Source organism: Dreissena polymorpha, chromosome 14 (assembly GCF_020536995.1).
Source record: "Dreissena polymorpha isolate Duluth1 chromosome 14, UMN_Dpol_1.0, whole genome shotgun sequence".
NCBI classification, from domain to species: domain Eukaryota; kingdom Metazoa; phylum Mollusca; class Bivalvia; order Myida; family Dreissenidae; genus Dreissena; species Dreissena polymorpha.
Window position 1 is genome coordinate 58,838,898 of NC_068368.1, and position 53,978 is coordinate 58,892,875.

General features: G+C 35.4%; 2 protein-coding genes across 3 annotated transcripts; both read right to left on the bottom strand.

Annotated features, from left to right (window-relative positions):
* Positions 1 to 214: 214 nt before the first annotated feature.
* Positions 215 to 20,393, bottom strand: LOC127859025 (neprilysin-4-like). Of its 2 annotated transcripts, XM_052396410.1 has the most exons (17): positions 20,070 to 20,393; positions 19,642 to 19,821; positions 19,085 to 19,195; positions 16,314 to 16,453; positions 12,775 to 12,868; positions 12,274 to 12,402; positions 11,170 to 11,268; positions 9,671 to 9,748; positions 8,652 to 8,755; positions 7,575 to 7,633; positions 5,669 to 5,720; positions 5,160 to 5,227; positions 3,932 to 4,062; positions 2,669 to 2,734; positions 2,012 to 2,110; positions 1,502 to 1,578; positions 215 to 763 (listed from the first exon to the last, which is right to left on the bottom strand). In XM_052396410.1, the coding sequence occupies exons 1-17, from the start codon at positions 20,376 to 20,378 to the stop codon at positions 664 to 666; spliced, it is 1,896 nt and encodes a 631-aa protein (XP_052252370.1). In that variant the 5' UTR covers positions 20,379 to 20,393; the 3' UTR covers positions 215 to 663. The 2 variants fall into 2 exon arrangements, with proteins under 2 accessions (XP_052252370.1, XP_052252371.1); XM_052396411.1 differs by lacking the exon at positions 9,671 to 9,748.
* A 2,993-nt stretch (positions 20,394 to 23,386) lies between these two features.
* Positions 23,387 to 26,752, bottom strand: LOC127859030 (membrane metallo-endopeptidase-like 1). Its single transcript, XM_052396419.1, has 5 exons — positions 26,593 to 26,752; positions 24,951 to 25,075; positions 24,535 to 24,573; positions 24,079 to 24,240; positions 23,387 to 23,554 (listed from the first exon to the last, which is right to left on the bottom strand). Exons 1-5 carry the CDS (start codon positions 26,610 to 26,612, stop codon positions 23,463 to 23,465), a joined length of 438 nt encoding a protein of 145 aa, XP_052252379.1. The 5' UTR covers positions 26,613 to 26,752; the 3' UTR covers positions 23,387 to 23,462.
* Positions 26,753 to 53,978: the final 27,226 nt, after the last annotated feature.

The following is a 53,978-nucleotide window of genomic DNA, read 5'->3' on the forward strand; positions in this document are numbered from 1 at the left end:
ATCGAATAACGATTAACTGCAATTAAGACGAATTATGACTCTAAATATACTTAGAAACTTCTGTTAAAGATCACGTGCAAATTAAATATCCCGCTTTTTAGACCAGATATTCAAACAGGTCTTCAGACTTGATGTGTGTGTGAAATACCATCGGTATTCAAATTGAATCGTAAATCAGCCGTTTTTTCTGCACACAAAATGTAACATATACATAAATTTATTGCGTTTATTTTGATGTACATGTTCATTTGTACATGAAATATAGTGAACACACGAACTCGATGCGTGTAGGTTAAAATATTGTTAACGTACACACAGTATCGTTCACGTATAAACTCGAATTTCTGAAGTTACCAATGATGGTCGTAGTATACCCTGGTTCTGAACTTGCAACCGCATTTTCCTCTTTAAACCGCTGTTCGTCTTTAATTCATACACGTTTATATTGTTTGCATCAGAATATGGAAATTCATGCCACTGTATTTTTGTTGTGTCTGTTATTGATATAAGACTCGAAACGTCATTACACCATGCAATGCGTATAATATAAAACATAAATCAAAATGATAAATGGTGGACATTTCGGAGAATCATTATCAAATTATTACGACATTTTTGTTCAAGTAAACCAATCGGATATCTCGTAACACACCACGCGACCAATCACCACACAGAACACTTCTTTGCTGGATTCATGAACGTGCCTGGCCGACACTGGAATGTTTCCGCGAAATCCTTCGAGTTCTGTAGGGTCCCTATTACTCTGCAAAGTAAGAAAGAGCAATTTAAAAAATAATATGGAACCGATGTCACCCTCTTTTACTCCGTACTATTTTTCCGTCCGTCAGTCGGTCCTCCTTCTTGTGAGGAACAAAACTCGGTATGCTTCGAAGTGATTATAATAAATCTTCATATAAACAGGGTTTAAAAGAGGAATGCAGTGTAAAAGAACCTTAGCTATCTCGCCAAGAATTAAGGAGTTTTTCTCCTTAGTCTGTTTTTGTGCGGAACATATCTCCCCTCTCATTTAAATAACATTGATACATTGATAATACACATTTAGAGGAAGTGCAAGCAGCACGACTTTCTTATCAGTATTTTTGAAGTAATCGCCGTTTACTTATTTGGTGATATAATGCATGCCTGTGCCGATCACAAATCTGCAAGTTCTGAATGTATTCATTCAGAAAAGAACTGAGAAAACTGGGCACAATGCATATGCGTAAAGTGTCGTCCCAGATTAGCCTGCGCAGTCCGAACAGGCTAATCAGGGACGACACTTTCCGCCTAAATTGGATTTTTGCTTAGTAGAAACTTCATTTAAACGAAAATATGTCATAAAAGCGGTAAGTATCGTCCCTGATTAGCCTGTGCGAACTGCACAGGCTAATCGGGGACGACACTTTTCGCACATGCAGTATGCCCAGTTTTCTCAGAACGCAACTCAATTATGAGCTCGGGAATGTTCAGAAAGGTTGTATGCCTTGGAGTATCTAGCTACCTGAACTGCGCAGGACTGTGAGGGTCCGTATTGATGAGGCTTATCAGTGCCTCGGGCTTCTCCTTGTCGCACCAAACCTTAAAAATGAAGCTTCGCTGTATATATTCAAATAGTTATGCGATATAGTATGCTGTATTGTTTGCTTACGCAAATAGTATTCTGCTATACAGGGACGAATAAACTGATGACAAAAAGTGATATTTTGAAGAAAAAAAATCCCGGTATTTTCGGATTATTAGTTTTGAAAAACGATGGTTCAATTAACTAAATGTTTTTTTATAATTGCCAAGGGAACATACCTTTATATAATAAGGAATAGAACAAGTCTATGTATTTTTATTACGACTGTATTTGTTGAAAAGCATGAGCTTTCAAAGACTTTTGCGACATCAAATTAAAAGTCCATTATTTGTTATTCAACAAAGTGATAAAAAGTCGTAAACCTTTACCTATAATTATTTTTTTTCGGTATAAACATTCTTTTGAGCGCATTTTTTTAATTTGTTTTACCTGTGCAAAGTTCAGGAAGAACAGTTGATTGTGAGTAAAGTTGACCCCTGGTAAAAGCGGCTCCTCGTGCCCTACTTCCGCCACCCACTTCCGGTACGCCTGAGCGAGAACTCTTATAAGTTAGTTTAGTTTAAAGTGATTTATTTATGCTCGATTGCATAGAATGCCCAAGGCTTAAACACTCTCTAGTCCGTTTCATGTGTAGAACTAGTACTTGGTGTTTTTGTGGTGTTTGTGGTAGATCTAAAGAACGCTTCCACCATATCCACTACCCTACGGTGACCAATTAAAGTTATTAGTTGTGGGATTGTCAGAAACTGTGTTTTAACATCACGTAATTAGAGGTATCTAACACCTCGTATACTTATTATACGGATTGGTGAACGGTAAACATGAGGTACGCAGTGTATATTCAATGATTAGAAGGCATATCGCTGGAGTTTCAATACAGAAAACTGATTACCTAAGACATTGATATATCGCCGTTAAAGCTAGACACGAGCAAATAACGTCATACAATTCTTCCGAAATTATGTTTTACGTGAGCCGCAAACAATTAAGCTGGCATAATGCTTATTTGGTATGATGCTTTAAGGATTAACTCAAAAGCACATAGAGACAATCGATGCAATGACGCTGCACGTACGGTCCACCTACCCGGAAGCTCTGTTTGAGGCCGCCATTGTCAGCGATATTCTCGCCAAGAGTGTTGAGTCCATTCACCTGCACGAAGATGCCAGCCAGTCACAATGCGAACACAAACGCCTTTAACAATGGCTGCGGGAAAACAGGGCTTGATGCATGTGCGTTAAGTGTCGTCGCAGATTAGCCCGTGAAGTCCGCGCGGGGTAATAAGGGAAGACTAATTTCTCTTTAAATTAATTTTTATTTTAAATGTAGTAGCTTCCAAAAAAACAAATTCAGTCTAGGGGAAGTCTGTGCGGACTTCATGGCTAATCTGGGACACTTTACGTACATGCAGTCCCGTTTGCCCAAAGCGCTGCTTATATGTACTTCTTATACATACGACCATAATTAATTATTAATATATAGAGGATATTTGTTGGATTCGATGGAATATCGATTTTATTTCACGAGTTATCATATAAAATAATATTTTCACGAGTGGCGCAGCCACGAGTGAAAATATGTATTGTTATGATCACAAGTGAATTAAAATCGATATTCCATCGAATCCAACACATTTTCTTTTTATTTTATGATTTTTTCACCGTTAATTTACAATGTAAAAAAATTACATTATTTTTAACTGTTTAAAACAGTGAAATACCAGTTTTATACTGATATTTCTCTATAAACCACCGGAAAGCATAAAATAAATGCGTGTATTAAATCCAAACGAACATTTATAATCAAGTTTATATACATGTGACTTAATCCAGTAAGATGACATTTCAAAGCGCATTTCATGGTTGCAATTTACGTGTTTAATGCAAAAAAAGAAAATGTTTAACCAGTCAATGTTTAAACAACAAATGTGCGCCGAATGTTATAAAAGAGAACGTCAGTTACATAGCCATTTATTTAAATATAAAATATATCTACTGTTTTGAGAAAATATTGTTCTGTCAGTTATAAAATTATTTCGATAACAATCATGTACTGCGACAATATATATGGGCCATACTCTGTGAAAATGGGGTTGAATGCATGTGCCTAAAGTGTCGTACCAGATTAGCCTTTGCAGTCCGCACATGCTAATTAGGGGCGACACTTTCCTATTTTATGAGATATTTCGTTTAAAGAAAGTCTCCTCCTAGCGAAAATCAAGGATTAGGCGGAAAGTGTCGTCCCTGATTAGCTGTGCGGATTGCACAGGTTTATCTGGGATGACAACTTTACGCACATGCATTAAACCATCCTTTCACAGAGTGCGGTGCATATACAAAACACACGTACGGTTAATCCCACATCGGGTACTTGAAAGTTGCCATACTGGTCGACGATGCACTGCGACTTGTTATGAAAGTTTTCCAGTATAGAGGTGTCCCACCAGTTGCGAAGGTTCCCGTCCTTGTCGTACCGACTCCCTGTTCAAACACGTGTAACGCGCTACCATTACAATGTGAAATTTGTTCTTGGAAAGGGGGGCTTAATGCATGTGCGTTATGTGTTGGTACAGATTTGCCTGTGCAATCCGCACAGGCTAATCAGGGACGGCACTTTCCGCCTTAACTTGATTTTCGCTCAGAAGATACTTCCTTCAAATGAAAAATACCATAACATGAAATGATTCGTCCCTGTTTGGCGTGTGCGCACGGCTCATGATAATCTTGGACGATATCCTACGCCACTGCATTAAGCATCGTGTTCCAAGAACAAGGCTTATTTGAACCGCGTTCTGAGAAAACTGGACTTAATGCATGTGCGTAAGGTGTCGTCCCAGATTAGCCTGTGCATCCACACAAGCTAATCAGGGACGACACTTTCCGCTTTTATGACATTTTTCGTTTAAATAAAGTATCTTCTTCGCAAAAATACAATTTAGGCGGAAAGTGTCATCCCTGATTAGCCTGTGCGGACTGCTCAGGCTTATCTAGGACGATACTTTACGCACATGCATTATGCCAAGTTTTCTCAGAACGCGACATATATGTATGCAATCAGCCAGCATTAGGGTCTAGCTTAAATGATTACAAATATGGAATAAACAAACACAACAACCATACATCCCTCCTACATGTATATAGCATTACCACGATACAGCAATCCAACCTAGCTACCACGTGTATCGCTTTACCTTGACAACATTCATTAATTCAACCCCACACAAAATTAAGAAGTGAAAATGTTACGTGTTTTTGTTACCTGTTTTTTTTTTGGTAGAATAATGTTATCTCAATTCTCATTTGAATACAATTTTAACTTCGCCTTTTTAAACGTCGCCATTGACCGTTCAAATGCGGTGATCTCAGCTTTATTCTACTGTGTGTGTATGTTGTTCCGAACTGTTTTGGCAATTGTTCAGTTGCCATAAATAAGGGACCACGAACTTGTGTATAATAAGAATGCAATACTGCTGAAGCAGCTGGCGTGTAACTGCTTTATATTTATATATACTATTAAATCCTTATACATATTATTTTTTATGGATACAAATTAATCACGGCCAATATACGAAGTATACCTTGATCATCGAAACCATGTGTTATTTCATGGCCTATGACAACACCAATACCCCCGTAATTCATGGATCTGTAAAGAAAGAAGATAAATGTATTTATTTCGCGGTAAAGTAATCCAGAAAAGTTGGCACGTGTGATATACTTAAACTAGTATCTGAATGCATGTTTAATGGCTATGTGAGGATACGCGCAAACATAGTTGAATTGTTCTTATATGAACTTGAAAATGGTGTCGTCTTAGATTAAATAAAACAACAAAAACTATATTATTTGTAAAATGTTCAATAAACGACACAGTTTATTAAAAGAATACTTATGGACAACATTTACTTAATACTTATCGGCTATTGCCTGCAATATGTTTTGCTCCAACTTATTCCGATCCCTTAGCCTTTGGACAAATATCAGTGCAGTTATAAAACACGTATTTATTATCATACTCGAATATTATCAGAATAGCCCTTTTATTTGCACGGTCATGGGGATGAAAACACAGTGCAGTGTGACGTACCTCGGTTGGTCTTTCTGGTAGAAAGGGGGCTGGAAAATTCCGGCCGGAAACTCTGAAGTATAAAATTGCAAATTACACTCTAACACGAGTATTGCTCCAGAGGTGTGTTTTTGTTGCATATAAGCTTCGTATTGACAAAAGGTACCAGAAATAAGGATTATTTTTACACATATACTAGTATACACACTTACCAGTATAGAGGTATTTGAAGGAACGCATCGGTTTTATGTTATTTGCAAATATATAAATATAAATACATAAAACATGACATATCTTGTTTAAAGTGGTTCGATGTTTTATTCTAAAAAAACTGTTTTCGTTATTTTCGTTCTAATGGCATCAAAGTTAAAACATAAACACGAACGCAATTCGCTTTTACACACCGTGCAATCGACTAACGCATCGTCTGCGGTTCATCCATCGGCTGTGTATACATGTCGGGTAAAAGCGGAGTGTAAGTATTTCCATATTCTTTATATTTTACGTATTGAATTGAGCAGATTTGCGTGTGTTCTTTCAGAGCCTAAGTAAGAATTATTTTGTGAACGTAATCCTTACCTTCCTAGCTGCTTACTTTTAAAGAAATCCGTTAGAATGTGGTCAAAAACCAAACAAAATTCACCACTCTTTCTGTCAAACTCTAATTACACAGGATTATAAATACCAAAGATGAATATGAACAACATTTATTGGAATATTTAATCATTTCTCTTCGGTTATTCCAAATTACAGCATCCAACATGAACACACAACATTTTTATCAACGTTTAAATTCGAGTGGGGTTGGAAAACGGCTCAAGACAACGGCCGTGGCTACTTATTAAATGGTCATGACATCGGCTGCGAAAATAAAATTATGCTCAAGCCATCGGCTGCGGCAATGAAAATTGGCATGATGAAATGTGGACGTTACTCATTGACCATATTCGATAGAACTATCAGATATTTTGATCACAAAACAGTTTGAAGATTTTCATTCGTATTTTGAAATAAAATGGGATGGGTGAGTGGATTTTTTTAAATAGTTCATACGTTGACATTATTGAAACAAGTAATTAACACGCAATATGTCTCCACATCATGTAGAGTACACTTGACTCTCGCTATGCCGAAGACGGATATATCGAAGTAATGGAAACTTCGAACATAAATGTTCATTCCCTTCTCAAATTTGAGATACAAGGTTTTCCTTAATTGAAACGCATGAATGAATTTACAAACTTAAAGACAGCTACATGAAGGTTGACAGTAATGTTGGAATTTTCTACTGGAGAGCTTTTAGCATCGTTTGTCACCTGTATCTAGTTATAACTAGTCAGAAGTGTACGTGTTATAAATCGGGTTACTCGAATATCTTTTATCTCGAAATAATTTGTATGATTTATAAATTTCGACATTTCGAGATTCCACTGTACTTCGAATGAGATTGTCAAATGTGTTTGGCATGCGTTTTACTTTATGATTTCCTTCTATCCTTTTGTTAAAATAGCGAAAATTATGGCAAAACTCTTATTACGAGCTAACTTTCGATATATATCGGTTGCGGCTTTCTTTCAAGATTATACTATTTGGAATTTAAGGACCATGGATAATTCATATGTGATTTGTCGCGGTACGACTGAAAATAGTTGAAACTGTATAGAACTCACACATTCAAATAAATTAACAAGTTGAAAGTTGAATTATCACGCAGATACAGAATCCGGATAGTGCCATCTATAATCCAGCCATTCTTTCAAGGGCGACACACGAAGCGATACACGATATTTTGCGCGTCACACGAAGCTACTCACGATATTATGCGCGATACTCAAAGCGACGATGCGATATTTAACAACTCAAATTCATAAAAATTAATTATTCCAAATATATGTTTAACTATTTAAACCTGTGTACAAGCACTTACGGATATTATTTAGTAGAAAGCTGTAGGCAGCGTTTACAGTCGTGGGCGGGTCGGACCACCTGGAATACATCGAAAGACTGGTTGAATGATGAATTGATAAGTTAAGTGAAAGATTGATGGGTTAAATGATGAATTGATGTATGCAAGTCATATGGGAATCTGACAACCTTAAATACGTCGCCCAACTGGTTGAATGAAGTATTGATTTACGTTCGTTGACATAATCGCGTGGTCAGACTTTTGACACAAGGTCGGGTCGAATGAAAAATCATACGACACATTTCAAATATGAAACACAATTTAGCTCTTAACAATAACATAATTATTATGTGTATATTTCTAGAATGCAGACCATGTGAAAGATTGAAAGTAAATTAATACAGGATAAAACTACATAAGTTTACTTATCGTGGAGGCTTTTACTTTGCAATACAAATCCTTAAAAACATTTCTTCGCATCTTAAATTCGTCTTACGACGTTTTTTTGGATATTTTGGGTTTATTCTTTTTTCTAGTTTTGTGTTATTTTACTGATATTCTTTGTTGGAGTGTTTTTATTTGTCCTGTTTATAAATGATACCGAATGACCCACATCGACATAATTAATACAAACTATCCATGACAATTGCCAAATGAAAAAAATAATGAATCCTCTTCTAATAAAACTTTTACTTAGCTCACACCACGTTTTATGTGCGCATTTTTATAGTTATAAAATGGATTACAATGCTATGTAATTAAAATCGTGTCATGTTATCAACATTTTAGTAATAAGTGTGTTGTTATATTAATTTATTATTAAATTTTTTTTAGCGACTTAAGACATTTATGCCTAAAGTCTAAAAAAAAGGCCTTGGCAAACAGCGTAGACCCAGATGAGACGCCGCTGTTTGCTTAAAGGTATTTCTGTAAGTAATATTCTAAATATAGAAATAAATATACTAAACATCCCTAATTTTGGAAATAAATTGATCCAATTTAGAAGGATAAGAGAGTCAACAAGGCTTAAATGGGTTAAGCTTTATCCTTATAAAAATGCTGAGGTGGCCAAATGTTAGGTGGATGCATTCGCCTAACCCATTCTTGTTGTATGGCAGCCTCAGCAGCCCAAGGTCCCCGGTGCCCCACCTGTGGAGATTGCCGAGAACGTTCCGGAAATATTCGGTGCTGTTGACCTCCACCTAGCACGATGAAAAAGTTCGTTAAAAATATAACAGCCACGCTGCACGAGAAAGCATGACAGTTCAGAACATCATCTCCATCTGGCACTAAAATCAGGACAGTATAGAACATAACAGCCACCTAGCACAAGAAACAGTACAATTCAGAACATTGCATCCGTCCTTCTGGAAAAATGGGCTTACTGCATATCCGTAAAATGTCATCCAAGATTAGCGCGTGTATTTTGTACAGGCTAATCATGGACGATACTTTCAATTTTTATTGTATTTTTCGTTTAAAGGAGGTCTCTTCTAAATGAAAATCCAGTGCAGGCGGAAGGTGTCGAGTGCAGGCGGAAGGTGTCGAGTGCAGGCGGAAGGCGTCGAGTGCAGGCGGAAGGTGTCGATTGCAGGCGGAAGGTGTCGATTGCAGGCGGAAGGTGTCGAGTGCAGGCGGAAGGTGTCGAGTGCAGGCGGAAGGTGTCGAGTGCAGGCGGAAGGTGTCGAGTGCAGCGGAAGGTGTGGGGTGCAGGCGGAAAGTGTCGATTGCAGGCGGAAGGTGTCGAGTGCAGGCGGAAGGAGTCGCCCCTGATAAGCCTAATTAGCTTATGTTATAATCTAAACCGCTATGATATTTTGGCAACGGCATTCTGCCTAGTACGACATTGTAACGAGCCTCATGTTTGATAAGTTGTAAAATAGGACTTGGAATTATAACATAAACACATATAATGCGTTTCTTCTTTAATCATACATATTGAAGATTATGCTACATGTAGTATGGCGTTCTGAGAATAAGTTGTTAAATATGAGTTAACATAAACAAATATAATGCGTTTCTGTTTTATGACATATCGAATATTATGCAAGTATCGCATTATGAGAACGTTTTCCGCTTTGCCGCGTACAGTAATGTCACATAAAGGAATTACTTACATCCGAATAGAGGTCATTCAAATTCTCTTGATCCAAAATGTTGTCTGCGTACCCGATCCACTCCTGCATGTAATCCGACTAGAGCGGGGGATACAAAAACATGTGCACCTTTACTTTAAACACAATGATCTTCCTACGCAGAGTCAATGGACAACAGTCATGCGATTATTTGAGCCTTGTTCTGAGAAACTGGGCTAAATGCATGTGCGGAAAGTGTCGTCCCAGATTAGCCTGTGCAGTCCGTTTAGGCTAATCAGGGACGGCACTTTCCGCTTAAATAGGATTTTCGCTATGAAGAGACTTCATTTTAACGAAAAATGACATTAAAGCGGAAAGTGTCGTCCCTGATTAGCCTGTGCGGACTGCACAGGCTAATCTTGGATGACACTTGACGCATATGCATGAAGTCCCGTTTTCTCAGAACACGACTCATTTGATTGAACACTTTATGAGCGTCGCTCTGGGAATGCAGCTTATGCAGTCAGCACATGCTAATCAGGGACGAAACATTCCGCGTTTATGATATTGTTAAAATGAGTCACTTTTTAACGAAAATCCATTTCAGGCGGACAATGTCGTCACTGATTTGCCAATACGCACATTAATTAATACTCTTTTTATTAGAGCGAGGCTCGTTTCTGTTATATTTAATATGCAATACGATTTTCGTATGCCGCGCTTAAATAAGTGTCAGCGGACTCCAATGTACTTGGGCACGTATTCAATTAAGTATAAGACTAAAAAATATTCTTAACAATGCTATGCGCTAGATATTCTTTATTGTTGAGTCTAGCTTGATATATATGGCCCATAAAGTACAGCATTCTGCATGAACAACAGTGCGTTTAAGCCATAAGCACCTTTGATATCCTGCATCTATAAAACTATGAAGCAAAATATCTTGATTCTAAGTCTATTATCAATACTCAAGTCCAATATCTTGATGGTGATTACGAACATTGTATTTGCCTTTCTTGAACAGAATAGTTTTTAAAAATGTTTTCCTAAAACCATGTAAATGAATACTGGACATCATAAAACAACAGACACTTTGGAGCAATAAATTATATGTACAATATTGGAGCAATAAATTATTTGACAATATTGGAGCAATAAATTATATTGGCAATATTAGAGCAATGCATCTTATTAACAATCCGATACACTTTTATTTCGACAGGCCTTTACATTGCATGACAATCCATAGGCCTGTATTTAAGATAATTTAAGCCTCTGTCTTGGAAATCTTGACTTAATGCATGCGCGTAAAGTGTCGTCCTAGATCAGTCTGTGCAATCCGCACATGCTAATCTGGGACGACACTTTATATAATTTTTCGTTTAATCGAGGTCTCTTCTAACAAAAAATCCAGTCTTGTCTGAAAGTGTCGTCCCGGATGAGCCTGAGCGGACTTCACAGGCTAATCTGAGACGACACTTTACTCACATGCATTAAGCCCAGTATTCCCAGAACGAGGCTCATTGGTTAACAGGGCTGACCTTCTCCTTGGCTTTCTTTCTTGTGGACTCGTCCATCCACTCCTCCTCGAGGAGAATCTGGGCGAATGCGTCACGGATGCCATGGATCATGTCCAGTGCCTGGAACAGGACAAAACGGTGACAGGATAGCCTTCGCTATAGCTGTTTGGGACTCCGTTTCATGTGCCGAGAGTAGCGAATAACTGAATTGATACGCGCTCTGAGAAAAAAATGGCCTTAATGTATGTAACTAAAGTGTTGTCTTTGATTAGTCTGTATCCACACAGGCTTATCTGGGACGACAGTTTCCGCCTAAATTTCGTTCAGAAAAGACAACCTTTTAACAAAAACTGCCATAAAAACGAAAAGTATCATCCCTGAATAGCCCGTGATACTACACAGGCTAATCTAGGACGACAATTCACGCAACTGCATTTAGCCCGGTTTTCTCAGAACGAGGCTAAATTGAATTACTTCTGAATTTGCTAAATAAAAAAAACATTTAAACTTTAAAAAGTATCTCAATCAAAATTGCATCAACTATAGTTATTTAATTTGTACAAGAAAGATTGTTGTTTGTACCTACGTATTTTTATAGTATTTTTTTCAAATGGGGGCATATCTCGATAACATTATATGTCATATAAGTTGTTTTGTTTAGTCTTTTTTATACTTTTGACTTAAACATGAAGCCTTTTGTTAAAAATTGAAATGGTTTTGAATTTTCCCCCAAAGTTCTTCATTACTGTCCTTCATGGGCAATATGGAAAATCGGAACGAATGGCGGAGATGCCATTTTGGCAATATAAATGGAAACAAATACTAAGAGTCCAATCGCAAATTATAAACAAAAAGATGTATTTCGCTCAAATGTAAAATCAAGAAAAAAATCTAACCTTACACACGCACATAGAAGCACGTACACCCACAAGCACAAATTACGCTCACGCGCACACACGCACACATAGGGACACAAACATTCACAGACACGTGCACACGATACGCACGCACACAGCCACGCGCACGCACACAATATAGTACGTGTACGCCCACAAGCACAAGTAACCTCCATCACAACAATGCGCACGCACACACACTCAAAGGCACTTTCATATAATCACTTACCGTTCCTTTTGCCGCCTCGTCAAAGGCCTGACGGACGTAGAGGCTGCCCACGGCCTGACCCAGTTGTAGTATAGTGTAACCCATGCAGCTCTTCCACCTGGCCTCCTGAGAGTTTTGCCCATACATGACCTGGGAATGGTACGAACAGATTCAGTACATTTGGCTATGTGTAGTTCAATAAATCACGAACCGATTATTGAAATATAAAAAAATATATACTAATGGCCAATCGTTATTGATGTTCGCACAAAAGGGTAATAATGCATATACAATATATTAAAGTGCAAAACTGGTTTCTTTACAGACAACTTTTTTCATTACGAATAAATTTGCTGCAAAGCTTGGGTAATAAATCATTCATGTATTTAAGTTCGCCATTTTAAATTGGGAAACATAGACATATTGTATATAGCCTCAAAACGGTCACGTTACTTTTACGTTGACTAGAGAGTACATAATAATGATAAAATCAAACAATAATGAAGAGGAATATTACGTCACCTTATTGTACTCCCCTATGATGTCCTGAAACGTCTGGTTCAGATTGCGGGCTCGATTCTGAATGATCCGCCACACCATGTAATTAGCAATCGTCCTTAAACCAACCACAGAAAACTGTTTAAACATGAGCCTCGTCGTACGAGTATATATCCATATGAGAGGCTCAAGGCCAGCCTGCCTCGTCATGCGAGTATGGTTCCATATGAGAGGCTCAAGGCAAGCCTGCCTCGTCATGCAAGTATATATCCATATATAAGAGGCTCAAGGCTAGCCTGCCTCGTCATGCGAGTATGGTTCCCTATGAAAGGCTCAAGGCCAGCCTGCCTTGTCATGCGAGTATATATCCATATGAGAGGCTCAAGGCCAGCCTGCCTCGTCATGCGAGTATGGTTCCATATGAGAGGCTCAAGTCCAACCTGCCTCGTCATGCGAGCATATATCCATATGAGAGGCTCAAGGCCAGCCTGCCTCGTCATGCGAGTATATATCCATATGAGTAGCTCAACGCAAGCCTGCCTCGTCATGCGAGTATGGTTCCATATGAGAGGCTCAAGGCCAGCCTGCCTTGTCATGCTAGTATATATCCATATGAGAGGCTCAAGGCCAGCCTGCCTCGTCATGCGAGCATATATCCATATGAGAGGCTCAAGGCCAGACTGCCTTGTCATGCAAGTATATATCCATATGAGAGGCTCAAGGTCAGCCTGCCTTGTCATGCAAGCATATATCCATATGAGAGGCTCAAGGCAAGCCTGCCTCGTCATGCGAGTATATATCCATATGAGTAGCTCAAGGCCAACCCTCCTCGTCATGCGAGTATGGTTCCATATGAGAGGCTCATGGCCAGCCTGCCTCGTCATGCGAGTATGGTTCCATATGAGAGGCTCAAGGCCAGCCTGCCTCGTCTTGCGAGTATATATCCATATGAGAGGCTCAAGGCCAGCCTGCCTCGTCATGCGAGTTCGGTTCCATATGAGTAGCTCAAGGCCAGCCTGCCTCGTCATGCGAGTATATATCCATATGAGAGACTCAAGGCAAGCCTGCCTCGTCATGCGAGTACGGTTCCATATTAGTAACTCATGACCAGCCTGCCTCGTTATGCGAGTACGGTTACATATGAGTAGCTCATGGCCAGCCTGCCTCGTCATGCGAGTATATATCCATATGAGAGGCTCAAGGCCAGCCTGCCTCGTCATGCGAGTATATATCCATATGAGTAGCTCATGTCCAGTCTGCCTTGTCATGCGAGTATATATCCATATGTGAGAGGCTTAAGGCTAGCCTGCCTCGTCATGCGAGTATGGTTCCATATGAAAGGCTCAAGGCCAGCCTGCCTTGTCATGCGAGTATATATCCATATATGAGAGGCTCAAGGCCAGCCTGCCTCGTCATGCGAGTATGGTTCCATATGAAAGGCTCAAGGCCAGCCTGCCTCGTCATGCGAGTATGGTTCCATATGAAAGGCTCAAGGCCAGCCTGCCTTGTCATGCGAGTATATATCCATATGAGAGGCTCAAGGCCAGCCTGCCTCGTCACGCGAGTATGGTTCCATATGAGAGGCTCAAGTCCAGCCTGCCTCGTCCTGCTAGCATATATCCATATGAGAGGCTCAAGGCCAGCCTGCCTCGTCATGCGAGTATATATCCATATGAGTAGCTCAAGGCAAGCCTGCCTCGTCATGCGAGTATGGTTCCATATGAGAGGCTCAAGGCCAGCCTGCCTTGTCATGCTAGTATATATCCATATGAGAGGCTCAAGGCCAGCCTGCCTCCTCATGCGAGCATATATCCATATGAGAGGCTCAAGGCCAGCCTGCCTTGTCATGCGAGTATATATCCATATGAGAGGCTCAAGGTCAGCCTGCCTTGTCATGCGAGCATATATCCATATGAGAGGCTCAAGGCCAGCCTGCCTCGTCATGCGAGTATATATCCATATGAGTAGCTCAAGGCCAGCCTGCCTCGTCATGCGAGTATAGTTCCATATGAGAGGCTCATGGCCAGCCTGCCTCGTCATGCGAGTATGGTTCTATATGAGAGGCTCAAGGCCAGCCTGCCTCGTCATGCGAGCATATATCCATATGAGAGGCTCAAGGCCAGCCTGCATTGTCATGCGAGTATATATCCATATGAGAGGCTCGAGGTCAGCCTGCCTTGTCATGCGATTATTTATCCATATGAGAGGCTCATGGTCAGCCTGGCTCGTCATGCGAAAATATATCCATATGAGTAGCTCAAGGCCAGCCTGCCTTGTCATGCGAGTATATATCCATATGAGTAGCTCATGGCCAGCCTGCCTCGTCATGCGAGTATGGTTCCATATGAGAGGCTCAAGGCCAGCCTGCATCGTCATGCGAGTATGGTTCCATATGAGAGGCTCATGGCCAGCCTGCATCGTCATGCGAGTATATATCCATATGAGTAGCTCATGGCCAGCCTGCCTCGTCATGCGAGTATATATCCATTTGAGTAGCTCATGGCCAGCCTGCCTCGTCATGCGAGTATGGTTCCACATGAGAGGCTCAAGGCCAGCCTGCCTCGTCATGCGAGTATATATCCATATGAGAAGCTCAAGGCCAGCCTGCCTCGTCATGCGAGTATATATCCATATGAGTAGCTCATGACCAGCCTGCCTCGTCATGCGAGTATATATCCATATGAGAGGCTCAAGGCCAGCCTGCCTCGTCATGCGAGTATATATCCATATGAGTAGCTCATGGCCAGCCTGCCTCGTCATGCGAGTATGGTTCCATATGAGTAGCTCATGGCCAGCCTGCCTCGTCATGCGAGTATATATCCATATGAGTAGCTCATGGCCAGCCTGCCTCGTCATACGAGTATGGTTCCATATGAGAAGCTCAAGGCCAGCCTGCTAATTCGCAGCCCGACATTAAGTTTCGGGGTCTTATAACAGGGTACAGGACGACGTGTGTGTTGGGTTCCCATTAAACTTTAATGGATATATAAACACAACGGTAAGTGCAGATTTATTTCAAATGAAATATTCAAACACTTTTTGTTAAGAATGTCAACTAGTGCATAACAGTTTTTTATTCTTGCTTTTTATGGCAATGTGAAATGCATCAGAATTACTGTATTTAATAAGCCTGTGCTCTTGGCCAAAAAATCGATCTATACAGCATTCATGTATACAGTTATGCAGCAAGCAACGTGAAATGTTTGCACCGATTTCAGAGGTATTCAAGGATTTATTCTTTAATCTTAAGATATTGGCACAAACTGCAAGAAAGCTCTTTATGCACTCAATATTTGTATAAAGGTATTTCATTTACTTGAGATATGTGCAAAAATAAACTTCTAAACGGTGTGTTTACATTCTTTCCAGCCCGTGTACACGCAAACCCAGAAATTCCCGTTGATCCTGTAACCTGTCAAGACGCTTAACCGGTCACATTTTCTTCAACATGTTAACCTGATATGTTTTGTTTTAATGAATTGAAATGAATTTAACTATTACTGTTGTCTTAAAATGCTGCATGATATGAAATTAAAAAAAAAACAATGTTGACCTAGCCTAACCTTTTTGGAAACCTCTGCACCAAACCAAGAACCTTTTCGAAATATTTGACGGATCGAATCAGAACCGGCTCATTATCTTCTATCGTCACATTTCCGTCGCCCAAATCAAACACTCCGCGAGTGAAGTTGGCCCAGTTAAACTGTATGTATACAAAATATAGACACTGCATTATTTATAAAAATATTGAAACAATCAACAAAACGCTCTTTAAACTAATAGACAATTTACGTTCTCTGTGGACTGCACGGACGACTCTTTACGCACATGCCTACCATGCATAGATCTTTTTCGGTATCGTATCCCAAACAATGGACTTTATTTCACTAACAAAATACATGTGTAATCCAATTAAAATCATAATCTTATGAAATATTTGTAATATCTATATTTTCATTTTAACTTATTTAATTATTTTAATTAATCCTAATTAATAAAGTTTTAATTAATTTCAATTAACAAAATTTTAAAATAACTATTGCATATTGTTTAAAATAACTATTGTCTATTGTTTAAAATAACTAGAAATGCTTAAGGAATTGTGCAGTCAATATCACGCATTAAGCCCCAGTTTCACAAAACTACATAGGTATTCTTTTGTGCTAGGTGAGCTACAAATTTTTACATGTTGAAAACTATCTTGATAAACTATAAAAAAAAAACAGCTTAGTAAGCTAAGAGAGCGAGTATCACATTCCAATCTAAATTGTTTCCCAAATTTGGAACATAAAAGTGCACAGTCGAAGCTTCGAGAAAGTTCTATGACTAAGGGTTAACAGTTTTGACCCTAACAAATATATAAATAAAAAGTAGGTGAATCAGCGTATCAAGTGAGATCACGTGGGATACGTATTTGGAAAGGTCTGATCAAATTTCAAAATGTTGCCACTGAAAGAATATTTAAGGTAGCGCACCTCTAATGGGCACATATCCAAATATAATCTAATTAATTATTTTCTTAATCAGCATCATTTCACTGAACTACATGCAAATTTGTAGGTAGGCTTTCCATGCTTTTAAAAGAAATATACCGATTTATTCAAAACCACCCCCACGCTCGGCTTTTGACCAGTTTATTTTCACCCCTGGGGTATATAAAAGTTCCATAATTCATTCAAATTTCCAACTATGGGCATGCAGTTGGTGTGTACAGATGCTGTAAAGGTGTTTAAAGTTTAAACAAGATGAAATAAGTATTCTTTTACAGACATTTATGTTTTACAATTTTTTATCTATGGAAGAGCGCCATGAAATGTAAGTGATTTCAGCCAAGTAAAAATTGGGTCGGTTAAAAACAAAGTGTCATAAAATTCAAAATAGTATCATTTAAGTCATATTTTAAACTTAGTTTTTATAGAAACACTATATACAGCAAAAATACCAAGAAATAGACAGATTAACCGTTTACTTTTTGAAATAAAAATAAAAATGCAACATGCATGGTTCGTATTTTCAACAGTAAATCACCCAATTTCGCCATAACGTTGTTTTAATTTTAATAATTGAAGAATGTGCATAAAAATTGCAACATATTTAACAATAAATATTGCTTATATGCCATATTAAATCAAATTACGTTAGAAAATAAATAAAACGCGTCGCAAAAAAGTATACGTCGTCGGCAGGATTCGAACCTGCGCGGGAATATCCCAAAAGATTTCTAGTCTATCGCCTTAACCACTAGGCTACGGCACCTAATAGTAGGCTCTTCAACCTTCGAAGAAATCGCGGGAAATCATTAGAGGTGCGCTACCTTTTAAGAGAATGCTGTGCGCGATTCAAGCACTGTATTTTCTCGATATTCTTTCGAGTGAGATGTTATTACTTATTTATTTTCAAACCTAAATTATTGTTTGCTAATTTAATTTGTTTCAGTTACATTCAATGTAGAGTATTTGAGAAGGTTGTTTGGCTGCACAATATCCGAATAAATATATATTGTGTATTTATGATAATTGCTATTTTATAAGTATCATATTAGTAAAACTAATAGTACTGTTTTCTCATAAATAAATTATTTCTTTATTTTATGATTTGATAAAACAATGTTAATGCCGGAAAACTGTTAGTGAAATTGAATAATATTCTGTGTGATTTAATAATATATAATAATAATCAATATCGTTACATATGTACGTATATATCATAAATGATATTTGTGCATGCAAATATTTATCTTGTTTTAATAAATTAGCACTGTATTTTCTGGATATTCTTTCAGAGAATAAAATGGGCTGTTTATACTACCGACTTATTTAATTATTTACACTTATCATAAATCATAGAATGCTAGCGCTTAACGCTCATTCTCAGAAGTCAAAGAATGGTAACATTTAATGCTAATTGAAGTTGAAATATGGCAGAAACAATATTCGTTAAAACCATAAATCAAAGAATGAATGGAACTGTTATTTATTAAGAACTATATAATTTATCGTACGTAAATGAAGATCCCGTTACCCATTATATTAAATGGAAATGATGAAATAATGAAAACCTCAATGAACATAAAATTATATAATAATTACGTACGATACATGTATGTTGTTGTTTTAAAGTAACAGTCACAGCGATAAGAACACAAAAACACATTGGATTCTGTAATCCTTTTAATGTCTCGTGTGTATACCTGTATAGGGTCTTAATGTCTCGTGTGTATACCTGTATAGGGTCTTAATGTCTCGTGTGTATACCTGTATAGGGTCTTAATGTCTCGTGTGTATACCTGTATAGGTTCTCGTGTGTATACCTGTATAGGTTCTCGTGTGTATACCTGTATAGGGTCTTGGGGCCCAGGCTCGGTGAAGTTGACCGCCATCTTGTCCAGGGTGAGGCGGTTATAGGTGGCGTAGGTGTCTCGCATTTCCTCTTGAGTCAGCGAGATCTGCGGTCAAGGGATTGTATCACAGTTTTATCAGGTATTTCTGAAACGGTCCTTATAGTTTATGTCTGTTATTATTCTAAACCGTCACCCACCATCCGCCCCCTCCTCTCATGTTTAACGTCGTTGTGAACTAGCACCCTCTATTCACAATAAACCATTTCAATGCAACATTGCAGTCACTTGTTGGTTAGTAAACTGAGAGAAAGCATGTTAGATACAGATTGGATATTTTACGGTAGATTCATTTACTACGTGGATTATCCCATGGAGAGAGAGAGAGAGAGAGAGAGAGTGGTGTTGATAACTTGATTTGTTCTTGCTATAAATTATTATATGTTGTCCCTTACCGTGATTATGAGCTAAACGGCTGCTCAGTTAAGCGAGCCAGTATCGATAACAACAGTTTTGATAGATTATATCATTAGATTTGATAACGGAATACCTACATTAGCTATGGCTATTTCGAAGTCCACTGCGTCCCGTATTTCCCTTTCCGCGGTCAAGGTGTTGGCGCCAAACACTATGGCGATGTCACGCGCTAACGTAATGTACGCCTCCAGCAAGGTTCGGTAGCGTGATTGGAGGTAATACTCTCGACTGGGCATGCCGAATTCTTGCTGACTAAACTGTGAACACAAAATGTACACATTTTGCGATTTTTATCAAAGTATTAAATAAATACAATGGTCATAACAACCACTGGCCGATGATAATCTTTCGTAAGAGTTTTTAATGTTCTGTACCGGTAGAATTCTCACTACTTATGTGGACAAAAAACTATTTTGATCTTTGTGTGGATACAGATTATTATCTGGATCATTCTTGACGCGAAATAAACATAAAACAGGTTCAACCCCATTGACCACGTACTTACGCTTATAATATGCTGAGTCGAGTTCATGTCATCCACATCCACACCCATGTCGATGAGCACCTTGTTGTTGTACTTCCTCAATGTCGTTATCAGTCGGGCAAGGTCGAATCGCTCCTCCCGCCAGCCACCCCCAGGCTTGTCCCCTAGGATAGGCCAGCCCCCTAGCTCATTCAATAACGGGATAGCCGGCTCGATCCCTTTTTGGTTTATAAGGTCTGCAAAAAAACAGGCGCGCTGCGCGTTACGTTTGCTATATAAAACTTGAGTACCTTGCTTAATAATAACTATTATTCCGATCGGAGTGTACATCGGTTCAGTTCGGATATCAGATTAGCGTTGAGACATCTACACGAGTTCTCACCTATGCGGCCCCAGTTCAATGCTCACTCGCCCGTAGGTAAGCTTGGTGCTGGACTGTGAGGAGTATCTCATTTATGAGGCCCCACTCCAGCGCTCACTCGCCCGTAGGTAAGCTTGGTGCTGGACTGTGAGGAGTGTCTCATTTATGCGGCCACAGTTCAATGCTCACTCGCCCGTAGGTAAGCTTGGTGCTGGACTGTGAGGAGTGTCTTGTTTATGCGGCCCCAGTTCAATGCTCACTCGCCCGTAGGTAAGCTTGGTGCTGGACTGTGAGGAGTGTCTCATTTATGCGGCCCCAGTTCAATGCTCATTCGCCCGTAGGTAAGCTTGGTGCTGGACTGTGAGGAGTGTCTCATTTATGTGGCCCCAGTTCAATGCTCACTCGCCCGTAGGTAAGCTTGGTGCTGGACTGTGAGGAGTGTCTCACCTATGCGGCCCCAGTTCAATGCTCACTCGCCCGTAGGTAAGCTTGGTGCTGGACTGTGAGGAGTGTCTCATTTATGCGGCCCCAGTTATATGCTCACTCGCCCGTAGGTAAGCTTGGTGCTGGACTGTGAGGAGTGTCTCATTTATGCGGCCCCAGTTCAATGCTCACTCGCCCGTAGGTAAGCTTGGTGCTGGACTGTGAGGAGTGTCTCACCTATGCGGCCCCAGTTCAATGCTCACTCGCCCGTAGGTAAGCTTGGTGCTGGACTGTGAGGAGTGTCTCATTTATGCGGCCTCAGTTCAATGCTCACTCGCCCCGTAGGTAAGCTTGGTGCTGGACTGTGAGAAGTCCTCTGTGTTCAGCAAAGCACGATACAAACCATAAGACATTTGTGTATATTTTAGCCGCACTGTGTGAAAACAATGATAACCGTAATTACTATACGATTTCAGACACTTTAAGTTTTCGGACAACCTCTTTAAAGCAAAAATGATTGCTTTTCGTGACTCTAATTTTTTGGTCATACGGACTTTCGTCAATAATTGTTGTCTCTTAATTTTTGGACAGTATATTTTACCGCGCTTTTCTGCAGACCTCGGCCCTGTTATTGCTTATCTCTTGACACTACCATTATGGATTTTTACAACGGGATTAAGGTTATAAAACCTTGCTTGAGGGCAATATACCATTACATTCGCGTAATAGGGTAAATAACCATGTATACCGGTAGAAAGTAATGGATTCACCCAACAGCATTTAAAACAATGTTGTCTTATTAAGGAATCATAATGTTTTCTGTTTTTACGTTTTTGTTCTTTATCATTTCAGGCTAATGTTAGCAAAGCTGTGAAGTTGTATTTATTTATAATCATAAAAATAATTTATATTTTTAAAGCAGAAAAAAGAAGTGTTAATGACAAGATAATTATTGTACATTGATTTATTGCATTTATTTGAATATAATTATAATTTTCGGACACCTGTATTTTTTTGAATATTTTTCAAATTAAATTTTCGGACACGAAAACAATTAATTATTTTAAATGTCCTAAAACATAGAGTAATCACGTAGTTCCTAATTCGTTAATTCCAGTCCCAGAGGAGCCTGCGAAGCCCGCACAGGCTTAAGGCTGACTATGAACAAAGTCTCTTCTTAGCGGAAGACCAGTTTAGGCGGAAAGTATAGTCCAAGATTAGCCTGTGCGGACTTCACAGACTTATCTAGAATAACAATTTTCGCCTATGCATTTAACCCCGATTCTCCAGATCGATGCTATTGATTGATGTCATTTCAAGTAATTTGAAAGTTGGTATTGTTAAAATTCCAAGTTCTTGCTTAAGTATTTAAGTCTGATAAGAGATGGATCGATTGGTCATTGTCGGCTCAACTTAAATGTAACACATGTACTTTTAAGTATACTTAAATGTACTTAAACGTACCCCGAGTACGGAAAATATTCACGTACCCGGCAAATTTAGAATGTACACAAGTTTTATTCCGGCCCAAAATCCGATGTCGTAAAACGGAATACGAAACAAAATTCTCTTTGAAAAAAAAACCACTTCCTAAACATGCCTTTAAGCAGGAGTTTTGATAATAAAGAGGCTATTTTACAGACTACTCAAATAAATATGAACATATATATTTAAAAAAAAAAATAGCCGACAACGTTCATTATAGCGTTAGAATTCCCGGGTATGTTTCAGTATATTTTCCGTACCCGAGGTACATTTAAGTATACTTAAGAGTATACGGTGTACATTTAAGAAGTACCCGAGCCGGCAATTACCAATCGAGCATTATCATGGACCATAAGGTATTAGTGCTAACGGCGAAACACTCTGGGTCCCACATTATGCAGACTCTAGCTTGACATGCACACAGTTTTCTTCGGCTCAATCAAGTTCTTGTCTACGCCGTCTGTAAACATACACGGCTACGTTGTACTGGTTATTTCATGAATCCCATCAGGGCATGAAATGCTTGATTTAAAAGTCGATATTTGACAGTAAGATGATAATAATGCGGAACCGTGACAGTGTGATGACGATGACGTGAAAATGCGACGACAAAGACATGGTATTACGATGACGAAGGCACTACATTGCGACTATACAATAATTGCCCTATAAATTATGTGTTTCAGCAAATTACGATATCATATTACCCTAAGGAGAGAAACTCTATACAATATATTTCTTCTGTTTCAATCATTGTCTAAAACCTTTTTATATTGTGTATTTTGATACAAAATGTATTTGGCAAAAGAAAGTAAACTTTATGAACTAAAACGGTGATGATAATGGGACATAAGTTCGTGTCATCAACTATCGAATTGTCACTTTATCGTCATCATGATGTCGTATAGTGGCGTTATCGTCATAACAGCATTTGCAAGATTTCGAACGTGTGCTCATTCATACGTCATGCGACACATGAAAACAAGCCTATCCAAAAATAATCACAATGAGACTTAATTCTGGGAATGCATTCACAAATATATACGTTTTAAAAAGTCAGCGCTCTCACATGACGCGAGTTTGCTTTCCTTTGTAAAGTTTACAAATTATTTATTATAAAGAATTAAAGATTCTGAACCATGTAGTTACTTGCCCGTGTTGACGCAGGATGCATACAGGTCCTTGGCCTTCTGGACGGCTGTGGCGTTGGGATCGAGATCGGGCCTCTCTAGTAGGTCTGACAAAACAGTGCTAGTAACTGATTTCATGTACGTTCAATTGAGCGGCGATCTGGGAAAACTGGGCTTAATACATGTCATCCCAAATTAGCATGTGCAGTTCGCTCAAGTAAATCAGGGACGGCACTTTCCGCTTTTATGGATTTTTGTTTTAAGGAAATCTCTTCAAAACAAAAATCCAGTCTAGCAGGAAAGTGTTGTCCCTGATTAGCCTGTGTGTTCTGCATATGCTAATCTGGGTTTAAAGTTTACGCACATTCTTTCTGCCAAATGTTCCCAGAACGAGGCTAAATTTATAAATATTAGTATAACTGCCTTCATCGTCAACATCACTTTTAATTAATTAATATAAAATAGCATTTATATACATGGCCAAATATTGTTTTACCTCGTCTTTACAGTCAATTAAATCTATCTTGTATACTTAAACATGACTGAAGCCAGTTGACGTGCAGCCTGCTGCATATGTGATATCTGTGATGTAAATTAAGACAACAGCACACAAGAGAAGGCACGCGCGTACATTTGCATGTATACTGCACGTTATCTCGTACGATGCTCCAGACGTCAATGTTGGCGCTGTCGTCTGGTATCACGTGGGTCTTCAGGAAGCCTCCGCACGCGAACCTGTAAAAGTTGTTGCACGGGTCCTCGCTGGCGTCGATTGAATCCAACACCCGGGCGGCTGCGAGAAAATTAATAACATTTAAGCAATATTTTTTGGCAAATTTACATTCTTAGCGAAAGTTTCGCTATGTTATTTCGTTGTTTATTTGTGTTTATTTGTCATTGTGTTTTTTTTTTTACTTTTGGATTTTCTGATTTTTTAAATTATATATATCTTTAAGTGGATGGGAGGAGGGGGAGAGGGAGTAAACATCAATAAAATCTAAATTTAAAAGTATCAATACATATTAATACGAAATGAAAACATTTCCGGTCTTTATTTCCATTACAATGTTTGTTTATACGTGAATACCTGCCCGGGTACATCCTTCCGTTAAGCATACTTGATGCTCTGAAATTAAACGTCATAAACGCATTAAAACATTTTGTTTGTTCATTAATATGGAAAAAATGTGCCGTTATAATATTACATGCTGTATCATTTACGCATTTAAATATTGAATACGTGGTACTGATATGACAAAGGCGTGTTCCGTGTAAATCAAGAACGTTATATAACAATAAGACAATTTTCTTACATCTTGCAATAAAAATAAATCAATGTATTCCAGGGACAGACGTTTCCGAGTTTAAAAAAACAATATTGCACGTGTTTACTATATTGTGTCATAATAAGTATTGTATGGTTTGCACAATTCTTTAATACGCTTTCAATAGTTAATTGATGCTGCGAATGAAAAGGCAATTAAAGCATTAGTTTACATGTACCTTTTTCATGATTCGGGTCTTTGAGTTTTAACGCAAGAACGACAATTCCTGCAACTAGCCCGGTTATAACCAAGGCTGCGAACACCAGCAAAGTACAGTATAGCCTCTCGTTTGACTTCCGGTGTCTGAAATAGAGCAACGGGTTCTCTCCCTTCAAAACCAGCAGTGATGTCCCTTGGGACCGAAGCCAAACTTTTCAAAAATGGCGGACCGCGACAAACCTGTGTGCTTATTCGTGTAGCATGATTGGCAATACTCTAATGCTATTAATTTTGCGCCAACATGTGCTGATGCTAAGCGGCAATTTAATTGTTTTTATAAGTTGTAAGTATCAGATTTGATGGCTAGACATTTAATGGAATGTTTAGTGAATTCGAAAATCCAGAGAATATTTGAAGCTTCCTTAGTGCCCAATGGTGTGTACTTATTCGCGTTGTATGTTGGGTGCTACATACGTACTTTTTCCAACTTGCACCAAAATGTTCACGAGACGTTTCCACTAAACATTTGCAAATATCACTTTTCTATTTATTGGTTTGACATTACTATGTGTATGTTTTAATTTTTTAATTAACCCAATCCAGTGGATAATGATTTTTAAGTTGATTAAAATGGTAAACCAATGAATAAATTAACACACGTTTTATCTCACATGTTTATGCTAGCATATGTAGTGTGAAGTAAAAGTAGAAGATATATGATCCCGAATGTATACGCATTTTGTCAACCTCCGCGCAGATATTTGACTGGATCTGGTAGGATTTTCTTGTAATAGCAGATATTGTATGTGATACCATGGAATGACAAGTCTACGAAGATATTGTCATCTTGTATCACATTTATGTATAAAACAGTTGATAGTGTTTGAAGTACAGCGTTAACGTTATCACTTGAAAAATGATAATTATACGGATGACAAAAACGTAGTGATGTCACGGTATATGTAATTGCGCCACTTTGCTCATAGATTTCGAATATAGGCATTCTAATTCAAAACGAAATGCTATCAAAATCAAAGAAAATCAACCAGCAATGAAAGATCAGATGTGGAAATATAATAATAATACGTCGTTGTAACAAACTGTATAACTATAAGGTGTGTTCTCGTTAAATAATTTTACGGACTGTACGGATAAATGCAATAAATATATTTCCGTGCCTTCCTCATTTATGGAAGCATTGCATGCCGCACAGGCTAATCAAGGACGACACTTTTCGCATGTATTATATTTTTCTTTTATCGAACGTATCATTTTAGCAAACAAAAAAACAAACAGTTAAGGCGGAAACTGTCGTCCCCGATTAGCCTGTGCGGACTGCACATGCTTATCTGGGTGAACACTTTACGTTTATGCATTAAGCTCCCTTTTTACAGAGCGAGGCTCAATTATGTATTACGCTAAGTCAATTTTCACTTTTGGTTTTCATTATATAAATCACGGAAACACAGATCATTTGAAACGTTCTACGATTCGACGACAAAAGTTGTCATTTTTATAATGAACTACACAGAGCATATATTCTAACTTCGTTTCATTACTTTCAGAATTATTTTTATTACAAAAAATGTAATACATTCGCAAAATATATCACTTAAAAAACGATGCAAAATTATATCGTTTACGCAATTTAAATAACTTACGTCTGTTTATTTTCATCCATATTTTTAATAATCAAATCAAAACTCGCATAAAAAAATAGTATAAATACACTATATTATATCAAATGCATGGGTCACTAGCTTAATAACAACCACACAACCCCAAGCGGAAAACTGCGACTGCTGTATGGGATTCCGGTACTAGGTGGTCGTTAATTCTTTGTATTTATTAGTAGTCGGGTATAATGTAGGGTAAATGGAACGTGTCGACAGAAATTCCCATATCGTGTGGCACAATGAATTAGAGCTCAGATAAGATGTTACAAATATCATGACTGCATAACTTATATCTGTCCACAAAGAATTGTGCTTAGATAAGCCGGCTAAGATCTCAGTCGGCGACTTTTTGAAATTGCAAAAATTAAATGCGGTGGTGTAATAAGATGACATATCATACTTTAAAATGACGTGACAATGATAATTAACCACAAATCTTATATGCATTTGTATCAATAAAATATTACAATTTACATAAGTATAATATAACAACTTAAAAGTATATCATCAAAAGTTGTGTTATATAATTATTTATAGAGCATGATCTTAAAATAATCAATGAATATAAATGTTTATAATAATAATAACTTAAATAATAACGTTTTGTTAAATGTATTTTCATATTGCATTTAATACTTTCATTGTTCATTTCCAGATATAAAAAAATTGATGGTTATATTGTCTATGTATATGGATTGAGCAAGACTTCACATTTGTGATGTGTATAATGCCGTAAAGGGACTAGGTAACCTCTTTCTCGACAGACCGTCGGACGTTAAATTGTGTACCTTGTAAGTGACTAAATTGTGCTGTTGCATGTAAGAACTTTATATCAAATCATCCATTCAACATATATTCCATGACGGGTATTACTTATTTAAAATCATTTTATGCTAATAGCAAGTTATGCTTTATATTACTTTATACAATCGGCAATAACCAATAACGAAACGTCCGTTGTGTCTGTATTTACGAGAACGTTAACAAATTAAAAAGAGTAAAAACAAGGTGGGGCAAATTGTAAAGGGTGCTGCGTTAGTGAAGTCAGAATTCAACACCAGGATTTGTCTTCGCCATTTATCTATTTCTGTTGGATACTTACCCTTGTCAGGTAGAGGAATGTCTGCAGCTGACCAGAGGGGCACATCATAGAGGTTGTTGATACCTGAACAGGTAATAATAATAATTGGCGTCGCACTGAAGTGCGGCGACTAGTATGTAATACGTTGTTTATTTCGCTTATGGGAGGAGGTTATTTTACGGATCAATGTATATATTTTTGTTGTCAGAATATCTTGCATAGTGGTGATTTTTTGTGTGAATTAGTGTAAATTAGTACTGCATTTGTGCCTATTACATTTACTACAACATTTATTGCCAATAATGCAAAGCTAATTCTTTTAATTAATAACTGATCACAGGGACTGGGCAATAATAAAAGTTCACAGGGACTGGGCAAATACGCGAACCGGTGAAACTTTCTGGTTTTGTATAAAAACAAAACTTCTTTGTTCCACTATCCTAGCAACCACCTAGTTACTAAAAAAGGCGCTATAGAGCGCGAAGCGCGACACGTATTTTTAATTGTAATAATGAGTCTTGATAAAGGAAGCAGCCGCTTATCAATGAGGAGCACCATCACAGCACCCCAGTCACATTACTATCAAGTCATCCTACAGGTTTTTTTAAGAACCACATATAGAAGGCCGCAGGCCTGATCCGTATCTTGCCAGTGGTATGGACCCTTTGGTATGGACCTTTAACCCCGCTCACTACCCAGCGTTTAAACTTCTGGGTTTACATTTAAACCGACTATTAATATCTTATTAATATCTTAGTTAGGTGATTTTTCAAGCGATTCCATAGTGAAGTGGTTACACGCTCGCTTCACATGTGAGATGTCCAAGGTTCGAGCTCCAGTAGAATCAAATTATTTTATGTGTGTTCTATGTAGCCTTCTATGGCCAGATCCAAATATTTAATCTTTTGACCGTCATGCATACTCGCCACTGATATACTTGTCAATATTTCGTACATAAAGAAAACCCAAATATTTCACTTAATTTCCTATCATTATTTGACACTTGAACTTATCCTCTCAATTTGATGGTTGTGTATTTTAGGATACAGAAAAATCTTTAAGTATTTAAGTATGGAAGTAAACGAAAACATATTAACACATACAATGAAAAAATCAAACACGCAAACATGAAAACATCAGTGACTAAAACATATATATGATGAAAATCTGCAAATTAGTAATTTTTAACGAATGTTTCTGCTGAAATAATAAAACGTCGGAATATTTAAATAGTCAATGTCAATCACAATGAAGTGGAATGCGTCACTGATTTGGAAAATCCAATACGAATAGTATCCATTTTTGACATCTTTGCTGGAGGCGATGTGGCGTCTTGGTGAAGAGATGAAGATGAGACGTCCGGTTGGAGAGTATGTGACATCTGGTTGTAGATGGTAACATGCAGGCGATGGAAGATGGCGGCTTCCGAATGAAGACGATGATTGTCAGTCGGAGAAGCTGTTGGTCCTCGGTTGTCGCACGATTTAGAATACTTCAAACGTTTATTATATATAGTTCTGAAGAATGTCTGCGCTCATGACTGTAGCATCATTATAATTGTTTATGTACACGTAATTAAGGTAACACACACACACACACATATATATATATATATATATATATATATATATATATATATATATATATATATATATATATATATATATATATATATATATATATATATATATATATATATATAAGTTCATAGACGATAAAATGTTCACCTAATATATGTACAAAGTACGCGCGAGTTTTCATCATCAAGTCCATTCATATCATCGTATATTTAAGAATCATTTTCGACGACGCGTGAAATGTCCATTAACAGTCCACTCGTTGTATGGTACTGATGCTGGTTCACAATTTAGATCAATGTCGACAATGTTGATCCTAATTGAAGTCGTCTATTACGTCATCTAATCCTCGACGGATACATCGTCGTCAAAGATATCTGTATGTCGATGACATATTCTTCTTCTTTGTCGGGGCGTTAAGATCTGATCACGATCTCAAATGCGTTATGAACGCATGTTGCTGCAGGCAAACCACGCCAACGATGTCAGGAGCGCTGTTTTTCTCCTTAACTTGTATCGCATTGGCAAATCGTATAGGGTTAATTACATGAAATGATAACCGGGCCTTCTATTTACATAGTTATAGTAAATTGAATTTGTTATATTAGCACTCAGATTACTTATCACACCTATGATAAGATATACCCAAATAAAATTAATGTGCTAAAGAAACGCGATTATCATGACGCAAATTTATTATGTTTTATTTAAACTATACGCATTTGTCTATCCAATAAAATGCATTGTGCTTTATAATGTTTTATTTACTTAGAGAACAAAATTTACAAACAATATCCCTTGTCTTAATGTAGTCATTCTTATAAAGAAACGAAAAAAAAAACTATATATATGATCAGTATCAAAAATTAAATGAATCATAGCAATATAGTCGTATCTTTTGCATTATACCAATAAAAGATACAGTGCGTTGCTTTTAAGGATATTTACAAACTATATTAAAATGTTATTTATGCCTAAAACGGTGTTTACCTGAGCGCTGTAGGGCATAAGCTAGTGTTAGTTAATGTCGTTGTCAAGTGCGTCGTCATAAACTAGTCTGATACGATACTAAAGCGTCGGTCAATAGGATTAGATCGATAAACGAATTCGGTATTTACCGTCCGTTGCGACAGGTGTGGTCTTTTTGTCATGTTTGTACCCGATTGAGATACACAATTATCACTTTAGGAACAGGAAACCTCATTTCATTAAGCATACTTGATCATTTAACCAGATGTTATCCATGGACAAACCTCATTGTTAATATGAAACTTAACACTTCGATAATCTTGGGAAATTGGAATCACGCTTATATAATCAATTATTAAAATTTCATTAGTTTGAAGTAACGTTGACCTGCGAGCCTAATTGTTTATATAGAGCTAAGACCATATCAACAGATGTTCCCGATAATTGAATTACATTGGGGAAATGAAACCATATTGGCATAATAAATTATTTAAACTTCATTATTCGGTTTGACATAAAACTTTATATGGCCTGTACACATAAGATTTTCTGTTGGCCGCTTTCATATGTACCGTTACGACGATAAATGAGATAATAACAATCCTATATGTCAATAGGTTGACCTGTTCCGTTAATCAAATGTCTGTCAGTTATATAATCCTTCAATTTCCTAATCTTAACGTATGGTATTGAACTTTTCAATTTATTTATCCCACCCTGGGTGTAAATGTATTCGTGTTCATACTTGAAATAAATCTTAAATCGGGTCTTAGTCTATGTAAATATCTCCCAAAAGTTTTATTACGCTTCAGAGCTGGTTGCTATTGCGCACGGATAATTGGCATTTCACCCGTATACTAAAGTATGACATTTTCATTTCATTCTTAACCCGTAAATCAATGCTAATGACGATACATTATCAAAATCGGACGATACCGTCCTCTATAATCCTCTTTTTACATATTTAATACATATACATTCAAAACATATTTCTCTATATACAAAATTTTGGGGTCTTTAAGTCTCGACATCTATCTCGCTTTATTTTGAAGTCCATTCACATGTGTTCAGCCATTGTCTGAAGGCACGTGAAAATTGCTTTCTCCATGGCGTTATTTGAACGTGAAGACTTTTTAGTTAATTTTCGTTTTTTGTTTTTTTAACGCTACCGCGTCAATTTGCATCTGATCATCTGAAGAATCATTTTCAACTCTACGTACAGGTGAGTTTTGTGAATTACTGTTATCGGAATGCATCGTATCTGATTCACTGGAGTTTGACTGTATATCCGTGAATTGTTTGTTTCTCAAATGTTTTTGCAGTTCCGCAAGCGGAATATTTCCTCGTCGTCCGTATTATCTCTAATCTGTCGGGTCTGTTGCGTAATGACAGGTAACCCATGTACTGACGTATTTGAATCGTTATCAGAAGATAATATGTCTTCTGCAAAGGCTAAATTTGCTTTTCTAATCGGGCGCGCAAGTGGTTTATCTATCATTGGCCATTCTTCGATATTTGCGTGCCTTATTTGATCAGCGTGAACTTTAATAGTTGAGTTGTCTAACTGATTCTTTATTACGTATGTTAACGGCGACTTTTGTTCGATTATACGATAATATGGCCTCCATTTACTGTCTAATTTATTTGTACGTTGAAAGTTTTTGTAATAAACGGGGTCATTGACTTCGAATTTAATATCTTTCGTATTTTTATTCGCATAATCAGCTTGTCTACGTTTCGATTTTTGAATTTGGGCACATACCTTTTTAAATGATTTGTGTTGTTCTTCTAATATTATTTTATGATAATCTGCACCGTGATATTTACGTCTAGGCTTAAACAAGTTGCCTATTGGAAGAATAGGGTCTCTATTAAAAAGTAAGAAGAACGGTTTGTGCTTCGAAGTCTCGGATGTACTAAATCTCATTGCCGCTAAAGACATGTTTAAATGTACGTCCCATTGTTGTACATTTTCTTGAACCCGTTTTGATAGTATATTGTTCATAGTCCCATCTGAACGCTCGTTCATGCCATTAGACGCGGGATGATATATTGTCGTTTTTACGTGGTCAATGTTCATTGATTTTAATGTTTCAGTGAACGCTGTGCTAGTGAATTCTTTTCCGTTATCAGTTATAATTCTTATAGGACAACTATGACGGCAATAAATCTCGTTCATTAACAGGTGTATTACGCTGTCGGAAGATTTATCTGGCGATGGGAACCCTTCTATGTATCCTTAGTATTGATCTACGAAAGATATTATATATCTATTTCCGGAAAGCGTTTTCGGATATGGCCCGCATATATCTATGGAAACAACTGAAAACGGAACCGGCGGTATTGAGGTATCCGACGATATGGGAGCTTTAATTGCTTTTAAATTTCTACTTTGACATATAATGCACTTTGATACATAATCATTTAATTCTTTGAACATTTTAGGCCAGTAATATTTCTCTTTTAGTGTCTGAAAAAGCCTTTGAGACCCAGGATGCCCGTTTTCATCATGATATTGCTTGACAACTGAACCAGTCAGGTGTTTAGGTACAAAAAGCCTGAGAGTAGGTTCCTCATCTACGTTTGATATGTAGTACAGTATTGCATCGACCGTAATATATTTATCATCTTCACTCTTGTTCTGTTCCTTAATCTTAATCTCGCTTTAATCTCAGATATATGAGGGTCTTTTTCTTGTTCTATTTGCATATTAAGCCCTGATATGTTATCGTTCGACGTTGTGTCGTCGACTTGGAATGGCTGCGGGGTAATAATATTATCAATTATTTGCTTGTGGTCAATGTTTGTGGAGTCGATTACATTAATTTCGCGTGTTTGGTCTTGTTTATTTATTTGCGAATTAATCGTAAAATGTTTATCGTTAATATCTAATTTTAGTTCTGTTTGATCGCATTGATGGTTCTTTATTTTGGTTTTTGGAGGTCGGCTTAGAAAGTCGGCAATAATATTCTTTTTCCCCGGTATATATTCAATTTTGCAGTTGTAACCCGCTATACTTAAGGCCCATAATTGTATTTTCTTGTTTTGCATCGGACTTTCCAGTAAAAATTTCAACGGCCTATGATCCGTCTTGATAACAAATTCGGCGTTGTGTAAATAATGGTGTAATTTACTTAGACTGTAAAATATGCTGTAACATTCTTTTTCAATGGTACTATATTTGCATTGCGTGGGGCTTAATCTGTGCGATATGAAAAATATCGGCTTTTCGCCCACATAATCCCCGGTTTCAATATTGTCGCATTTTTGAGTCAAACAGGCTCCGATGCATTTATCAGATGCATCAGTATACAGTATATAACCTTTTTTGGATCAGGGAATGAAAGATAAGGGATTTGCGTAAATGAGTCTTTTAATTGTATGAAACTATCTTCGCATTGTTTTGACCATTTAAATGGTTTAAAGCTTTAAGCTTTAGGTTATGTTTACTGAGACTCTGTAGTACCGTATTTACGTGCTCTAAGTGAGATTGCAAGTCAGGTGAGAATATTAGTATATCGTCTAGATACGCCACAGCAACCCTTGAGTACTTTATTAGCCAATTCTTGAAATATAGCACCGGCAGAGGAGGCACCGAAGGGCATAACATTAAATTGAAATAGACCCCTGAATCCCAAAGCAAAAGCCATTTTTTCTCTGTCCTCTTCTTTTATAGGTATATCCCGATATCAAATCTAAACTGGTGAAATATTTACTTTTACCTTATAACGCCAATATATCATCTATTAATGGTAATGGATAAGCAATTGGTTTTGTAATTTTATTAAGCTGTCTGAAATCGACGCAAAACCTTTTCTCCGTCTTTATTATCTTTGTTTGAGTCATGGTTATTTTTCTTTTTATCTACTAAAACAATAGGGAAGCTCCACGGACTTCTTGATGGACTTATTATGTTTGCGGCTAGCATTTCGTCGATGGCTTTATCTATGAATACCTTATTGTTTAATGGTGTTCAATACGGCCTTAATTTAATTGGCGGATGATCCCCTGTATCTATGGTAAATTCTATCGCTGAAGTTTGTGTTAATTCTAAATTATTTCTTGCGAAGAGAGTTCTGTGTTTTAAGAGTACCGGTAGAATATTTTCTTTTTGATCTTCATCTACACGTAAACCTGATAAGATTTCATCTTTAGATAAGCCTGATTTCGGCTGATTATTTTTGATAACTTCTTGTACTGAGCATATTTCATTATCATTTACCGATTTTATTCGCCCTATGGCACAGTGTCGTCTAAGCCTTATTGTTTTGTGCGTATTGTTTATAATTAAAATGGGAAATTGTCTATCACGCGTTGTCTTGACTACTGAATTAACAATTGTTAAACCAGGTTCATTATCAAAGAAAGAATTGCTTATTCCATTAAATTCATAATTTGTATTTGAACGTATACAGTTTCTTTTAGCTTGAGCAAAGAGTCTATATGCAGTTTGTGGTTTTAACACAGTATGTCTAGTTAATCTCGCTATCGTTGAAAGGTGTACATCTTCTTCTAGAGGTACATAACAGTTATCAATCCTCAAACATCCTAAATCGAAGTACAAACGGACACCATTATCTTGTAAAAAGTCTCTTCCTAAAATAACATTTCTATTAACGTTATTTACTACAAAAAACATGTGCTCTTTATATATGCTCCCTATTTTGAATCTCAATTTTACACATCCGTGGACATATAATGACTTTCCGTTTACCGAATTTAGATTTACTTTTTTAATTATCAGTGCGGGTTTTTGTTTTAACATATCATAAGTACGTTTGTTTATCAACAATACTTCCGCTCCACTATCTATTAAGCTCCTAAAATGAAAAACACCTGTTGAAATAACACAAGAATTTGGACTACCACACAAAGCGATATTATATGTCTCGACTTTTTCATTCTTACCATAGACCCCTTTTTGGTAAGAATTTCCTAGTTGTTTCGATTAATGTACGTTTTTCTTTGAGTACATTCTCTACTAAAGTGTCCTAATTTACCACAATTCCAACAATCAATTTTATCTTTCCAATTTTTGTCATATTCGTTCTTGCGCCTGTTACCGTTTTGATCTATCGTATGACCGTTCTGCCCTACCGTATATGCACTTATCTCTCGTTGCCTACGGCGACAGATTTCAATAGAATGACCGTGTTTCTTGCAATATGTGAAAACAATAGATGACCTAATATAATCGATATCTGTCTGAATATTATCGGTCGTAATGTTATTAAGTCCATTTATTTGCGATCGTAACTCAAATCTAGCTCTGACACTTTGCTATTGAATTGCGCTTTTTAAAGCATTTGATAGGGTTGCATGAATTTCGCGCATTAATTTAAGTCTCAAATAATCGTGCGATAATCCGTCGATAAAAATTTCTACGAACTGTTTTTCTATAAAGTCTAAATTTCCTTCGATATTTTCGTATGCATCAGTCGCAAGAGATAAAAGTCGCTAAGCGTATATTTGAACATTTTCGTCGGTCTTTTGTTTAGTCGTCTTTAATAATGAGAAAGCGTATTGTGGGTCTTGAATTTCCGCAAATCTTAATTTTAGCTGTTCCTTTAAATCTGTCCATGTCCCTGTCGGATCATCAGTCAAAAAACGATGTATGTAATCACTAACAAGCCCTTTACTAGATTGGTAAGCAACACATTTTAATTTATTCTCATCTAAATTGGTAAGCGTTCCATATTTTTCTACATTTTTAATCCAATTTTTAAATTCTTTTGAATTTCCATCAAATGATTGTACAACCTGTAAAATAGTCTGAGTGGCCGTTTTAACATCTTTAATTTGTTCATTTAAATTTTGGAAAAAATGAGGGATTATTTGATTTGCCATTTTGATACAAGCGTTAGGAAATAAAACAGTCACTCACCGGAAGTTGCAGAATATGTGCGGTCTGATGTCGTTGTTCCCGGCTCACGGTCGTTGTTACTGGTTACAGAAGTTGCCAAAACGGAGTTTCTTCGCGTTGTTTTTCATGGCTTCGTAATCGAAAGTGGTAGCATTTCTTTGTTCGAATCCTTGGTTTACGAGCACCATTTAACGTCCTGTGTCACGTAATCGTTCATAGTTCATGGACGACACATAGTTACTAACGATGTTCATTACTCTTAAATTACCGGTGTGTAGCCTATCATTCGATATCTCGTCATGCGCATATTGCCAAGATGACGAGTATTGCGTTAACTACCATTTTCTCGTGCCGCGCATGGGACAAGTCGGTCCCTTTCTATTATGTTGGTTTCTCTGCATAATATAGGATAAAATATTCAACAACACCATATATCAGTTTCTAGTCCAATTTAATGTCTAACATACTTAATATTTTCAGTTATACAAATACGTTGTGATTGCTACATGATTGTGTCTTTCTCGATCCGTACGCCTCCAAGTCTTAACGCTAACCGAACTATTCCCCTCTAACATTTGCCCCATGAAACTCTGTTATGAATCCCATCGGTCAGTGTTCTATGCGTGTTTATTTCTGATTGGCTGAATAACAACCTAGGACTGGAGAAGTCACTATTCAAGTATGCACACGCTAATAAGCATTGTGATACCAATAAATAATGCAAATACAGCCTAAGGCTTGTGTCAACAGCATTGTAACCCCTTTGTTGTTAAACATACACCAGATCCAAATATTTAATCTTTTGACCATCATGCATACTCGCCACTGATATACTTATCAATATTTCGTACATAAAGAAAACCCAAATATTTCACTTAATTTCCTATCATTATTTGACAAAATGACACTAGTGTATCTGTGTAAGACAAATGCTCATTGTATCGCTAATTCTATGTAGATAATGCGTATCAGTTGTGTCATTGATGATGATACATACGTTATTGAATTACAGATACAAACGTGACTGTAAGTTTGAAAGTCGTTTGATTATGTTTAGAGGAGGTTGTTAAAATTTGTGTTAGATAACAGTTTGTTATGTGTTAAAAGCCAGTTTTGTTCAATATTTTGTTTGTTTAGAAATTGTTATACGTTTTGCTCCAATATCACATATGTGCTTGTAAATTCATGTTAAAATGATTTTAAAATATTTTAAGCCATCAAACATACAATGACAAGTGATTATCTGTTTGTTGACAGATTGAATTTTAAGTGAAAAAAAAAGATTTTTAAAGAAAATACTTGCTACTGAAAGAAGATGTCATTTACAGAATGTTCATAAATTTTGATACATACGTTACACGTTGATAGATGCCTTGATTTTCATTATGGATACAGTATCAACCTGTTTATGTATAAAAAATAAGTCAATACTACATTGAAATGTGTTTGTGAAAGGTTTTTGCGAACTAGTTTTGTTGTCATCTTACTTCCTTAATTATTTACTAAAAACGTTGTGAAACTTGATTTTAATCTTGTGAAAATAAATCAGTTCTGTGTTCTTTTAGTAATCTTTAACACTAATGAATAGATATAATTACACACAAAGTGGTCATGCAAACATTTCTCAGTGGATCTCTCGTACATACAAGTTGATAAAAAAAAACATAGCATTACGTTAAGAGTCTAAGTTTATAAATAAAGTGCCTTTAAGTCAATGTCATTTCTATATAACGTACGTATTCATCAGCATTCGTCAGATTTCAAGAGACAGTATTCAAAGTCATATAGAATCTTAACAAAATATATTTCACGGTTGAATTTTTGCATAAGCATTAAAAAGATATTGTTACAACTGGAGAAATATGTTCCAGGTATGTGTTTAAAGGTGGAAATTCTATCATTTCGCAAGGCTTATTTGTACCTTACTAGTGAATTTTGGCGAGGAGAGGCAGATTTCGAAACCTGAACGCTGACCTCCAATCAAGGACGAGGTCACAGGGGTAAAATATTGTATGCGCATGGAAAGGTGTTGTCTAGATACACATGCACACCAACTATGAAAGTAATATTTGAAGGGACACAGTAGTTATGAGCCTTTTTAGAATCGCGCTACAGGAAAATCTCTGACGCAGCCCCACCCCAACCCACATAACTTTTTACCCAGGGGTCACATATAAATTCCAAATAGTTCACCGTCGCACATATGCTCATAGGAATTTATGTAGATGATGAAACTCATTCAAAACTATGCATAGATAACAGTTCGTCTTTTTTAATACCTGTAACAATAAATTTAGCCAGTTTTCGTGGACATAAAGACATTAGCATATTCAGTTTACGAATAGAATTGTGGTACGTCAGTTATCAATAAGTTATCAATAATGGAACGTATTTAGAAATCGAACTAGTCGTTTTTTGACAAGATTGTTTTTATAAAGGTTTCGATATACATGTATCTACAATTTACTGATAATCGGGATGCCATATCTGTAACGACTGAACATTTTATAAAGAAACTGTGTAGAATGGAACCCAATAAACCTTTGAGTCAAATAATTTTAAAACCAAGTGTTTCTGACAAAATTAGTTACAAAGTGTTTAATACAAATCTAGCTATATAAGGAAAACTGTACAAACCCCTCGCGGCTGCAATTTAAATGAATCAAATGATTAATAATTTCCTTTAATAATTTTAAGGAATATGATTGAGAGTCACCCGTACAACGTTAGTATGAAATTATTATGAATGCAGCTAGTATCAAAACATGCATCTATTTCATTAAAGGGGCCTTTTCACAGATTGTGGCATGTATGGAAGTTTGTCATTTAATGCTTTATATTGATAAATGTAAACATGAGATATAAAAAGCTCTTGCATAAAACAAGAATAAAATCAAAGAAACAAAAAAGTAACCCTCAACTGGGATCGAACCACAGACCTCTGGAGTAAGTCTATCGCTTAGACCACTCGGCCATCCGTGCTCACCCTATTATTATTGTATTTTATACTTTATATAAGCATTCCTCGTATTGTCGCAAAATTTAACGACAACAACAAAACTCTACAAATTATTAAATCGTTTTGCGTTGCAACTCTTTATAATTTTCAGGTTTTTAAATCGTCAAAACGGACTGTTGTTCACGGTGAATCCAGTGTCCCCTTTAATTCTTTACGTGGAGGGAACAACTATTTATTTTTTCATTATCATATATGTATGAACTTAGTGTATGCAGAACTATTCTTTCGCGCAAACTATGAGTTTACACGTTTACACAGCCAACTACATTAAATCGGTTATGTCGATAATGTTTACCTTGCTTGAATAGCTAATTTATTTCAGTACTAAATTATATTTGTGAACTTGAATAAACGGAGGTTGAAACATAAGAAGTGTCTACTTAAGCACAAATATTTTAGATTCGATACGCAAATGACTCGATACGCACACAATGTTATGAAATAGGCCATTATTCACAATAACTTATGATACAGTAGGTGCAAATGATATATAAAAAAGGCCAGTCAAGTTATTTGACACAAATTTTTGAAAACGCTTATATAATTAAACGCATATGTCAAATTTACGACAAGTTTGGGATTTAGAGAAAATGCCTATGTGGTTCTGAGGAAGTACCGGAAAAGAAATGTTCAGAAATCTGAACGTGTAGAAAAATGATTTCTCCACCATGAGGTTTCGTTTGATATTTTTTCGAAGATTCAGTAAACCTATAACAAACGAAAGATATAACAAAAATTAAACCTGAATACTTAAGATATGTTGAAACAAATTTTAATTTAATAATGATGCGTCTGCGTTTTAATGTATCACTATTTTTTAAAAGGTCAACGTTTAATATTAATCTGTAGTAAAATTTGATTTAAAATAAATTTCGTTTAAATGTAAAAATATTACAAAATCGAAAACTGGCACTTTTATTTTTGTATATTATAATTTATAGTAACTATATTGTTCACATTTTGAAGGGTTTATTTTAAAACACACGGAACTGCTGTTTAAGGTAGCGCACCCCTAATGATTTCCCGCGATTTATTTTACGATCATTGCCGATCTTCAATGATCGGTTATTTCCGAGAGATGCATTTTTTTCAAACTTCGAATCTGAATTTCGAATGTTTTCGTAATTCGATTAGAATATATTATTTTCACAATAAATATTGACTTTGATCCAAATATCATCTGAAAAATACGATTTCGCGATTTCTTCAAAGATCGAAGAGCCTTTTTTTCCTGTTTACTTATGCATATCTAATTTAAGCTAACACTATAACGAAGTTGTTGTGCCGAGTGGTTAAGGCGATGGACTAGAAATCTTTTGGGATCTTCCCGCGTAGGTTCTAATCCTGCCGACGTCACATACTTTTTGCGACGCGTTTTATTTCTTTTCTAACGTAATTTGATTTTAATATAGCATATAAGCTATGTTTATTGTTAAATATGTTGACATTTTATGCATATACTTTAATTTTTAAAATTAAAACAACGTTATGGCGAAATTGTGTGCTTTACTGCTGAAAATACGAATGATGCATGTTGCATTTTTATCTTTATTTCAAAAAGTAAACGGTAAATCTGTCTATTTCTTGGTATTTTTGCTGTATATAGTGTTCCTATAAAAACTAAGTTTAAAATATAACTTAAATGATACTATTTTGAATTTTATGACACTTTGTTTTTAACCGACCCAATTTTTACTTGGCTGAAATCACTTACATTTCATGGCGCTCTTCCATAGATAAAAATTTGTAAAAAATAAATGTCTGTAAAAGAATACTTATTTTAATCTTGTTTAAACTTTAAACACCTTTACTGCATCTGTTCACACCAACTGCATGCCCATATTTGGAAATGTGAATGAATTATGGAACTTTTACATACCCCAGGGGTGAAAATAAACTGGCTAAAAGCCGAGCGTGGGGATGGTTTTGAAAAAAAATGGTATATTTTTTTTTAAAGCACGGAAAGCCTACCTACAAATTTGCATATAGTTCAGTGAAATGATGCTGATTAAGAAAATAATTAATAAGAATATACCTGGATATGTGCCCATTAGGGGTGCGCTACCTTAAACCTTTGTTTTGTATCGGTTATTTCGATTAATTCTTGGATAACTTAAATAATAAGGAAAAAATAAGGATTTCAAAGAGTTATATGTTATGCATATACATTTTTATTAAGTTTAGCAAGAAAATCTAAGGCTACAAATATTATTTGTAATTTTGTTTAAGCAGTAAATAGCAATTTTAAAAGGATTAGTTGATAATAACAAAAAAAATATCTGGTGTTTTTATGCTGATTTATAATAGTTAAAGTGGATCATCAATATTGAAATATTGAAGATAAACAACTGTCTCCGACTACACATTTAAAGGGACCTTTTCACAGATTTTGGCATGCATTGCAGTTTGTCATTAAATGCTTTATATTGATGAACGTAAACATTGGATATAAAAAGCTCCAGTTAAAAACAATAATAAAATTAAAGAAATAAAAAAGTTATCCTTAACTGGGCTCGAACCACTGACCTCCGGAGTACAAGTCTATCGCTTAGAATACTCGGCTATCCACGCTCATGTGTGAATGTCAGAGTTTATTTAAAGGTCTCGCTGCGTCTTCACGACAGCCTTATGTGCGGACCTGCACAATCCACGCTCATACAATCAGTGGTGCATTTTATACTTTATATACGGAATCCTATTTTTTTTAGTATCACAAAATATAACGACAACAACAGAACTCTCAAAATGGCTTAATCGTTTCGCGTTGCAACGCTTTATATAATTTTAAGGTTTTTAAATCCTCAGAAGATGCATGAAATGGACATTTTAGAGCATGGTAAATGTTCAGCATTACTGTTTCATCACACATATCATATCTACAACAAAAATTTGCGAATCAGAACCCTTTTTAAAAATTTGTCAATTAACCAAAGCGTGAAAAAAGCCCCCTTTAAATGTATGTTTCTAATATTAGATATATTAAGAAATTTGTTTCAGTTGATGTATGATACATTTTCGAACAATAGAACAAAAATGATATTATTGATAACATGTTAAGTTTCATTTGCAGATGTATTTATTATTAGCTGCATTGTGGTTAATGCTTTGTCCTGAAATCTTCACGAAGTCAGGGATTCTGCTGTTACTTAAATTTACTAAATACTTTTAAGACTCAGTTATGGTTCAAATGGATTCTCATGCGAATTTCAATATGAATATAAAAAGATCTGTTGAAACGGTGTAAATTAACATAACCGCGACCGCTTTTGTTCGACATGGAAAAACACATTATTGCAAGATTGTTATCCGATACACCGCTAAGATAACATGGGATAGCTCTTCTCTTGTCGTTAATCATTGTTGAACAAAGTTTTTTTTAAGAGACTTGTTCACAGACTATCGAAATGAAAGTTTTCCGAGCGTTTCCAAAGTGTTTTCCAAGAATGAAATCAATGATTCAAAAGTGAACAAAAAACAACTGTAGATCAAATTTAAAATAACAGTTTTGAAGTTAACTGCTACATTTTCGTTAACCATATATTAGTAATAATCATTTCAAATCAATAAAATTTAAGAGCGTTTTAAACGCAAAATGATAAAAAAAATTAGGAGTGTTTCAGTCGTTTACGCTACATTATGTTACACACGGATAGAATATAGTAAGTTAAAGTGTTGTGATAAAATAAAATTGTCCTGATATGATGGTCGATAGGTTACATTCAAAGTATTTTATTCCAAAGGACACTGGTTCGAGCCCCGTTGGAGTAAACCTTTTTTTTTCTTTCTTAAATTATATTATTGTAAATAATTCCAATATTGAAATCTTGTCATATAAGGCATTAAATAACACACCAAAAATGTCAAAATCTGCGAAACAGTTTCTTAAAGGGGCGAAAAATACATTAAACATTTGGCACCAAACAATCAGGTGTTGATTAGTACTAAAAAGTGAACAATAATAACATAACATGTTTGCAGCCGCACGCGAAGAAGTTAGTTACCAGGGATTCTCGCCCGATGATAATTATTGCTTCACTTATTAAATGTTTTGGCAATAAAACTGGTATACAAATATTTAGTTCCAATCATTTCTAAAATGTTACAAGAATGTATAAACTATAATTAAATCGACAAATATTAAAGAATCGTGTTTAGTAATGGCAATAAATTACTAAAGCTCTCAATTATTTTAAATGTCGGTGTGAAGTATCAAAAAAACGTTAATTTTAACAAATCCGACCGTTTAACTTAACTGACTGGGGAACGAAAAAAAACAGCGTTTAAAGGTGTTCACTTCACTAATTTAAGTAGCACGTCTTTTTGCAATTATCAAAATGTCATAGTTAATTAATTAGTGATGTTTAATTATTGTGCAAAAAGCTAACTATGATGTTAAAATACACTTTGTCCATGAATTACCACTTTTGGTATATTTCCAAACACATTCTTTGAATTAAATTCCATAATAATCCTCACCATGTTTAGAATACAAACAAGAATCCGCAGTCCTTTGAGTTGTAAATCCAAACAGACAGTGGACTGAGAAAAAAGGCCTTAAATACATTTTCTGTAACCATGCCACAGTTTTGCTCTGTTGTGGGAATCGATTATTCTTAATCTCACCATATGTGACAGTTAACAAGTATGAACCGTTTTCAACAAGTTGTTGCAAAGCTATGTAACATCGCTTTAAACTTGTTTCAACGGGTTTATGCAAAGTTCGTCAAACACAGTTCATTAGTTCTTTTCAAAGAATTTGAGCGCAAAGACGGGTATATATTGAGCTAACAGAACATTGTTCAGTCTTTTGGATTACGATAACCCCAAGAACGGAACTTTAATGGATTTAAACGGGGAAATGTTATTAAGTGAATATTTGGACTAACTCAATGCAAATTACGGTTAAAATTTATTTACGTTGTATTTTGTTGATATTGAATTATATATTTTTCATTACATTACAGTAGGAACTGGCAATATCTGGAGAAAAAAAATGACGCCTTGAAAAAAAATGATGATAAAACGAGGAGGCCCAAATCTCGTATATGGTTGATAAATGCATCGCCTTAAATCGGTTTTTGGGTTGAGATTCGTAAATACTGTATTTGGTTTGTTCTAATCAATCCGTATAAAATGCTATATTTTAACAACAACAAAAACACACACCAATTTTGATTTCTAGAATTCGCACCAAAGACGGTAATTGTATTTTAACACAAAGAAATGCAGAAAGATATAAATGCAAACATTTGGTAATTTTTAAATTAAATTTATTTATTTTTCTTATTTATGCAAATAAACAATTTTAACGGAAAGGCTTTTAGGTAATCATTTTTTTAATACACACAATTTAGCAATTTTAAGAGCGTTTTATTTCCTTTTAGGGAAAAAAATCAGATATCATATTTTGCGAATAAATAATCAGATTATTTGAGCTGGCGGTAGCACAGATACCTTAAAAAAATCTGTATAAACTATACAAATATTCAAGTTATGCAACTGTCGAAATTCCTGCAAAAACTATAGGATGAACAATGCACACACAATCGCTTCCAAAAGCATTAACTGCAACAAATGAATTGTTCAACAACAGCCAAGACATTTAGCTTTAAGAAAATCCTACACTTGGCGATAAGCTACTTGCTGTTCATTGAAACAAGACAAAAACATTCGAAAAGCTCAAATCCTTACCTGGGCACAGGTGTGCAACTAAAACATTAAGTAGTAATTTCCATATTCTTTTATAATAACGCTCTTTTGTTGTTATACAATCATCCACAATTGTATGTGCGTATTTTGTTAGACATTCGCAGCAAATTTCCTTCATTCACAATAACAATGTTCCCTTTGATTTTGGATAATTATAAAAATATTAAACAAATGTGTAAAAGTACAGTTCCATACCTGTGTCCGAGATCAATAATTGACAGTTTTTAATGAAACTTTCGTTTAAAAGCTAGATAAACACGTTTCCTGGTGCTGACAAAGTTACGTTCGGAAATATATTTTTTGGCTGTTTTTATACAGTTTATAAAGTAAAGTATTGCTTTTTGTTGCATTCCTTTTAAAGCCTCTATAACGCTCAAAATCAACTAAAATTTCGTATAATATTTCGTAAAATGAAGTTAACACCTAAACAATCAGTCTTTCTTATAGCAATAGCAACAATTTCAACGCTAGATGTGGTATGATTACATGGATTTTTGTAGATACAAAATGCTCGTTTTTATTTATTTGTGACACAATTAATTCCATTTTTAATTTCCCGCGAATATATCTATTCATACGAAACACGAACACTAAAATAGTACCATGTTAGTGTTCACGTGTCGTATGAATAGATATCGTTGTGGGAAATTAAAATGGAATTAAATATGAAAAAACAGCATTTTGTATCTGCACACATCTATTTTACCAGACCACATCTGGCGTTGAAATTTCGGCAATTGCCATAAGGAACACTGATTTTGAATTGTTTAACTTTATTTTACGAAATATTGTACGAAATGTTTGTTGATTTTGAGCGTTATAGAGGCTTTAAAGGACACTATGTGCAGTAGCGGTATTTAAATATACTTTGGTAACATTAATTACAAAAAGCAAATCATCATCCCAAAATAAAGCTAACATTTCCCTAATTTCCTGACGTTATGATGTGCAGAAATATGCAGCCATAACGCACATATCCGCACCGATGCATTTGTATCTACTCGCTTGTTCCGACAATATAGCCAAAAGATCAACTACACCGATAGTATAAATTAAAAAAAACTCGCCTCAAGAATGCCTTACATGAACACCCGACATTAACGTAATTGAAGCGACTGAACTTAATTCCATATTTGCGGATTAACACACTAAGATATTGAAAAAAATGCATATTCGTACCGATGTAGTTTTGACATAATGCAATCTTAACAATACTGTTGCGATTATTATTTTTATTTAAGTTATGGTGGACTTGTTTCTCGAAAATTGTCCAATAGTGGATTACATATAATTAATTTTTATAGTCTTTGTAGTATTTTCTATAAAATGAAATGTAAGGCGGACTATCTTAGTACAGATGAATGCACGCAATGTAAGGTAATGTATGCATTTTATAACTTGATTGATTTAACTACATTGCCCAAAGCGTTTCATGTTCTGCTCAGTGATCCCCCGCGATGTTTAAAGTTCTTCCAAAATTGTTTAAACCTTAACGTAAGCAATAAATAATTTAAACTATCAACCGATCCGATCTAATTAAGTCAATGATATCTAAGAATACTTCTGAACTTCTATTTTTCACTGAATTACTACTGATAAATCTGACACAAAAAAGGTTAAATTATGACATCATTTTATATTTATTTTTGTTTAACCAACATTTATCAATTCCTGTAAAAAAGCAATTGAAGTTTAAACACAAAGTAATCAAAGGTTGGTTCTAACTCAATTGTAAATAGCCTTTACTAAAAATTGTGTGTAACAGTTAACAGTTTCCTCTTCAAGAAACACTATACTTACTTGCCACATGTGCCCTTGACAGTTATCCAGACAGCATTATTTGTTTTGTTTTTAATTCAAGTGAAAGTGTCATATACACGGAAAGCGTCTTAAATATTACTTTAAAGTACTTCAATTAATTCTTAGATACGTTTTGGCAATCGGTAACATATTGGAAATAAATAAGAGTGTAAATGCAAGTTATATGTAGCCGCCTTTTGACGCCGTCGTAACGCATCGTACCTTAAAGTGAGTATACAGGATGTGCGTTTTCTCATAACATAAATCAAATTCAACAGATCCGATTGACTTACGGGCCATTGCTCAGATTCCTGTAAATTCGTAAAAAAATGGGGGTTATGGATGTATGAATGATACCGCAGCATATTCCATTAACGGCCCGAAAAGCCGATCTTCAAACCTCTCCGCATAAACCAATGGCAGCGCTAGATGCATTTTTGTAATAATCGGTGTTATCGGCAGCCATTTTTTGTCTACATACATTTCTTCACCAATTCTGTAATGACAACAATCTCGAACATGACCATCTTGATATTTGTATGTAATGTTTATTGAAAATAAGATAATTTTCGGTTTTCAAATAGGCTGGTATATTTGCACGTCCGTCTGCCTGACATTCACACTTTATCCGCATGCTTATATTGATAATATCGGAGCAAGATTTGCAATGATTTCATGCATCGATAATTGATTGCTGAAATTCCGATTTTATTCTCGAAACTAAATTCGAGTATATAAACTGCAGACACTTGGCACAAAAAGACAGTTGCGTTGATTAAAATTCATTTTTTAATATCATAATTACAATTATATTATTATAGCGCTCTGATACACAATGACGAACATATAAAAAAATTAAATACGATGTTAATGCTTTTAGATTGATATTTTAAGAAAAATATCACATCACATTGATAGCATTGCTTAACTATCTGACATCGGAAACCTTGGTTCATGTTATCACTGCCCGATCATATCTGAACTGGATAAATGCGTTTATGGATTGAAACTTTTCATCACAGAACTGCAATAATGTGAAGAACCATTTATAGTTTAAATCTGTTAACACCGTGTCAATTACAAAGTTGTTATCATTGACACATTCCTTCAAATGCTTGTTGATAAATTATGTGAATGCAAAATAGTTGAACAGATATTGTATACGTTTGTGTAAAAATTTGTTTATAAAAGTACAAATTGATGAATGTCAACTGGGCTTTCGACATTACGCAGTTGACAATATAATCTGTTAAAATATATGACACAAGCATAAATTATGCCATCCTTAAGAATTGTAAGTTTGGGATAACACGACTAAATGAAATTTTGAAGGTTTGGAATTAGATTTGTTCCCAAGTCCACAAGAAAATCCTCCTAAACGAGCTGCAATTTTTAAATATATCTTTATCCATGTGAGGTCTCAGATTTTATTTGTGCTACACAGCCAACGTTAAGAAAACATTATTGCTAATTTTAATTGCACACAAATGAATTTTTGCGCAAATCGTTTTTAATGCTAGAAAAGCAAATAAAATGGCCTCACCAAACTATATATTTATTCTTTATTCAAGTCTCTGCCAATATAATACAATTTCTACAATGTTCAAATTAAAAGCATAATCATAAAATGGTCATTCAATTTATGAATTATAAGAGACATTTTAATTTACAAAACATTTTTTCATTATAAAAGTCAGATTACCACCCTTTACCTTATCTAAAAATGCCATAAGATTTTCAATTAAAAAAACAAACTGAAATTTGTATATTGTGGCACTAGCGCGTAAGATAATAAATGTCCTAAAAGAGCCTGTATCAGCCATGGTCAGACCATGTGTGAACTGGTTAATAGTGATAATCTAATCTTGGATAAAATGTTACAATAACCTTTTAAAATCAAATTTAAATTTTGTATAATAAAACTATTATTTATATTTAAAATCTCACTGTTCCATGACAATCAGATATTGTCACTGAGCATAATGTCAATTAACAGTGCATATTTACACTATAGTGTGAGTATTTATCAATAGATATGAGTATTAATCAACAGATACAGATACATGTATTTCAGACAGGGTCAGCCAGCATTATTGAATATATGGACAATTTTGGTTTATTATTGGTTTTGGCCCCAATAATATAAATGTGTTATGCCTTACCTAAATATTTGACTCTAAGCAAACTTAATCTACACTATGAATAATGCAAGCCAAAAGCTTGCCCTGTTAAATATAGATATAAAATATCTATAACTCTTAATGTTTTTTAACATTGGTAAAAACATGTAAAACCTAATGATAAAATAACTAAATATGGTACATATATTTTGCGCGTTCATCTAGTATAAGATATCAGGATTCTAACAATATTAAAATTGGAACGAATGAAATTAATCTTGTTGCAATCATTTAAATTTTGAAACCCATTATGTATTTGACTAGCTTTTCTAAATATAGAATCTCTAATTTCTGTATTAAAAGGGCACTTAAGAATAATATGTATTTCATTTTCCTCACCATCATTGCATATTGGACAAATTATATCAATTTCTGCGAGTCTCTCATAGCGACCAGTTTCAAGTCTTATTAATGCCACACCACAACGGAATTTAGCCATTGCTGTCCAATGTTTTACAAGCATTATCACTTTAAGATAGTCCTCTGTTTTAAAGCTAAATTTAAACTCTCTGTAAGTCCTTAGCTTGTTATTACTACCACCATGTAGGCCATGCAACTTATGTAATGACTCAATCCAATGATTTAGATATTGGTTTAAAACATTTTCTTGAAGTCTCTTTATAAAAGCCGTCTTGCATGTATGAACATTATCCATAAATCCATTATTGATAAATTCTGCACAATAATATTTTCTAAACAATTCATGAACCAAGTAAAACCAATTTTTACATTGCCTACCACTTGCATCTTTACAATAGTTAAACACAACTTTGTTTATCCTGTTGTTATCCATTTTTGAAAATCTACAGTAAATAGTAGCAATACATTTCAATTGCCTAGAAAAAACTAAGAGGACGCGGTTTTTTATACGTGTGTAAACATTGGCAACGAATTTGATAACATAAGACATGTAAACGTGTAACATGTTTGCCTACTACTAGCATGGTTGAAAATGTGGACAAAACTGAAGTGATTATGTTTAAAAATTAGGGTATTTATTATTTTACTAAGTTTTCCTTATGCTTATATTATATACACATAGATATTTAAAACAATGTAGTCCAGACAACGTTTTCTTTTTTAAATATAATAAATGTCGTATTTTTTAATCCATATGATTTTTTAAATTGTTATTTTGCCCAAATGTTAACAAGTTTGTTCTACTCCAAAAGCTTTGCATTTACCGTTCCAATGCGGTGACTGAAGCTATAATCATCTTTATGATAAGTATTGTTTCTTATGTATTGTCTAGCAGTGTATGTGCATCTTTCACCTACCATAGGTGAAAGACTAGTCGATGAAAACAATAATTTCTGAAATTATAATATTTGTTGAGTGTGATTTTCCAGGAAAAGGTTTGCATTTTATGCGATCACTATAAAAAAGTATTGCAAAACAGAATGAAATACAATTAGTTTAAAAATATTGTTCAAATCCACAGCCATTTCGTAAGGATCTTTAGTAACACAATTTAAAAAAAAATAGCAATAAAATGTCGGTTCAACAACATTATTCAATTGCACCATACTAGCTGCTTTCTATATGTTAATATTATTTTAAAAATCAGCACAGCTCACGTTATTTTAAGGATTCTGCAGAAATCTTTTAGCCTATCCAGTCGTACTGTGATTCGGGAGATAATTGGTTTTGGACAGCCGAACTAAAATCTCGGTCAAATAAACTGCACTATGATTGGTTTTACACATTCAGCGGGTGTTCCAAAAGATAGTTTATCGGTTTTAAAGCAATCGGCTTAAAAATTTAGAGTCAATGTCTGTAGTTTTATAGTTTTCATATTGTATTACATTATAGACTTTTTATGACGTATAATCACTCGTTGGCTTTTATTAATGTGGTTTGAATATTTTTAATACTTTGTTTTTGCAAAAGCAAGATAATCCATTGACTTTCAGAATTTTATGTTTTGTCATCTTCATTCTAGAGGAAGAGTTGGTCTGATGTTAAATGATAGCTTTATCGTTCACGGTCGTGAATAAAACAATTAACCTACCGCGGATCATGTTAATAGATATCACTCCTATTGAGTTTCAAAAGATTGTTCAGTGTTCGAAGTTGTGATTAACAAAACTATTGACATTAAATGGATAACAGTTTGATGAGAAACAGACAAAGGCATATCGTATGATACAGCATTTTGGTGTTGAAAAATAAGGCTATTTAAAGAAAATCAAAGGAGGATTGATTTTGAAATTTGAGGATAGATTCGCGGATGCGTTATGGATCTTTACGGCTGTGTGAAACATTGAAAAAGCCTTTGGCAGGAGTTGGATGATAAATGGATATCTGGAGGAATATGAATCGGCTTAAACAAATTTATATTTTCCATGTTGTATCTTGGTTGCAAAATAATGTTTGCGATTCTCTCCAAACTTATTTTGTGATTTATATTACATGTAAAAACACGTTGTCAACAGACGCTTGAATGAATTTAAAAGTTGTTTGGAATTTGAAGATGAGTGATGGATACTAAGATTATCGGTAAGTAAATCTTTTTTTCCTATGATATGTTATAAACCTGCAATTCATCAGTGTAAGCCTCACATAATGAGTTTATATTTATGTAGTATGTGTTCGTCATTCACAATTAACTCAATATTTGCATTAAAAAAACAACAACATGGTATTTAATTTGTCGAGCCCCATAAACATAAAACGCCGATTGGAAGTCCTACTTCTTAATTGAAATAGAAAAAATAAATCAAACATTGAAGAATTACACACAAGAAAAATGCCGGAAGAACTTCTACCAGAACACAAACGAAATTAAATGTTTATATAATTTTAATCAGTTTAATTTTACTGTTCAGAGTCACAAATCCGATCAGATGAAACGACATGAACACTGGAAACCGCTATTCAGTTCAACATTAAATAAATTATAGTTCCGCAACGAATTTAAATAACTTGTCGTTGTCGGTGTCGGCGGAGTGCTTAATTGAACTTGATCAGTATGAAATTCATTTGGTAACAATGATCGTTAAATTTTCATTTAAGAATCTCAGACCTAAACAAAAGTCATGTATTTCAAATGATCTGTTTTGTATCACAGGGAAGTCTTCAATCAGATTCCCAAAACACGCATTGACAGTGAACGAAAGATAAGTCACACAGAAGTTGGATTACTTTTTGACATTTAATAACCGTATACTCGGTAGAAATAACTTCCGTATAATAAATAATTAATCGAAATAAACACACAAATAAAACGTCCTACTTTCCTTGTTTTGGAAGACAAAAGAAAAATTTATTTGTTATCTAAAGACAACGTTCCTTACAATGCGTATTACTGTAAAACATGTAAGGTCTTAAGCCTCTAATACATTATCTGGCTTTTACTCAACATATTAAAAACTCTATGAACAGAACAGCAAAATATGTGTTCCGTTAAATTATCTTTGAGGAAATTCTTCATCTAAGTTATTGTCATCGCCATACAAATACAAACACACTATTTATCGATCTTTATAACGTACAACCAAGTGCTTTGAATCATTCTACAACAATAAAAAACGTAGTAATTGTGTATGATTAAGGACGATCTCTTACGGACAAGATATAAACGAAAACCCAGTTTTATTAGAATGTTATATCATACATGATTCGAACAGTAAATAAGTATCGTTTAATTCGGCATAGACCAGTTCAGTGTGAAAATAAGCTGGATTCCCTTCACAACTACTCCCCCGATAGAGACAAAACTGAAATACAACAAGGTATTTTTGGTACATCCCTCTAAGTCGTTTGTATGACCGAAAGACTCATACCGTGTTTTGCATCTGCTATTAGCACGCCTTGTACATATGTCCCACATATCCATTTAACATACAAGCATACAATACATTTCATACAAGTCTATAAATTCTCATAATACAGTCATACAACTATCAAACATACAGCAAAGCATGATTACAAACAAAGGCTTTGCCAACGTTACAAATATCATAGAATTTAGTCTACTACATCACCAGGCAGCCGAAACGAGTTCAGCTCGTCACTTACGTAGACCGATTCCCACAGTGCGATAAATAGTATGATATGAGTATATGCATATATATATATATATATATATATATATATATATATATATATATATATATATATATATATATATATATATATATATATATATATATATATATATATATATATATATATATATATATATATATATAGATCAATATGAAGATCAATAGGTCAAATCTTAGGAAAACCTTCCTGCCACTCTGCAAGCCACATTCATTGGCCTCTCTTGGTCGAAATTGGTCACAATGTTTATCATGACAATATCTCGGTTTTGTTGGACGCTGGGTAAAATAAAATCACAAACAAGTTCACAAGGCCCAATTTTAGAACAAATGTTTAGATTGACAACGGTTAGCTCGTTCCTGTGCAAGAGGCTACATTTGTAACTTAATATTGTACAACTCATTCAAACTGTTAACATTTAAATCTCAATTTTGTCTAATTTCGCGTCAAAACCTTGGTCACCGTGACAAACCAAATAAAACATTGCAATCACACATTTACAGTCTCTAAGTGAAGTGTGAAGGTAAGTCGAGCCGGTTCAAAAGCCTTATGTATATGTTTGATTCACGGAAACCTCCGTTATTTATTTAATGTGTTAAATATAGAAGTCGAATTCATTATACAAAAAGGATAAGAATCTGAATATTTAGAAAAATTACTTGACTTGAAACTGCTGTGTCATTCTTAAAGCGATGTACACCTTGTGCTCCTTAAGAACCGAGCAGTAAAAACCGACTCGAATGAATCTGGTACCAGATTGTATTTATATAAAGTTATTTGTTACTTAATATGTAATAAATGCTTGCTATTGCAGAGTGAAATAGGTAATACCGTAGATATTTATTAGCCTCACGAATGTACAAAACCAAAATTACCGTTTAACAAAGAGTTTTAGCTCCGTACAGACGTGAGAGATGAGGTACAGATTAACCAATATGATAAACATTCAGTGAGCAATGCTTCAGTCTGTTGAAAAGATCGTGATATTTTCTCGTGTGTTTGAACTTAACTTAACCGTCTTTGTTACTTATTATAGGCCATTGAGCTTTAATAAGCATTTATTAAATAATGCACTTGTTGTTTGTGGTTTAAAGTGGTGAAAGCAGTAAGTTTACAAAGATATTCT

Coding starts and splice junctions, on each gene's coding strand:
- LOC127859025 (XM_052396410.1), bottom strand. CDS start 20,378: ATGTACACTCCGATCGGAATAATAGTTATTATTAAGCAAGGTACTCAA. Junction 4,063..5,159: donor ACATGGTTTCGATGATCAAG/GTATACTTCGTA, acceptor GTGTTTGAACAG/GGAGTCGGTACGACAAGGAC. Junction 764..1,501: donor CACAGTCCTGCGCAGTTCAG/GTAGCTAGATAC, acceptor CTTACTTTGCAG/AGTAATAGGGACCCTACAGA.
- LOC127859030 (XM_052396419.1), bottom strand. CDS start 26,612: ATGGATGAAAATAAACAGAC. Junction 24,574..24,950: donor AGACCCGAATCATGAAAAAG/GTACATGTAAAC, acceptor GTTTAATTTCAG/AGCATCAAGTATGCTTAACG. Junction 24,241..24,534: donor GGAAGGATGTACCCGGGCAG/GTATTCACGTAT, acceptor ATTTTCTCGCAG/CCGCCCGGGTGTTGGATTCA.